This window comes from Talpa occidentalis, unplaced genomic scaffold, assembly GCF_014898055.3.
Source record: "Talpa occidentalis isolate TD23 unplaced genomic scaffold, MPIMG_talOcc4v2.1 talOcc4.8, whole genome shotgun sequence".
In the NCBI taxonomy this organism is placed as follows: Eukaryota; Metazoa; Chordata; class Mammalia; order Eulipotyphla; family Talpidae; genus Talpa; species Talpa occidentalis.
In genome coordinates this window covers 29,040,296-29,110,686 of record NW_023605194.1, presented here as the reverse complement: position 1 = coordinate 29,110,686, position 70,391 = coordinate 29,040,296, and the positions used below count along the sequence as shown (strand labels likewise).

Here is a 70,391-nt window from a genome sequence, read left to right as displayed (position 1 = left end):
AGCTTGAACAGCAGACTGAATTAAGTAAAGGAGTGGATAAGTGAACTATAAGACAAATTAATATTAAGACTCATCCAGACAGACCACAAAAGTTAAAAGAGAATTTGAAACAGGATACCTTTAGAAAAAAATCACAAATACATGGAGACAAGAAACGTGCTGCTAGAAAACTATTGGGTTAAAGAGAAATCCAAACTGTTTGGAGACAAAGGAAAATAAAAATAATACTGAATAAAATATTCATGATGCAATGAAAGTGGTACCAACAGGGAAATTTTTAAAAATTTTTATATATTTTTTACATCATTTCTCATTTTTGTACAATATATGCATTTTCATCTTGGTTATAGTCCCCATGCAATTCCCACTCCCCTCCCCTTGTTTTGATGCTACTCCCTCCTGCCCCTACCCCCCCTAGTGTATCTCTTATAGTTGCTTGTTGATTTTGATTTTTACTTTATTACAATTATTCTTTTTCCTGGTCCCTTATTTAGGTTTTCTGAATTCTTGCTATGAGTGAGACCATCAGTATTTTTCTTTTTCTTTCAGGCTTATTTAGCTGAGCATGATCCCTTCCAGCACCATTCATGTTGCTGCAAATTGCATGTGTTTATCTTTTTTGATTGCTAATATTCCATTGCGTATATGTACCACATCTTCTTGATCCAGTCATCTATTTTGGGGCATTTGGGTTGTTTCCATAGCTTAGCTATTGGAAACAGTGCTGCTATAAACATAGGAGTGCAGGTGCTCTTTGGAATTAATGTTTCTGTGTCCTTTGGGTAAATACCTGGGAGCGGAATTGCTGGATCATATGGAAGCTCCATCTTTAGCAGGTTGGGGAATCTCCACACAGCTTTCCATACTGATTGGACCAGTTTACACTCCCACCAGCAGTGCAGGAGAGATCCTTTTTCTCCACATCCTCGCCAACATTTGTTGTTGCTAGTTTTTTTAATATGTGTCATTCTCACTGGTGTAAGATGGTATCTCCTTGTAGTTTTGATTTGCATTTCCCTGATACAAGTGATGTTGAACATTGTTTCATATGCCTGTTGGCCATTTGCATTTCCTCTTCAGAGAAGTTTCTTTTTAGCTCTTCTGCCCATTTTTTTAAAGTGATTTTTTTTTAAAGATTTATTTATTTATACAAGCACTGGGTACAGTCAGAAGTGTGGGAGGGTGAGAGAATTCACCAGAGCCAGAGCGGGGAGCAGAACAGGCAGACTGATGAAATACACTGCTGAGGGGAGCAGTAGACATGGCAGGAGAGGTCTGTCGCACCAGGTGAGACCCTCGCCAGTGGCCGGATTAAACTGGCACTGTAGAAGCTGAGGGCAGCTTTGCAGCCCAGCACTAAACTGCTGCGCCACCAGGGGAGGCCCTCTTCTGCCCATTTTTTGACTGGATTATTTATTTTTGTTGAGCCTCATCAGCTCTTTGTAGATTTTTGTGATCAGTCAGTCCTTTACCATTAGTGTTGTGTGTAAAAATTTTCTCCCAATTGGTGGGGTGTCTCTGTGTTTTGGTTGCGTCTCTTTTGCTGTAATTTGATGTAGTCTCAGCTGTTTATCTTTGCCTTCACTATCACTGCTTTGGGTGATGTGTCTTTAAAGATGTTGCTGAGGTGTATGTCATGTAGTTTTTCACCTTTATTTCCTTCTATATATTTTATGGTTTCAGGTCTTATGTCTAGTTCTTTACTCCATTTTGAGTTGGTTTTTGTGCATGGTGTGAGGTAGTAGTCAAGCTTCATTGTTTTGCATGTAGCAGCCCGGTTTTCCCAGCACCATTTATTGAACAAACTTTCTTTTTTTTTTTTTTTTAAATAATAAATTTTATTTTTATATTCCCCATACAATTGCAACCCCCCCATTCTGACCCTAATCCCTCCCCTCCTGCCCCCCGCTCCCCAAAAAGTGTCTCTGGTTCATAATTTTTTGATTTTGATTTTCACTTTCTTATAGTTATTCATTTTCCTGGTCCCTTATTTAAGTTTTCTAGATTCCTGCTATGAGTGAGACCATCCGGTATTTTTCTTTTTCTTTTTGGCTTATTTTGCTGAGCATGATCCCTTCCAGCGCCATCCATGTTGCTGCAAATTGCATGTGTTTATCTTTTTTGAATGCTGAGTAATATTCCATGGTGTATATGTACCACATCTTCTTGATCCAGTCATCTATTTTTGGGCATTTGGGCTGTTTCCAAAGCTTAGCTATTGTAAACAGTGCTGCTATAAACATAGGGGTGCAGGTGTTCTTTGGAATTGATGTTTTTGTGTCCTTTGGGTAAATACCTAGGAGTGGAATTGCTGGATCATAGGGAAGCTCTATGTTTAGTAGGTCCAGAAATCTCCACACAGCTCTCCATAGTGGTTGCACCAGTTTGCACTCCCACCAACAGTGTAGAAGAGTTCCTTTTTCTCCACACCCTCGCCAACATTTGTTGTTGCTAGTTTTTTTAATATGTGCCATTCTCACTGGTGTAAAATGGTATCTCATGGTAGTTTTGATTTGCATTTCCCTGATTACAAGTGATGTTGAACATTTTTTCATATGCCTGTTGGCCATTTGTATTTCCTCTTCAGAGAAGTTTTTTTTTAGCTCTTCTGCCCATTTTTGGACTGGATTATTTTCTTTTGAACAAACTTTCTTTGCTCCATTGCATAGTCTGCTCCTTTGTCAAAGATTATAAAGTTGACTGTAAATTTTTGGGTTTATTTCTGGATTTTCTATTTGTTTCCATTGGTCCGTTTGTCTGTTCTTGTTCTAATGCCATGCAGTTTTCATTATTATGGCTTTGTATTATAGTTTGAAGTCTGGGAGTATGATACCTCCATTCCCTTTTTTTTTTCAGGAGAGCTTTGGCTATTTGGGGTTTTTGGTGGCTCCATATGAATTTCCTCAATATTTGTTCTATTTCTTTGAAGAATGTCATTGAAATTTTTATTGGAATAGCATTGAATCTGTAAATTGCTTTTGGTAGGATGGCCATTTTGATAATGTTAATTCTTCCAACCCATGAGCAGGGATGTCTTTCATTTCTTTTTTTAAAAGAGCTTCTTTATAGTTTTTTTTTTTTTAATATTTATACAAGAACCGGGGTACAGGCCAGATGTGCAGGAGGGTGAGAGGATTCACCAGAGTTAGAGTGGGGAGCAGAACAGGCAGACGAACCGAAATACACTGCTGAAGGGAGCTGTGGGCGAGACAGGAGAGGTCTGCCGTGCTATGTGGGTTGCTCCCCGGCTGATGGGCATTGAACTGGCAGTGCAGAGGCTGCAGACTGCTTCACAGCACTGTGCTCAACTACCTGCACCACCAGGGAGGCCCATCTTTCCATTTCTTTGTATCTTCTTCTATTTCTTTAACAGTGTTTTATAGTTTTCTTTGTATAGGTCCTTTGTGTTTATTCCCAAGTATTTGATTTTTTTTTGTTTTGATAATAAAAGGGATGGTTTTCTTGATTTCTTCTTCAGATTGATTGTGTATAGGAAGGCTAATGATTTTTGTGTTGATTTTGTATCCTGCTACTTTACTAAATTGATTAATTAGTTTGATTAGTTTTTCTGTGGAGTTTTTGGGGTTCTCTCTATATATTATGATATCATCTGTGAATAGTGACAGTTTAACTTCTTCCTTCCCTATTTGGAATCCTTGTATGTTTTTCTCATCTTATTGCTCTGGCTAGGACTTCCAGTATTATATTGAAAAGCAGTGGTGAGAGTGGACATCCTTGTCTTGTTCCAGATCTTAGTGGAAATGCTTTTAACTTTTCACCATTGAGAATTGTATAGGCTATGGGCTTGTCATATATGGCATTTATGATGTTGAAGTATGTTCCTTGTATCCCGAGAATTTCAAGGGCCTTTATCATAAATGGGTGTTGTACTTGTCAAAAGTTTACTCAGCATCTATTGAAATTATCATATGGTTTTTATATTTCTTTTGTTGATGTGTTGGATTACATTGATTTTTGGGTGTTGAATCATCCTTGTGTCTCTGGAATAAATCCTACCTGGTCATGGTGAATTATCTTATGGATATATTCCAACAGGGAAATTATAGCAAGACAAGCTTATATCAAGAAACAAACACTCAAATAAATAATCTAACATGCATCTAGAAGAACTAGAAAAAGAGTAACAAGTAAAACCAAATGTCAATAGAAGCAAGGAAGGAAATAATAAAAAACAAAGTATAAATGAGTTGAGACCAAATAAAATACAAAAAAAAATCAATGAACTAAAATCTTTTCTTTGAGAAGTAAACAAAATTGACAAACTTAGCTAGACTCAGTAAGATAAAAAGAGAAAAGACAAAAACAGAATCAAAATGAAAGTGGAGAAAAGACAATGTATACCAAAAAAATACAATGAATCATAAAACATTACAATGAACATCTCTATGCCAACATATTGAATAACCTGGAGAAATGGATAAAATCTGAGAATCATACAACCTTCTGAGATTGAAATTATGAGATGGAAAACCAATCAGTAGTAAGGAAATAGAAAAAAAATCATAAAACCTCCAAAAATCTAAATTTCTGGTGAATTCCATCACATACTCAAAGATTTAATATCTATAACTCTTACATTTTTCACAAATTGAAAGTTTCCCAATTCTTTTGATGAATGATATTCATCACCCTGATACAAAAACTAGGCAAGGATAGCCCAAAAATTGAAAAGTAGTGGCTAATATCCCATGAACATAGTTGCAAAATTTCTTAAAATAGTAGCAAACCTAATTTAACAATAATTTAACCTAATTTAACAAATCCTTTAAAAAAGGATTTTTTATAGACTGCCTTTTTAAAAAAAAGATTTATTTATTATGCATGCAAGAGCTGGGGTGTAGGCCAGAGGTACAGGAGCACGAGAGGATTCACCAGAGATAGAATGGGGAGCAGAACAGGTGGATTGATTGAAATACAGTGCTGAGAGGAGCAGTGGGCAAGACAGGGGAGGTCTGCTGTGCCGTGTGGGTTAGCACCTTGACTGGTGATAGAAGTTGTGCTGCAGTGGCTGCAGATAGCTTCAGTGCTGAGACTTAACCCCTTGCACCACCAGAAAGTCCTTAAAAGGATCTTATACCATGATCAAGTGGGATTCATTTCGGGGATGCAAGTATGGTTTGCTATATATAAATCAATGTGATATATCATTCTAACAAAATAAAGGAGAATATATAATTCTATCAGCAGATGAAGAGAAAACATTTGACAAGATTCAGGAAAAAGAATCCTCAATAAAATGGGCATAAAAGTAATGTACCTAACATAGTAAAGTCCATATATAGAAAATCCATAATTAATATCAAATTCAATAGTGAGAAACTGACAGCTTTTATATTAAGATCATGAATAAGACAAGATGAGCACTCTCACCATACTATTCAACATAGTATTGGAAGTCCTAGCCCGACAATTAGGCAAGAAAAATAAATAAAATATATCTAAATCTGAAAGCAAGAAATAAAACTGTCATTACACAAAAACATTATTCTAAATGGATTAAAGACTCGAATACATATCTGAAATTATAAAATAAATAAAATATTCAGCAAGATCTTAACATCAACCTTGGTGATGTCCTGATGGTGTTGTTTCCAATAGAAACAGAAAAAAAGCTAAAACAAATGAGACTACATTAATCAAAAAAAGCTTCTTCCCAGAAATCATTGCCAAAACAAAGAGGCAACCTAATCAATAGGTGAAGATATCTGAAAATCTTATTTCCAACAAGTAATTAATACCCAATATATATAAACAATGCATGTGACTCTGCTCACCTTTTTAGTGGTTTGACCATGATGAACTGATTTATAATAAAAAAAAATGCTGATTATATATCACATCTTCTTGATCCAGTCATCTATTTTTGGGCATTTGGGCTGTTTCCAAAGCTTAGCTATTGTAAACAGTGCTGCTATAAACATAGGGGTGCAGGTGCTCTTTGGAATTGATGTTTCTGTGTCCTTTGGGTAAATACCTAGGAGTGGAATTGCTGGATCATATGGAAGCTCTATGTTTAGTAGGTCCAGAATTCTCCACACAACTCTCCATAGTGATTGGACCAGTTTACACTCCCACCAACAGTGCAGGAGAGATCCTTTATCTCCACATCCTCGCCAACATTTGTTGTTGCTAGTTTTTTTAGTATGTGCCATTCTCACTGGTATAAGATGGTATCTCATGGTAGTTTTGATTTGCATTTCCCTGATGACAAGTGATGTTGAACATTTTTTCATATACCTGTTGGCCATTTGCATTTCCTCTTCAGAGAAGTTTCTACACCATGGAATATTACTCAGCATTCAAAAAAGATAAACACATGCAATTTGCAGCAACATGGATGGCGCTGGAAGGGATCATGCTCAGCGAAATAAGCCAGAAAGAAAAAGAAAAATACCGGATGGTCTCACTCATAGCAGGAATCTAGAAAACTTAAATAAGGGACCAGGAAAATGAATAACTATAAGAAAGTGAAAATCAAAATCAACAAAAAACTATGAACCAGAGACACTCTATGGGGGGTGGGGTGTGGGGAGGGGAGGGATTGGGGTCAAAATAAGGGGATTGCAATTGTATGGGAATATAAAAATAAAATTTATTTAAAAATTGCTGATTAAAAAATGGGCAGTTGGAGAGGCAGACCTCTCCTGTTTCGCCCACTGCTCCCCTCAGCAGTGTATTTCGTCAGTTTGCATGTTCTGTTTCCCACTCTGTCTGTGGTGAATCCTCTCACCCTCCTGTGTATCTTGCCTGTACCCCGGTTCTTGTGTAAATAAATATTTTTAAAAAATGGGCAGAAGAGCTAAATAGATATTTTATCAAAAGAAGTACTGATAGCCAACAGAAAAGATGTTCATCGTTGCTTCTTACTAATAAAGTGCAGATCCAAACCACAATAATATACCACCTCACACCAGTTAGAATGGCCATTATTAAAGAGACAAGAAATAACAAGTGTTAGATAGGATATGTTAGTAGGGATATAAATTGGTGCAGCACCATGGAAACAGTATGAGAATCCTCAAAAAATTAGTGTTAGAAATACCATATGATCCAACTATTCCACTTCTATGTATCTAATTAAAAAATACAAAAGCACTAACTTAAGATATGCATACCTCTATTATCACAGGCCAATGTCTCTGATGAACATAGATGCAACCTAATGATATGAAAATAGCCTCAGGGTCTATTGCCAGATGAATGAATTAAAAAAAAATATATATATATATACATAACACACACACACATATACACAGAGGAGTATTACTCAGCTATAAAAAAGATAAACTCGATTTATAGCTACATGGATGGATCTTTTGGAGATTATGCTTCGTGAGATAAGACAGATGGAGAAAGGGAAATACTATATATTTTATTCATATGTGTAAGACAAAATGAATGAACAAAATAAATGAAAGTATCTTTGGTTTATAATTAGCTCAAGGAATTTGTCTCAATGAAATATTTTGCAGCACAAGAATTCAGTACATAAATCTCCACATCAGGAGTTGTCTTTTACTGGAATTCAAATTCAATTTTGAATTTCTGGTCTTTTTTAATTTTCAAACTCACCCTTCAATCATGGTCTATCTGAAGGTAATATAAAGTGCATTTTATTAATTCATATAGAATAAATTATATCAAATCTTGATTAAAACCTTGGAGGAATTCACACTGTTTTCAGTAGTTTGACCAGGATGAGTTGATTTATTCCTGTAGTTGCTGAACCTCAACCACATCAATATACTTTCAAGTAGCTCAGCTATCAGGGTGGAACATTATTTTCCATGTTTCCCAGTAGCTTGATGCTATCCTCATCAGACATTTCCCAGTGAACTTGAAAGATTATCTACCTCAATAGCCACATTTTATGGGTATATGACTGAAGTGTTTTAGTAATTTGACCAGTTATTTGAGAATCTATGTCTTGTAACCCATGCAAAATGATCCAGATTCTGCTATTAGTACCTTTGTATTGCCACTTCCCCAAGCCATTCCCATTTCCCCAATTTCTGTATTTGCAGTTTCTATAGTGACTTTCCTACTCCATTCTTTGTTTTTCGAATCTCTTTTTCATATAATGTCCGCAACTAGAATACATAGTTAATCATAAACCATCTGTTATTTTTTATTTTACAGATACTTCATTGTAAATAAGATGATATCTGAGCTTTATAATATGACCTTTAAGGCCAAGTATGGTCCAATCAAGGTGTAGGACATAGTTCATAAAATGTGTTTGATTTTCTAACCTCAGAATTTGGCTCAAATATCAAATAAAATGGTGTCAGTGTTTTTAGAATTATTTCCGCTGAAGAAAAAAAGACATTTCTATTTTAGAAATGGGAACTAAAAGTGCATTAATGCTAAAGACTGAGGCAATGGAAATGCTGGATATTAATAGGTGAGTTATCAAATGATAACCTTGATGTCCACCAGGAAAATGCTTTTTATTTTTTTTTAAGATTTATTTATTTATACAAGCACTGGGTACAGTCAGAAGCGTGGGAAGGTGAGAGAATTCACCAGAGCCAGAGCGGGGAACAGAATAGACAGGCTGATGAAATACACTGCTGAGGGGAGCAGCGGGCGCAGCAGGAGAGGTCTGTGCGCCATGTGGGACCCTCGCTGGCCGCCGGAGATTGAAACGGCACTGCAGAGGCTGGGCAGCTTCGCAGCCCATTGCTCAACCGCTGCGCCACCAGGGGAGGCCCAGGAAAATGCTTGATTTTTAAAAATTACTTTAATTAGTAAACTAAGTAGGCAAATAACTTAGATTCTCTCACCTTCAAACATTTGGATGAAATTTTACATCTGTAGAATTACTGTTCCCTTTTTTTCTCTTCTCACACACATTCTGTGTAACAATTTGAGACCCAGACATAAATATGAATTAAGTATTTGAGGGTCTGGAGCTAGAATCAATAATTTAGAAATATAGCAGCATTGATCTGTTGTGGGATATTGCAGTTTTTCCTTCTTAGAAAAGATGCTTGAGACCCAAAACAGTTCTAGATTTTTGAGCAAGGAAATGATACCTATATGGGTTGCTAAACTAATGGCTAAGAACACCAACTGAGAGATTATCTGATATAACATCATACATACCCCAAGGTGAAGGGTACTATTCTTTGGCTAGGCAGGGATGGAATGTGGCCCTAGACATTGGTGCTATTTCTATTATTTCCTTTAAAACAACCCAATATATAATCTTCTATTATTTTAATTACTTAATTGCTTTTTGGTAATCATTAAGTCTGCTGAATGATATTTATGGCTAGAGAGATGTGAAATGAAACAGTATAAATTATGGATTTTTGGAATAAATGAGGTTCTAATTTTAAGTGCATGGTTTATGGTTTATATCACATAGATTCAATAAAGTATTTTGCCAATAAAATCTATAGATTAAGGTGAAAATAATTATGCATAGTGGCAGGAAATATGGTCTTGAGAAAAGAATTGTCTATTAATGGGGTTGTGCAAATCAAGGTCAAGTGAAGTGTGTCGGAGACTTTCAACTAAGAACTCTGTGGAGAGCAACTTCACCAAGAATGAACAGAAATGGTTCTTTGAAGACGTACACTCCGAAGTCATGGATACCCTTTTTATCTTGATATTTTAATTCGGCACATTGTCTCCCTCAGAGCCTGGTGGACCTGCTTGTTCTGCAGAGTGTAGATGACAGGGTTCAGCAGTGGGGTCACCACTGTGTTCACAAGGGCAGCCTCCCTGTTGGATTCCAACCTGCTCATTTGCTTTGGCTTCACATATATAAAGACGCAGCTGCCATACATCAGAGAGAGGACAATGAGGTGAGAAGAGCAGGTGGAGAAAGCTTTCTGTTGCTTCTTGGCTGATGGGAGATGCAGGATTGTGACTATTATCTTGCCATGTGCAATGACGGTTATGATGAGGGATGTCAGAAAGACCAAAAAAGCAAGGACAAAGGCCCAAATTTCAACAGACCTGATGTCAGAACAGGAGAGATGGATCAGGAGGCCAAGGTCACAGAAGAAATGAGGGATGACATTCGGGCCACAGAAGGATAACTGGGAAACCTCCACCACCAGACCAGTGATGAGAGTGAAACCTAATACACAGCAAGCAATGACCAGGAGGATGCAATTTTTCAAGTTCATGATGGTTGGGTAACGCAGAGGCTTGCAAATGGCCATGTACCGATCCAGAGACTTCACTGTCATGAGCAGGAAACCTGCTGCTCCCAGGAATAGTACAACAAAGCCTTGTATAAAACAGGCAACAAAGGAAATAGTTTGCCTGCCTAAGAGAAAGATGACCAGTAATTTAGGAATAACAGTACTTGTGAAGCAACACTCAAAGAAGGAGAAAATGCTGAGAAAGAAGTACATAGGCTTCTTGAGTTGGGAGTCAGCACAGGTGATGGTGACGATGACTGCATTGCCTGTAATGGATGCCAGGTATGCCAGCAGGTGCACCAGGAAGAGGACCTTTCCCAGATGCTAAACAGCAGGGAACCCCTCCAAGGTGAATTCTTGGACAGTGGTCCCATTCTTCATTTCCATGGGCATTTATTTCTACAACAGTCTCACCTGCTGGCCTTTACTGACAATAGACATCACTGGAATCACTAAGTTTTAGGAGCACAAGTCAAGTGAACGGATTACTGCTGGCAATGCACATAGCAAGTTGGTTCCTGTATCAGTGAGTGTTCTTGAATCCCAAAGTTTGTTCAGAGTTGATTCCTGAGTTAGATGAATCTGAATTTAATAGTTCGATATTTAGTTCTAACCCCTGAGAGAATGGTCATTTTTGACAAGTTAATGTTTGTGAACTTCATTTTCACTTTCTAAAATAAAAATGATAGAACATACCTGTTCATGTACCTGTTCACTTATGTGGCATGTGATGTTAATATTTCTATGTGTTCCTAATAGACTTAGTGTAATATTGTGATCATTAGGATGCACTTAAATATTGCATGATCAGTAGGCATGTCATTGAACTTGAATATCAATGAAACATTTTCTATTATTTATGATATGGTCCATTTACAAATAAACATAACATTAATATAAATAATACTCCCCTGGAATATCACTTTTCATACACACAAAGTTCCCATGGTCAAAATCATTATTAGTATTATTCTTGTGATCACCAGAACCCAATTATTTCTATCACTTGCCACAAAATCATGAGCTAGGTTGCTCCACCCCATCTTCTTACAGGAGTTATGTAGAGGTTAGGTCACACAGTTGAGACTTTAGGTATATGTGCCCAAATTCACAGCCCCTACTATTTTCAAATACTGTGACAAGTATTTTAAAAGCTATTCTTGATGATCTAACAACTTGAAGTGAAAGTGTCATGTTATCTTTCTTACTTTTTCTCTTCCCCAGTTAACTGATGAGTTACTGATCTATTCAATCACATTAACCTAAACAATGATGAACTTTAACACATTTTATAGAAGAGACAGACCACAGGTGTTGGGAGTTGCTCACACGTGTTATAACTTGTCAATCCAGGCTTGACTCTGTTCCTCCCAAGTCTATATTGACATGTAGGAGAGATGGGGAGTGAGAGGAGTTAACAAGTTTAGCTTAACAAAGAAGGCTATTCCAGGAACTTGGCACTGGCGGATTTATACTTCAAAGCTCAGTGGACATTGTCGTTACTTTGGTCACCTCAGTAAATCACTTCTTTTACTATGGCATTTGGTTTAAGCACCTCTATCCAAAACTGAAGGTCCCCAACATGCAGTGTTTCTTTTTCACTAATCCGCCATAGACCAACTTCTCTGAAGTGCTGCTCACGTAAACAACCTGCTCAGCCCTCAGTGGCACTGCCCACAGGGTACCAGAAGGAGCCTCTCCTGGTCCAGTGGTAGCAGTAGGTCTTCCATGTTACCACAGTGCCAGGCAAAAGATCACCTTAAAGGAGGCAGGGATTTTTCCTTTTGCAGCTATTCTCTTTAAAGAAATCTAGAGTTCTTCTGGCCTTATAGCAAGGAGAGGAAAGAGAGACTCACGTCTGAAAGTCTGTTGTTCCAGAGCAGGGTGAACATGCACATTCTCAGTGTCCCTGGCTGAAAGAGCCCCGCTTCAACAGCCCCAGGGGTCAAATTCCACACCAAGGCTATATGGCAGCCTTGACCACTGAAACCCCACAAAGAGCACAAAGAGCAAACCCACACTTCATTGCCCTAAATTTTGGGTACAAACTTGACTTTAGCACAAGTTAAGGGTGTGATGAGAGATGGCTCTGCCTCCCCCACGGGTAAAAGCCCATGCTGACAGGAAACATTGCTTCCATGTCCACACCAGCTCAGAGACAGGCAGATTCTTCTGAGTCAGCTGAGGGAGCTGTGGAGACAAGGCTCCTTAAGCGAAGACCTCCATTGTCTTGGGTGCATGTGCCCAAAGACACCACCTTACACCACCTCCCTCTACAATATCCTACCTTTCCTCTGGGAGAAGCATTCTTTTGCCACCGCATGACCGAAGAGAAACCCCTGACATGTATGTCTGAAGCCTCTGATATTTTCCCACCAGACTGTGTCCTATCACCAAGCAGGATACATACAAGCAGAGAGCAGAGGGCCAGGGCTCCCAAGCCTCATTAGAGGCTGAAGGGACAGGAGCAGAAATTAAGGCAGGGCTGGTGCCCTGGGGACAGCTAATTGGTCACCACTGAGAATAAGAGTTACCAGCACGACCCTTATGTTTCTCTTCCCAGCGTCAGCGGTGACATTCTTTCCCATTTGTCTACGCTCTGCCAAGATTTTGCAAAGAAATTATAGGACCTAATTTCTCAAGGGTTTCTAAGTTCTCAATTTGAACGTTTATGTAATTGCAAGTACAAGTTCAGACTAAATTTTTTTTACTATGACCTGGCCTCAGTGTACACATCACAGGAGTTGAAAGAACAGATTTTTATCATGAGATAAAAATTTATCTCTCTGCTTTAGGCAGGCTGTTAGGAAGGAGATCAGTTTTGAGGAAGGAACTGTGGGAAGAACCTTTCTCTCTCAACCATTCATGCTTCCACCAACACCAATTTGTTTCACTGGATATGGAGGAAGGGGCAGTGTGGCAGCACGAGGCGCCTTTCTCAGTCTAACTGAGAGGCACTCTCAGTGTGGGACTGTGTGTCCTCGGGGTCACAATGCCTCACCTTTCTACATCAGGCTGCTGAGGACGAGACACATCCAGTCAAAAATAGAGGCACTAGAAGGGCTGAGATCTGTCTTCTTACTCACACCTTGTTTGTGTCTGTGTTTTGAAAACACAAATCCAATCAACCTCCTTACACCAAGTAGATGTGTATGGAGGTTCTTACACATCTCATTCCTAGATATCCTGAAATAAGAGTTCAGGACTTCTGAACACTTCCTGTTCCTTGTGGGCACTGAGGGTGCAAAGTGCTTCTATGTTAAGGGAGCCCCAGAATGTTAGCATCTGGGTTTTCGGATGATGCTTCCATCATCCATCATCCACTGCTCTCCTGTTAATATTTTCACATTCTTAACCCTGCACTTATGGCCTTTGCCAAATGGTAGTCCCTGTACTCTTAGTCTGTATCTCTATTTCTTCTGTGGTAGAGAGGCCATAGTAGCTGCTACACTTTCTTGTGGTACATCTTTGTACTTTAAGGGAGAAACACAAATCTTACATTCTTCTGAAAGGTATGGAACAAGTTAATACAGCCAAGAATTTTAAGGCAAAAAGAATTACTGAGAAAAAGGAGCCTATTTCATAGGCCAAAGGAATCAGTCCACCTGGAGGGCACAGCAATTCTCAATCTGTACCCACCAAATAATATAGCTTCCAAATAGAGAAAGTAATAAACTCAAAGAAACCACAAAAGCACAATTAAAGTGGGAGACTACAATAAACTTCTCTCAATAATCAACAAAATAATCTGAAAGGGATACAGAGTAAAGATATAGAAATTCTGACATATTTGACTCACAAACATGACCCAGTTGGTGTGTCTAGAACCCTCTATTCAGCAACAAAATACAAATAAGGCCTCCACGTACATTGGACACTCACCCAAACTGGTCATTTTCGGAGTATAAAGTAAGTCGCAACACGTTTAAATGCTACAAATTATTCTAAGAAAGCTGGCTAGCCACCATTCGTACAGGAAACTCTGGTCGTAAATGTATGTATTAGAGAAGAAACACAACGGAAAATTATGGTTTTTTTGCTTACAACTAAATAAACTAAGAAAAATAAATCAAACTAAAAGGAGGAAAGAAAAAATAAAGCCAATAGAATCCATGACATAAAAACTAAATGCATTCTGATTGCGTATGTAAGAAGTCAGACATCGCTCCTCTGTTCTAACAAGTAAAAAGCTAAACAGACAGAAAAAGCAAACCAAAACTCTTCTCGGATTTGGATTTGTGTGAGGGAAGAACACAAGATAAGCTTGTCTGCAAGCTTCATGGGCAGGAGCACATAGGTGACAGCACTCACCAGAGGAGACTCACAGAGGACGCCTCTTGAGAGCCAGGACAGGTTGCTGTGCGGCTTGAGGAATTGCTGAGGCTCCATGTGAACAACCCCGAAGTTAATGCCAAGGAGACCCAGCCACAGAGAGGCTCCCTAGATAATGTGGGATTTAATGCCCAGGAGCTCGACCAAGTTCTCACAGTAACTTGCCCAGGAGCTTGTGCTTCTGGCAGGAGATGGCTGAAGGAACCATTTTGAAATAAGCCAGCGTGTCTTCTCTTCTTAATAAGGTGCATGCAGGGGAAATTAATTAACCAGAGCCTAACCTGTTAGGTAAATCAGAACTTAACTCACCTGGGAGATGGAGGGCTCCCGCTGGCTCTATCCATCCTGCCAACCTGTGTGGGGGCAGAAGAAAACCTGAGGAACAATTAGGAAATCCACACTCCAGAGGCGCAGGCTCAGTAAACTAGGGGGCTCGAGTCATAAGACTGTAGAATGTGCCTCTTTCCTGACACCTCGCTGCCGCTTTATTACAGGCATATCTATAGCACCTCCTTTTACCAGTGGCGGGGTGTAGGGTAAGTAAAGTATCAGGCTTTTCCACCCTCCCGCCATTAGATTAAATGCATGCCTGATGGCGGGCACCTGGAGTAGGGTGTGGGCACACGTAGATGGCATATACCTGGGCTAAGACTGGGCTTGTAAGTGCGGAGTCATGGGGACGCCAGCAGAAGGAACAAGAGAAGATAGCAAAGAAGCAGAGGCCACGAGAGAATGCTGGAGAGCCCAGAAAGAGTGAAGACTTGCTGGGGGCTAGGAGACCTGCCAGCCTCCTGGCCTCTCGGCCCCTCCCACCCCCCACTCCTGCCTGCCGTATACCTGGTAAACTCAATAAAACCCTGAAAAAGCCATCGAGGACTCCAAGACTCCTCCTTCACCCACCTGCTCCAATCATAGAAAACCTGCTCTGTGGCCTTCCTGGTGCTACACAGGGTAAACGGAGTTAATCAGGCTTTTTACGCCCTCCCACCATTAGCATTTATGACCAACACTGTGGTCTTGCTCCCGCAACTGTGACTAGGGATGCTGGGAGGCAGGGAGAGGGGCAGCCCAGACCCCGCAAACCTGCTTGCTCTAACTAGGTTCTGCCATCCGCCGCATCAACACAAAACATATGAGACTTTAATGGGAAGGAACTTTAATACAATTAGGAAACAATACAGGTAAGGCAAAGAATCTAGTTTCTAAATCAAGCACCCAAAGTTACCCGTCTCCTCGTGGGTAAAAGTCCACCCAAGCAGAATTGGCCCAGAACAAGGCCCAAAAGCCTGCCCCAAGTCTAAAGCACTTTTCAGTGGTGCAAAAATTAAGTGAAGCATAAAGTAAGTCACAACACCAACATGTTTAAATGCTACAAATTATTCCAAGTAAGCTCGCTAACCACCATTTGTACAGGAATCTCTGGTCATGAACACAACTGAGAATTAGTCTTTCACAGAAAAGGACCCACAGAAAAGAATCAGAAACAACCAGACACATCTGGGAGGAAAAGAGCAAAATCAAAATCAAGATAAAAGCTGCTATTGTTAGCTAAGCTTTGGAAACAGCCCAAATGCCCAAAAATAGAGGACTGGATCAAGAAGATGTGGTACATATACACCATGGAATATTACTCAGCATTCAAAAAAGATAAACACATGCAATTTGCAGCAACATGGATGGCGCTGGAAGGGATCATGCTCAGCGAAATAAGCCAGAAAGAAAAAGAAAAATACCGGATGGTCTCACTCATAGCAGGAATCTAGAAAACTTAAATAAGGGACCAGGAAAAAGAATAACTATAAGAAAGTGAAAATCAAAATCAACAAAAAACTATGAACCAGAGACACTCTATGGGGAGTGGGGGGCGGGGAGGGGAGGGATTGGGGTCAAAATAAGGGGATTGCAATTGTATGGGGAATATAAAAATAAAATATATTTTAAAAAAAAAGCTGCTATTGTTATCCTCCCCACGGGTCTCACCCACGTCTGTGTCACCCAGTCCATGACCAAAAGGCAAGCGCAGTTTCTTCACCTGTCTGTCTCCTCCATGTGCCTCCTCCCGGTCTCCTTCTGACTCTCCATCCTTCTTCCTTCCTTCCTCCGTTCCCTCTGCAGCTTCTTCTCCCTGCTCAGCTGCATCCTCCTTTGGGTGGGGCAGGAAACCTGAAATCCCCTTTCCTGGGACCACCCTGTTACAGGAGGAGACATCCAAATACTGAGAAGACTGTCCTGTCCCCTGATTCAGCAGTAAAGGCATGAGAAATTTACTGAAGGCTCCAAAATTATCTTTTCATCTAGGAGAACTGACAATGAACTTACCCAACCTGGGATTGTTGCAAAACACCGGTGTAGCATGTTTGGCTCTCAGGAAGAAATAAGCTCATTCATTATTAAAGGCACACCAAAAACAAACAAAAAAACCAACCCCCCCCCCCCACAATTTGAAGAGACAAGAGCGCGTCAGCACCACACATGGAAGGGATGTTGCTATTATCACATTTGGAATTTGAAACAACAATGATTAATATAGAAAGGGATCTTTTGGGTAAATTAGGCATCATGTGAAAACAATTGGGTAACGTAAGCAGAGACGGAAATTCTAAGAGAGATCTATCTACAAAGAGGTGCTAAAGATAAAAACAGTGTTAAGAGCAATGAAGAATGCCTTTGATGATCATTGGTAGACTGGACACAGCTGAGGAAAAATCTTGTTCTTTTAAAACTGATATCTAAATTACAGCAGAAATGGAAGTCATATTCAAAATGATGCTTGCATTTTCAAAGACAATTTACAGAATCCCAACTGACTTTAAAGAGTGGCTCAAGTTTTTAACATTTTAAATATAGTATTTTATTTAAAAAAATTATTTATATATATTTTACATCATTGTTCATTTTAAAACAATATTAGCTTTCTTTTCTCAGGTGTAGCCCCCATTTTCAAATATAATGTAGGGGAGGAGGCAAAGCCTACGGGTTTGTTCTATTATATCGCCTTTGCTGCCACCTAGGGACAGTTGTAGGTAATGTAAAGAAATGTCAGAAGTTCTGAGTCCTGGACGATGAAGACCTGGGTGACTGAGTACTTTCATTTCCACTGTTCAGATAGTGCCCTTTTGGGTTGGAGGTATTTCAGATTTGCCTGGGATTTAATCTGCTGGTTTGCACCTGTGGTGTCACTTATTTGTCTCAAGAGCACTTACCAACCATGTTCCTGAATGTTGTACAAAGAAAAGGCAAACTGACTCCTGAAAATTGTAAGTGTGGTCCAACTATACAGCTCAGAGCAACACATCACTGTGACAATAGCAAAGAGTAAGAAATGTAGGAAGGTCCTGCTCTGCCGCAATTCTGGTGCATGAAAGACTGATGCTCTGAAAGTCTCCTCCTTGGGGTTGGGGGCTCCTTGCTTAGGTATTGACTCCCCAACTTGTTCATAACTTGTTATTGCTCATGTTCTTAATATTTCTGTGTATTTTATCTCCTCCTGATCTATTTGTCCCATGAAATCAGGAATAGTGTCCTACCTTCTATATCTGCAGCACCTTGCCCATCACTAATATTTACCAAGGGCTCGGTGGGCGTTGACCTTAAGATAATTGCTAATCATCCCTCCTTTCTTTCCTGCAAATCTCTCCTCCCTCTGCACCTGAAAAACTGTAGTGTCGATTCTTTGACTCTTTTGATCACTTTATTGCACTCTTTTTCTCAATTGTTTAATCTTCTGACAATCCTCTTTATAATACCTTAACTGGAAATACTATTTATCTCAGGAGTGATATTCAAAATAGATGTCAACAAATATGACAAAGGTCCTGTCCAATCACAAAGTGGACCCCAAATGTCTTAGATTAACCCATCAATTATAGAGGGAGGCCTATGGGACCCCTCGAGTCACAAGAACCTCTGATTCCTTAAATCCTTTTGTAGATTTTCTTCTTTCATTACTTCATTCATTCAAAAAATGTACTGTGCAAGGCTAATGACTTATGCAGTGAACAAGGATCTCCAAGAGAACAGATAGAAGGGTGGGAATGGCAGATGGGGAAAGAAAAGTTCTAGGTGGGACTCTACATCTAGGTGGACATAGTAGCTAGGTGGGTCTAGAACTTTCCTGAATTAATTTACCTTTTCCCACTAATCTTTCTATAGTTCCCTCTTGGCACTTCTTCATTTAAACATTGTTAAATGTTTAAATTAAGAATGTTAAATTAAACAAGAATGTCTACTATAAGCCAGGAGCTCAAAGACTACCAGGTGAGGAAGTGAGAATGAAATATAAACCATTACAAGTCAAGTTTAGAGCCTCTAGGGAAGATTCAAGGTCAACTTCCTGGAGGTATAGCTCTCAGAATTGATACTGGTTAAAACAGAATAAGCAAAAATAAAGAGCAATTTGGAGTTGTCATTCAGTGTGGGGCAGGGGCTGAAGAGAGGTAAAGAACTGTGGTCCAAGGCAAGAGGTAAAGTCTTGTAGGTCTAATTTACCAAGTGGGTCTCTTCTGGAGTCATTTTCTGCCAGGAACATGGACATTATTTCTCACTGAATCATCACCTAACCTATGCTCTGCCAGACTTCCACACCCTATTATCAAAATGTTTCACTCTTAAGGTTGATAATTAAGGCAGTCCTAGAGATCCATTCCCACCTTAGCTTTATGCCAGCACATCACTATGCTTGTTATGGGTTATAGCAATGGTTCTCAAATTGTGTCCTAAGAGCCTGTTAAACATGAAAATTATCTGACTACAGCTCACTTACTGAGAAAGCAATTCTGAAAGTGGGCCCCAACATGTTTTAACTGTTGAGAAGCACTGGGTCAGAGTACCCTATGCTTGCTTTACTATAGTTTTTGTTCTTTCACTAGACTACCCATTTAATTTGTTTCATTTCTACCACATGTATTAAATGATTAAATAAATGACTCTGGAAGGCAAGGATTTTTTTTTAACATATCGTATAGGGTTTAAAAAATTTCTATAATACTTAAAAAAAAAACCCAACAACCCTGTAGTTCATCTCCAAATCTTCCCACCCTCCCTCACCCCCCCAAAAAAAAAACATTTAAGTATCGTATAAGTCTGTTAAAATAATAGAATTCAATTTGGTAAACCTAAGTTATCATAGAAATGCAGCAGAATATTGAGGGGCAGTATATCTTCATATGAGACTATTCAAAGAGACAATGCCTATTAGGCTCATATTCTACTTTTCCTCTACTACTAGAACACTACTTGTTGTAACACTACTTGTTCTTATAGTGGAACATATCCTTTAATTCATTAATTTAAAGCAGTTACAATTTCTCTCTCGCCTAAGCTGCCCATAAAAGTCTGCAACACCATGTTAATTACTAATGTAGGTGACCGTAAATGTTAGTGACCTATTTGCTCTGGTTTCATGGCTCTAGGAAGAAATGTAAACCACAAACTGAAAATACACTAAAGTACAGAGTATTTGCTTTATTTTTACAGAAAATATGAAAGTCTATTTAGAATCAAAATGTTAATCATGAAATCAACAATATACAGAGGTTTTTCTGTTGCAAGACCCTGTGATTACTGCCAAAATTGGTGAATTCATTAAATTTAAAAGTGGTGTTGGTTCCAGTCAGAAACTACTACAGACCCAAGCTGTGATAAAGAACACTGATAGGTAGATCCTCTAAATGATCCCATAGCCACGCCTCTGCTACAAATAATTTGGACCCAAGAGATCAAAGTTCAAATCTTTTGTAAAAGTAACAGCAATCACCTCACTTCATTCTCACAAAATGGTGAATCTGTTGGACGAACCTGCCATCAAGGTCATGTTCCATAAGAATGCACTCAAATGTAGGAGGGAGGCAAAGTTCAAAATGCAGGTAAAAACAGTCAGTCTTCCAAAAACTGTGATTTGTGATGTTACCCTAATCATTAAGACAATTTTCTGGCAGAAAAATAAAGAGAAAGCAGTAGTATACAAAATATTACATTTTTTAAATTTTATGGATAAAATTTTATGGATGTAATTAATATAGCAGGAACTGGTATGATTTAAACATAGATACCAAAAGGGCAGAACATTAACATTTAACAGCAATAAAACCTGAGCTGGAGGTTGATCAGAATGACACCTGGCACTGTTCTGAAGGAAGTTAAGAAACATGTCTGCTTGATTTCATAATTTATAAAACTGAGAAAAAGTTAAGGAAAATGTCAAAGGAACTGCAATGCACTGAACTTGACTTAAATGACTTGCTGTTGACAAACCTTTGTTTTCAATAACCATGGTTACCTAAAGGTCTCAAAAGGGAAGGCGGGGAAACATGTAAATTGTGGATTTTTAATTAGCAAGTTGAGACTACTTAGGTAAAATAGGGTTTAATTATTTATTCACATAGATCTAAGAGGCTAAGTGAGTTTGTCAGAGCACAAACAAAGGTAAAAGCAGGGGCTGGAGTAACATAATCCATCCCAGCTGCTGGAAAACAAGTGACACATCATAACATCATTACAAAAAACAGAACTAGTGGTGTTAATTCAGTTCTCACTTTGGCATCCAGTTTCCCAAACACTTTGGTGAAAACCTCAAATTCTACTATGTTAATAACTACCCATAAACAGAAGGGAAGAAACAAAAGAAAGCTAACAGTGGTGGGCCTTGATTATAAAATCTGCATACATGATTACTCATTAACATGAGTACATTTTAGTACCTTGAATCTTGAGTCTTACTCAGAAACCAATGGTTAATATTCTACAAAACTTTACAAACATACAATCTCATCTGCTGCAGAGTTCCAAAAACTAATGGAATTAATTTCTTCTCCCTAATTAAGCCTCCCACAGTCCCAAATCTAAGCCAGTCATTGGTATTACTACATCGTTACACGTGTGTCATCCAAACATGATTGTTTCTCAAAATGATGGCAGGAAACAACTTCAAAGGAGGTCAAGATTTTACATTTTCTCAAACATATTTTTAGTTGTTTGTACTCCATGGTATATAAAAAAGAAATGGTAACAGTCGGACTCATGTAATTCTTTTCAGTCCAATGTCATTAAACTTGCCAAGTTTGCATGCTACGAAAGGACACAGTATTTAAGTGTTCTACTATAAAGTATTTTCAGAGATTGCTTTTATTTTTTACGTTGTTGTTTTTCTTTAGGAGGATCAAAGCAGTGCCCTTTACTTAACGGAGGCCAGCCACTGACTTCCTTCCTGTACCAGCTTTCCATGACGACACTAAATGAGTTTTTGCCCTAATATTTTTGCCCCGGGTTTTACGAGGTTTCTCTTCTTTGTGCACCTTTGTGTGTTGCCTAAGGTGAGAGCTCTGACTAAAACATTTGCCACATTCACTGCACTGGTAGGGCTTCTCCCCTGTGTGGGTTCTCTGATGCTGAATAAGGTGGGAACTTTGGCTGAAGCATCGGCCACACTCATCACACTGATAGGGTTTTTCTCCAGTATGAATTCTCTGGTGCTGAATGAGATTTGAGCTCTGTTTAAACCTTTCTCCGCACTCATCACATTTATAGGGTTTTTCCCCAGTATGGATCCGACGGTGTTGAATGAGATTAGAACTCTGAAAGAAACTTTTCCCACAATCAGCACATTTATGGGATTTCTTTCCAGTATGGATCTTCTGGTGTTGAAAAAGAGTTGAGCTCTGACTGAAACTCTTCTCACATTCAATACACTTATAAGGCTTCTCATCCAAACTTCTTCTCAGTCTGCTCAAGCTCGAGTCAAATCGAACAGTCATTCCCCATTTTTGCCGCTGGCGCCCTGTTTTGACCTGATTCCCATAAGGTTTTCCTTGGCTTGAGCGCCTAGAAATAGCTCCCTTCGGTTTTCCTAACCGCATGGTGAAATCAATTGTATTCTTCAGAGACTCTTCTTCTGAATTAATATTTCACTTCCTGCAGCTGCACGGATCAGAATTTTCTGTGTATAGAAGGAAAAAAATGAAAAAAAAAAAGATTTTTAATTATTCAACTTTAGTATCTCTTTAATCCATCAAAATTGCATCTACAATTAAATTAAAAATGTGCTCAATATTTCTGAAAACAAAGTGGGTCCTGGGACAAATAAGACCTGCAAAGTAATTCTAATAATCCTAGAGGTTAAACTTAACAAATGAGTATCACCTAGTTTTGACCAAATTTACCTTTGGGGTTTCGTTTATTGATATAGGACAAAAACCCAAAATTGGTAAAGTGAAATCTAAGTTTTTATTGGTGATTATCGAATGAATATGTAATTCTGAAGTATTAAAAATTGGTGACAATATACTATCTTAATGGGAATAGAATAATTCAAATGACAAAATTTATGTTATAAACTATGATCATGTTTTAAGACTTCTAAGTTAAACTTCTCCCTTATTGGTGATCATTTAATTAAGGAGTCCAAATTAGTAAGAAAATGACAACTCATACTTCAATAATGAATATTCCTGTTATCTTTATTTAGTCATTCTACTTTCACAGATATAGCTTACACTTTAACATTGTAGCAACATTTATTTTGAGAGTAGGGATGCTGTATAAGAAGTGTCTGGGAGACTATTCAATAAATGCCAAGTGAGAAAATGTCAATGGAGAGTTGCTTGTTATTTGTTTATTTTTTAAGGTTCTAATGATACAAGAAAGAGGACACGTTTTTGAAAACTTGAAACAAGAGGACCATTTCTGGAGATAGAAAAATTGACCAGGAAGTCTTATTGGACAGCAGAATGAAACTGAGTAGGAAAAAATGTGGTAGGTAGGATACCAAAAAAGAAGGAAAAAAAACAAGTTTACAAGTAAAAATAGAGCAAAATGTAAAAATACACAAATGCTGCAAAAACTCAACACTTCAAATAAATTTCATTTATTTACTTATGAAGCTAAAAAAAAAATGGCCATAAACAAACATGCCTGAAAATCCAAGTTGGTGACAAGTGGGAGAAGCTATGACTGCAAAAATAACAAAATTATTGGAACTATTTTCCATGCCTTGTGTCAAGAAGCAGCATTAAGATGGTAATAATTACTCTGGGTTTCTGCAAATGACTGAAAACACAAATTACATCATTGTTTTTGTCTTTCCAGCATCTGTATAATTGAGACTACCGGGCTGCCAGTGCTAAGGACTTTATCTGGCTATCTAATAACAATATCTGCTGTAATTATGGTTAAGTATTAAAAAAAGCAAACTGCACACAACACAAAACTAGAGACAGCATTACTCATTCTTTCAGTAAATATTTATAGAACATCTGTTACAAAAAGGCATTTGTTAGCTACATGGTGTTGTAGTTCAAAAAAAAAAAAACTATTAATAGTAATTATGTACTTTAAAAAACACCATTTATTCTTTAACAGTATCCAAGTCAGACATGGTAGGAAACTCAATGTCTAACCCGAGATCACTACCAATGTAGTGTTCAATCCCGTGTGACTGTGTGTATTCCACAGGTAAAGAGTGGCAGGGCCCATTAGGAAGGGTTCTCAACCCGAGCAGCCTGGCCCCAGAGCCTGTTCGCTATGAGACAGAACTGACCCCAGCCACAGCGCCCAACACCCCCACCAGACCAGTGCACCCTTACAGGGTTGGTGTACCGGTTAAGGTTAAAGTAAACTTGACAGCAACCATGGAGAGCTGTGTGGAGATTCCTCAACCTGCTAAAGATGGAGCTTCCATAGATCCATTATTTCCACTCCTAGGTATTTACCTAAAGGACACAGAAACATTAATTCCAAAGGGCACCTGCACCCCTATGTTTATAGCAGCACTATTTACAATAGCTAAGCTTTGGAAACAGCCCAATGCCCAAAAATAGATGACTGGCTCAAGAAGATGTGGTACATATATACCATGGAATATTACTCAGCATTCAAAAAAGATAAACACATGCAATTTGCAGCAACATGGATGGCGCTGGAAGGGATCATGCTCAGCGAAATAAGCCAGAAAGAAAAAGAAAAATACCGGATGGTCTCACTCATAGCAGGAATCTAGAAAACCTAAATAAGGGACCAGGAAAAAGACTAATTATAATAAAGTAAAAAAAAATCAACAAGCAACTACAAACTAGAGACACAGGGGGTGGGGGATGAGGGATTAGGGTCAAAATAAGGGGGGGTGGTGGAAATTGTATGGGGACTATAACCAAAATGAAAAACCATACATTTTGCAAAAATGAAAAATGATGTAAAAAATATATAAAATTAAAAAAATCATAAGTTAAAAAAAAAACCAAAACATTGTTGGCAGCCCAACAGCTTGAGAACTATAAATAAGACATTGTAAACATGTACTATTGTTAACACCTAAATAATTAAAAAACTAGTTTTATCATTTTGGGGGGAAAAAAAAGTAAACTTGACAGGAGCGACTGGCGGTGCCAACCCGCACAAACGGAACGTGCCTCGGTTTCCTCACACACAGAACTGGGGTAACGAAGCTGCTACTATCGGGGTGCTAGCAGCTCAGCAGCCCCGGACAGCCCAGAAGCACCTCGGCGAGCGGCCCGTGCGCCCCACGAGGGCTGGCGCTGGGCCTCACCGCCCGGCCCGGCGCCCCCGCGGCCCCAAGTCGCCGGGGCCCCCGTTCTGCACCCCTGGGGTCTCCGGCCGCCGCTCCTCGGTCCCGCCGACCGCGCCGCTCCCCGCCCGCGGCCCGGCCCGGCGCGGGGCCCTCCCGGTGGCGGAGGCCCGAGGCCGCGCCCGCCACGCCCGGGCCCGGGCGAGGCCGCCCCGCTGCGGCCAGCTCGCGCCCGCGAGGGCCTCCCGCGCCCGGCCGCGCGCCGGGCCCACTCACCGCGCCCGCCGGCCGCCGCCTCGCTCCCCGCGCGGCTCCCCTCGCGCCACCGGAAGTGCGGACCGTGCGGCGGGCGGGCGGCGCTCGGTCGCTCTAGGAACGTGGCGGAGCGACCCTCTATGGTCCCGGGCCGGCGGAGCGGAGGAACTCCGTTTCTACTTCCCGCCCCTCAGAAGCCGTCCTGTGAGCCCCCAGGACCTCAAGACCGGTGGCCACCACCCTTTGTAATGGAGGAGCGGCCTACAGAGCCAGCAAACCTCGGCTGGTGTCAACCACGGCTTTTGAAAAGATACACCAGCCCTCCCACCCTGAAGCACCCTTTGCCACTAATGTGAGCGCCTGTTATAAAAAGCTACTTTTGGGGACTCTCACCTGTACCTGATAGTTTTCATGAGTCCCCTTGTCTAGTCATCACCAAAAAGCCCCTGAAAGATAGGAATGATCACACTCATTGAGCAGACAAGGAAACCAAGGCTTTGAAATGTTGTTCAGTTTCATGCAGTGTTAAGTGGATGATCAAGGGCCAGGAAAGGTTGTTTTCACCTCTAAAGTCTCTTGATCCAATTGATTACTCAGCCATATTTGCATGTGTGATGGACACTAGACCTAACCTAACCTCAAAGGAACTTCTGGTACTCATATGACCTGTTTCCTAACAGTCTTCATCCCAGCAATTGGTGACAACTCCCAGCTTTCCAGTTGCTTGGGGCAAAAATCTTGATGTCATAAAGCCCAAATCCAGCCCACCAGCAATTCTCATGGTTCTATCATCAAAATATATCCAGAATCAAGACGCTTTCAACACCTCTACTGCTATAACCTCCTACACCAAGCCTCTGTCATCTCCTGTATGGATTGTATTGGCTGCCTCACTTCTCTCCCAGAGCCTGCTCATAGCCTCAGAGTGATTCTCTTATGACACAAGATAAGTCTTCTCACCACAGCCTTCTCATTTTATTAGTGCAAAAATCCTCACAGTGGTACACAAAGACTTCGTGATATCTTTCTTGTTCATTGTTCTGTCTGCAGTGCTAAGAACAATGCTCAGCAGGTAGCAGACACTCAGAAAATGTTTGTCAAATGAATAAATTTGTAAGATATCCCATTGTATACGAAGTGCTTTTACATCTATCCTCTCTGGTCTGGTCATTCACCTTTAATATGGTCTCATGAATCAGGGATCATATACCTTGTAGATCAAGACATACTACAAGTATGTCTTATAGTAAAGTGAGACTGAGAGAGGGAGGCTTGCCTGATATAACAGAGAGTTGATGGCGGAGCCCAGACTAGATCAAAGATTCAGAACTCAAGGTGGAGCTTTCTGCTGTGCAAGATGGTATGACTAAGGACTAACAAAGATGTCAATTTAATAATCCAGACTATAACTGGATTTTTGTAAAGAATAAATGAGATACTGAAAAGCACTTAGCACAATTAATAACATAAGATATGTGAACCAATGTTATTACTTTTACTATTAAATTATTATCACAAAGTTTTTGATGCTGGTGGTTAGAGGGAATAGGAGTAGGGAGGGGTCATGACCAGAGATGGTTCAGGGTAAGTTTCAGGAGCAAAATGACCTGCTGAGACTGCTTTCTCGATGTACATTAAAATAAGAAAAAAAAAATTCAGAAACATTTTTAAAAGTTTAAAGTTTATAAACTACCCCTTTCCATGTCACACACCAGATCGATTATCCCTTTTTCCTGTACTGAAAATAAACTAGGCGAGGTATGGAAGACCTAGAGTTGTGTTGATTAGCAAGGTAGAAAATTATCTGGATAAAGAAAGATGAGTTTTTAAAAGGAAAGAAATGAAAGTCAGTAAACGAAGGGGTGGACCAAGCATGGGTAGGAGGTAAGATACAGAGGTAAGAGACAGAAACAGAGCTAGGATGAGGATAAGGAGGAAGAATAAAAGGGAAAAGGGGGTGAAGAGGAGGGAAAACAGGCAGAGTTTGATGCCCTCAATATATTTATTAGTATAACAATAGTCAACACTACTGAATGCTTATGTGTCAGACACTGTTTGAAGCACTTATATCTCACCCATTGTTCCTGTGGTTTGATTTTTTCTGAGCTTTACTCTGCCCTGCTCTGGCTTTGCACCCCTTGACTACTGCTGTGGGAATTTCAGTGCTTCCCAGTGTATGACAGTCTTTTTTTTTTTTTAAGAAGATTTATTTATTTATGCATACAAGAACTGGGGCACAGGCCAGAGATATGGGGGGTGAGAGGATTCACCAGAGACAGAGTGGGGAGCAGAACAGGCAGACTGACTGAAACACACTGCTGAGGGAAGCAGCGGGTGAGACAGGAGAGGTCTACTGCACCATGTGGGTTTCTCACCAGCCAGGGATCGAACTCGTGTTGCAGAGGCCACAGATTGCTTCACAGTGCAGCACTTAACCCCCTGCACCACCTGGGAGGCCCCACCCAGTGTATGAAGTTCTACTCCATGAGGTTGACTTTATTTTATTTTTTTTTTTTAAAGATTTATTTTATTTATTTATACAAGCACTGGGTACAGTCAGAAGCACGGGAGGGTGAGAGAATTCACCAGAGCCAGAGCGGGGAGCAGAGCAGGCAGAAGGACCGAAGTACACTGCTGAGGGGAGCAGCGGGCGGCAGGAGAGGTCTGCGCGCCATGTGGGACCCTCCTCCGGTGGCCGGGGAGCAGCCGGGGATCGAACCGGCGCTGCAGAGGCAGCGGGCAGCTTCGCAACCCAGCGTTCAACCGCTGCGCCACCGGGGAGGCCCCCATGAGGTTGACTTTAAAGTGAGTAGCCCTGGGTACTAGATGTGAGTGGACGTGAAGTACAGCATGTCCCAAAAGCCTCAGGTCACTATGTTTCTGCCACTGCTCTGTTCTTTCCTTCCGCCTCTAGGAAAACATGTCCCTAGTAGGTCTGCTCCTTCAACTTAGGGCTCAGCAGGAGAGAACACACGGAGCAGAGCTACCTACAGCCACCCCCAGTCAGATGAAACATGCCAGAGAAATAAATGCTTCTGGTGTAGCTACTGACATTTTTGTTGTTTATGAAGCAAAGCTAACCAATATATCTCCTAAATCTTAAGAGCTGTTATTATCCTTGTTTTGCAGATAAGAAAATGGAAGCAAGTAATTTGTCTAAGGTCACATATTCCTAAGTGCTGGAAGCCAGACAGTCGGGCTCCAGAGCCTATACTTTTAACCTCTACATAGAAGCATCTCACAAATGGAATTCCAGGTTATTTCTAGGCAAATTGTTGAAAATGTCACATGTGATATTTACAAAGCATAAAGTAGAAGGTGGGGAGAGAGAACGGATGATAGACAGTAAGGACAGGAAGACTATTTCCACTACCTGCTCCTAACAGCTATTCTTTCTGGGGAAACTGGACTAAGAGGGGTCAGACCCCTTAATGGCTGGGGCTTCTCTGGAATTCTACATCCTGTCTTATTTGAAGGCATCATTCCAGGAAGAGGTTTCTGGGTTGAGGAAAGCTCTGGCAAGATAATTCCTTTTGCTATGGCTTTGTCTTCTACCCACTCCCTCCTTCCCTCCCTCCCTCCCTGTGGACGGACACACACACAAACACACGCACACTCCATGGAAGACACTGCTTCAGCAAGGAGCATTACTGTCTTGAGTCTGCATTTGGCAAAAGTGCAAGGAGCACAGTCACGTGTGACCCAAGTGCAGTTAACGCAAGTAACCCATCCCCCATAGAAGGGACCCTGAAAGATTCTGTCCACCCAGCCTGAGACTTTGCTTTCTGTTTCCTTTGAGTTCTTCAGGAAAGGAAACTCTGGGAATTCCCACTCCAGGTTTGCAGAAAACATCTCTGCTCCAGGAGGGAGCAGAGTTTACCCATCACACAGTAAGTCCGGGGCAGGTCAGCAGTGACTTTGTCCCAGCCAATGGTAGCCACGGGGCTAGTACGGCATGTGCATTTGGCTGTCATTGTACTTGGATAGACTTGGCTCTGACTGCACTTGCTGCCTGAGGGACAGAGGGGAGGGGGGCTGCTGCCCACCAGGGCATCTGGCAAGGATGTCCTGCTCCCACTTTGCAGCTGCAGGGTGCCTGCATCCTGCCCACACTGGCCCCATTATGCATAGCCAACTCCTCCACAAATCACCTGGTCAGACTGGATAAGCCTCTTGTTTTGTTTCCCTGGGACTAAGGGGCCAGATGTGTCCTAGGTGACCCCTGGACTTTATTTTGACAGTGGGAAGGTCTTTAATTCATTCTCTGGTAAACATTCCAAGCAGTAGCATATGGTTATCACCACAGGAAAAACACGCTGTTTTTTCTAATTCCTCCTGGTAGTATGTTCTGGGCAAACCACTCTGTTTTTCCAGAGTTGTCCTTATGCAATCATGTTGATTTCACCATGTTTATTATTTTTCTTGTTCCTGAGACCTGGTCTGGGGAGACAGTCCTACTTTAGGAGATGCTGGTCAGTGAAGGAGCATATGAGAAATACAGTGACTATGGAGAAAGAAAGAGAAGTTCCCAAACAAACAAGCAGGAAACCAAAGACCCTGGCGGAGAAAGTCAGAAATGGTGGAGGTTACAGTGAACTGACTAATTTGCCTCTAAAGCAAATCAATATTAATAAAAAATTTTGAATTCCTCAAATGATTTTAGAAGTGTATATTTTCTCTTTTTCCATGCAACTTGTTGGTGATTTTTTTTTTTTTTTTTTTTTTTTTTTAGCTATAGTATTCAGAAGTTAGTTTGGATAATCATCTATTTCAAAAGGGACACTTACCTAGACAGGTCTTAAATAATATTATACCTGCACAGTAACAAAAAATAAACCCAGTAAATTCAAAATAGAAAACAAACTGGAGAGTGCTTACAGGGAGGCCCTGACAGGGTGGCTTCCTGTGCTGGGTCCTGTCCTGCTTCTGGGCTGGCATGTGTCTCTTGGCTGGAATGCCACACACACTGTTTTCGCTGACTCCGGCTCAGCCTTGGGCCTCCTTCCAGGCATGTTCCCCAGCTGGGCTGGGTCTTCTCCTGCTGAGAAGACCCCTGAGCACAGGGTCAGTGATGGCTCTCACTTTGTCCCCAGTAATGAGGGACAAACCTGCAAGGCAGTCACTCAATTACTGCTAAGCAATGGACAGCAGCTGGCTTGGACACAAGGTTGTAAGAACAGCCCAGAGAGTAAATGAGCCGGGAGTGCCTGTTTGATTCCTTTCCCACCCTCTCCTGCTGCCATCTTATGTGAGTCTAGAAGATTGGAAGTTTCCTGAGGTCCTCCCCGTGCTGAGCTTCTGCAGTTTGGGGTGATCTGATTGCTAATGGTACAGGCCACCCCCATCAATGAGTTGTACTCCATGTCTTATGGCTGCCTGGCCACAGGCCCCACACTGATCCCCAGGACACGTGCAGAAATGAAAGTTGTGTCTGTGTCAATAGCAGTTGACTCACCTCTGGCTCTTCTGCCACACCTACTATAGGATAAGAGTTTTGGAGCTCAGAGTAGGGGTCAGGGTGCAAAATAAAGCTTGGTCCTAAGCCTTTGGGTTCAGTACAGAGCAACTTTATTGAGGACCTAAAGAAACTATGTAGCTACAGGAAGACAGAGACAATAGAGACTGGTCCAGGCCTCCCCATGGCTTCTCTCTGCATGTCTCTGTGACCATGGAGCCAGAAAAATACTGGTGTGAAGCTCTCTCTGAACAGCGGCTTCACACGGCCTGGTCTGGCTGCTCCCAAGCTCTGCTCTTCCCAGGTGCTGGTGAGGAGCCATGGCATGAAGCAGAGATGGGACCTCTCCTATCTTTGGAAGCCTTTATGGTTCTTCCTTTAAAAATCTGTTATCCAGAGACTCCAGTGGGAGAAAAGTTTGGTCTTCAGTTTGTTCTGTTTTGGACAAACATTTCATATGACCGATGTAAACTGTTGCATAGTTTTGCAAGTAACTTCTCATTCATTCCAGGAATTCTCCCACCAGTTGACAAACCCAAACTGTTCAATATCTGGCCCCAGGGAATTCAAAGCCCATTCTACTCCAACAGTCATTTCTCTGTATCATGGCCCCTTTGGTGGGAAGTACTGAGCAGGGAGGAACGCAAGGTCAGAGAGAGCAAGAGGCATCCATAGGACAGTGGTGATGGGGGCCACTGCCTTCCCGAGTCCCTGCCTGGCGGCTCTTGTGCAGCCCTGGAATCTCACCCACACTGAGTGACATTGTTCCAGTGCCATGTGGGCTGCCTCCTCTGCATGATCAAATAAGGTGTTTCTTGCAGTGAATACCTCATAATCATTCCCTTCAGGTCTCACTGGAATTTAAGAGTGGGTACTGACAGAGGGGATGGAATGTTTGTGGTTTAATCCTGGTTTGACCTCAGCCAGCCAGGCACCGCTGTGTGAGGCTCACAGGGGGACACTGTAGGCATGGAAGGCGGAGCTGCTGTGGTGAAGCGATGGCTGGGAGCAGGGCATGTCATACAGCCGCTGGCATCTCCTGCTTTTCTCAGCAGTGCTCCTGAGGGCAGACGGGGACTTCACGTGGGCAATGAAGACAGGCTGGTGGAAATGCCCTGGGCCAGCCACTGGGGAAGCAGATGAGGCCCAGGCCACAGGGCTTCCACCAGGTAGTGCTCTCCCGGGCAGGAGAAGTGTGACTTAAACAGGACTGGTCACACCATCCAGCTACATGAGATAGTTGGTGCCATAGCTTTATGGCTGCTCACTGTCCTGGCCAACCATGCATGCAGACCGCACCTAGCAAGGTCCTGGCTCCTCAGGTGTGGGGCTTGATCCGGTGAGCACTCATCTTGCAGCCAAGAGCCAGACACATGGGACCAACAGTACTGAGGCAGGTAGACAGGTAGAAGCACAGGCTCTGGATTGCTCAACTGGTGGCTATCAATCAGTATGATCAGTCAGGTTTGCCCATGGCACTTGGTTGCACTCGCTGCTAAGGGCCTAGGAGGAGACCTATAGCTGGCTGGCTACTTGGCTTCCACAAGTTGCTCCAGGCGTTGCAGCATTGTCAGACGCAGGGCTTGGAACCTGAGGGGAGACACAGCCAGGCAGACTCGTTGACACTGAGGAGACAGGGAGTGGGGAACAGAGCCAGGGAGCACACAGATGCCTGGTCCAGGAGGCCCACAGCGCTTGACTGGCTGATTGGTGGCCACCAGTCTGTCAAGGAGAGGGAAGAGCTGGACCCATGCCCTGTGAAAACCACTGGCTGCAAGAAGCAGCCATACAATGCTACAGATTCAAGCACATTTCAAAGCACAATGTTGCTATTTCTATTTCAAAGACTCCAGCATGAACAAGTGCATCCTGGAGTGGACAGGGCAAATACAGGAAGCAGGTGTTCAAGCCCAGCTCTGCAATAACCTGTGCCTCAACTTCCTCATCTTGGGTCTTTCTACACTGACAGGTGACCCCCAGATTTCTTGTCGCTCTCAGATCCTACAGTGACATTACTGGCTGCACAGTGAACTGCTCCCTCCGATTGGGGTCTCTGCTCATTGCTCATAAGAGGCCCAAATTGAAGCTTGGAGGAGGGGGTTGTGCCTTTCCAAGGATCATTTAGCCAAAAGTCAGAATCTGGACTACAGCCCTGACTGCAGGCCCTTGCAGTAAGTAGCCTCCTTTTTACCGTTACTAAGAGGGACTCTGACCCAGATGCTGGCTGAGTGCCCTCCACGTGTTCTCCTTCTCTCCCCTGCTTCACTTTGCAAAGAGAAAACAGATCATTCGAAGATGTGACCTGCTTAAGCTCTCACTGCTGGGCTCTGATAAAGCATTCCCAGCAGCTTAGTATTTTTCCTTTGAACTGGCTCCCTGCATCTAAAAATATCAGCTGGTAAGGGGGTTCCAAAAATGATGCTTTTCAGCAGGCTCAGAATTCACACCAGCACAAAAGGCCCAGAGCAGGCTGAAGGGGCAGCGAATGGGCCCTCTGCTCAGCTGCTCCTCCTCCAGAGCTGTGTGACCAGAACTCACAAGGCCAAGCAGCACCCACCGAGCTCCTGCCTGACTCCCCTGCCGGCTGTCAGCAGCATGTGTCCTCCTGGGCTGGGGTGTCCCCCAACTTGGTGTTAACAGTGAGCAGGGGGCAGAGGGTGGTGCTGGGAGCAGGGCTAGCAGGTCTTCCCAGCCTTGCGAGGGCACCTGGTGCCCCTGGAGGAGGGGGATCTCCCAGCCCAGCCTGAGTGCTCTGCCCTGCGGACTCGCCCTGCTGTTCAGGACCCACAACTGGCTCTTTAAGTGCTGCTTACTTCTTGGTCAGTTTGATAATTTCTCTTTCCTCCTCTTCTTTTAATTTTTCAACAAAACTGTCCAGCACCGGCATTTCAAACTTAATGTACTGAGCGACCTAGAAAATCCAAGAACATTTTAATGTGCTTAAATTAGAAGCCACACAAGTGATTTCTTTTCCTCATGGCTTCCATAAATGCCAATGCAGCCAAGTCTCATCTCCAAGGAAATAGTCGCCCCTCTGCACACCCACCCCTAGCACTGCTCTGTGTGTACATTCTGACCTCAAGGGCAACTCCAGATCCCTGGGAGGAAAGACTGAGCTGAATATTAGGAAAAGCATTCAACAGTGAACAGAGTCACACAGGGGTTCTCAGGGCCTGGGGTGGGAGTGGTGGAAACACCATTGTTTCTAACAATGGAACAAAACTACAGCCTGTGAATGGCCAGAGCGGGGCAGGGTCACTGGGTCACCTGGCCTGATCCTTGGGGCCCAAGCCCTATAGGCCTTTTCTGTGTAGGGACAATCCCTGGCCAGGATTCAGGATGTTGTAAGACTCAGATGCCCCAGTAAAAATCACAGGCCCTGGTTTTCTAGGTTCCAACTTCTTTTTCCCCCTCTAAGCTAGCTGGTGGTTGCTGACAGGCAGAGGGAAGGCTGGAGCCATTACTGGCTTGGAGTCCTTCAGGGCAACCACATAGACCTTGGAAACATGACACAACAAGGCTCTGGCCAAGGTGACCTCATGACCCCCCAGATCACCCACTGTCACAGGCCCTTCCCTCAGGAGCAGGCCTCCCTGAGCCCCAGCCCTCACTCACATCGTGGGGAACTTCCTCGCCTAAGTCAGCTTCCATGAGGAAAATCCTGGCGATCTTCTCACAAGGCCCGTGCAGGATCCTGGAAATCAGTGGGTACTCAGAGTCTTTTAATTTTGTCCTCTCTGAAAAAGAAGGCAGTTTACAAAACCCATGGGGCACTGGGATCATTTCTCTTCATTCCAGCACAGGAAAATGACAGAAGATGAAAGTCCAGGCTACCGGGAACCCATCTCCAGACCTCTCTGAGAGTGTTAGTTTGAGTGATGTGTGATTATGTTATTTAGCAAAGGCCCAGTTGGAGATGGATGCTCGCAGAGGGAGAGTGCATGTGGGGTGTGGCTGCTCGGTCACCAGACCACCAAGGGTGAGCGCTGCGTGGAGGGAGATGTGGGCTCTGTATGAGCAGATCTCTGGGAATGAGGGGCTTCAGCTCCACATCCCGGGCTCCCGCATACCTCACACGCCCCTCTTCCCACAGGCCTCACCCCACCTGGCAGAGCCTACCGGGGCAGGGGGGTGGCAGCTTCCCATGTGGTTTAGGTGGGATCTGAGAGGAATGACTGTGTCCCCAGATTTGGGCCAGGAAGAGTCCCAAATCACTCATCACTCATGGTGATGGCACAGCATGACCCAAGGCCAGGAGGGAGGGCGGCCCATCCAGCCCCACCAGGAGCACGGCCAGTGAACTTGCCAAACAGATGTTTGTTTTTATGATCCAGAGCGAAGGCAAACACTTACCCCCAGATTCGTGAACAATGTAGAGTGCGAACTCACTGGGACCATTTTCCACCTGCACAGGCAGTGACAGGAAGTCAGACCATGGCTTTTCAAGACAAGAGAGGTGAACAGGGACCCCAGCAGTAACCACACCCTTAGTGCCACATGCAAAAGCCCTCAAGACCCTCTCCTTTCTGCTTAAAATCTCAGTGACACCAGCTCAGCAGAAAATACTTTGCTAGACTTTCTACTTGGGAGCCAAGCTACGAGGGCAGCTTCCCCAGCCTGCACCAATCCCTCCTCCAACAAAACAGCAAACCACCAGCAGGAGGTGCAAGGCCACTGGTGGCCACACTTACTCGGAACTTGTTCAGCAGCAGGGTGAGCACTTGCAGGGTTGTCATGGTGCTGTTGACTCTCACATTGGTCACGGACCCATAGGCAGGAGTGAACACTGAGGTCTGCAAGGAGAGTGGGGTCAGTGCAGGGCCAGAAGGGACAGGGGGCTCATATTATGCAGGATTGGGCACACTGTTGGCCTGATAATGCTGAACAAACGAGCTGTCAGTGAACCTGGGCTCTGGGATCACCCATGCTTGTCTATTCTACTTAAAAATATATGAAGACTTCCCATGGCCTAAGGAGTGCCATCCACCTTCCTCTCCTTACTATGAACATGCGATACCATGATTCCCGCCCAAGCACCTTGGCTCCAGCCACCACGTGCCTTCTTCAGTATTTGTGGGGTGAGGGCTATTATATTCTCAGAGTTATCTTGTCTTTGCATATAAAGACGCTGTATATGAAGTCAACCAGGGAACTGCCTGAGGCTTAACAAGTCCTCAGTGGTCACTAGCCAAGTGGCAAATCTGCTAGGCACTTTACATATAATCTTTGATTTAATCCTCACAATAGCCCTTTGAAGTACCTGTATTTTCTTAGAAATGGAAGCTTGGAGATATTAAGTAGTTTGTCAGGGTCACCCATCTACAAACGGAAGAGATGCCCCAAACCCCAGCTTCACTCCAGTGCTACTGGGGCTGTCCCACAAATCTGACTCCCCTGAGGTGAGATCCTCCTTTTTTCTAAACTAAATTTAAATATACATAGTCCTCCTGCATGGTCTAGCTCTGCTTGGCCCAGGATGTGACTGGGGCTTGGGGCTCGTGGGGGACTTGCTCAGTATCCCAGCTACTTCTCAAGTTCTGAAGCCAGAGTCCAACCTGGACCTGTCTCTTTGATAACTGAGACAGAATGACTCTGGTTAGACAGAAAACCAGATCTAGGCTTTGAGTTCCCATGAAATATGGAGTAACTAGAGGCGTCAGGCTATTTCAAGGAGGATAAAGGTCTTGTCAACAAGACATTGTTAGTACTTCTTCTGTCGGAAGCCTTTCCTCTAGATGATACCAACCAGCTCCAAGTAGGAGCAAAGGTCCATGGCTGCTTGCTCGGGCCTGTCCACAGTGGTCAGAACACAGGTGAAGCCAATGGACCAGGGCTAAGCAGTGGGAGCAGCTTCCAAGTTTTACCCACTCTGGAAACCAATCCATTACTATGAAGCAGAGTAGTTCCGGGGAATGACTGAGTAAAGTAATGGGGCACAATCTAAAAAATGAAACCCTGAATAACAACCCCAGGAAGGCAATTCTAGGGATTTCTTTTTTCAAATCGTTGCCTAAGACCCAAGACTTTATCATCTGATTTCTACTGACTCTGATTCCGAATGGATGTAGAGTGAAATGAAAAAGAGGGAGCCTCTTACTGAGAGGATGTGAATCCACTGCCTACAAGCCTAAGACCCTGGCCTATGTTCTGGAAGATAGTCAGTTTGACTGGAAGAATAGATCCACATTCCACAGGCAGTTCTGTTACTATGAGGAAGAGCTGTCTCTATTGGGGTATAGGCTGGTGTGCGGCGTGTCAGGCTGTCTGGGTGAGGAGCTTGGAGGCTCTCTTGGACATTGAGAGGCTGGCATAGCCCTTGATGGTTATTTCTGTTCATTTCAATGGCTATAGAGTGCTCAGACATCTCCATGTCCCTGTGACACTTGCAAGGACTAAAATAAGTTTTAATGAGCCAGACACGCCTCTTAGAGATCAATGACTCCTACAGAGGACTGAAAGTACCAATGATAAACCTCACTATTCAGTACCTTAAGTCATGGAACAAAAGACTTTTTTTGTTTCCTTGTTTGTTTGTTGTGAACATAGAACTAAAAAGAGCCTAAACCCATGCAAATATTCTTGAAAATATTTTGAATAATCCCGAACAAAGCCTATCAGCTTGTATTCCAGTAGTAGTGACTGGTGTTTATATAACACTTTACAAATCCCTTTTGGAAGAAGATTTAAACGATACCCCTGTGAGATCACAGGTCCTTTGGTTAATCTAAACCATTCTTCATCTAGGCTTCATGTCATCCCTGGCTCCCCCTTCACTGTCTCAGGAAACTCTACTCTCAAGTAAGCCTGGATTTTCCTGGACTTAGCAGATAACTATTGTCACTCAGGAAAACAACGGCGGGCAAGGGGAGGGAGCTCCTGATTATAAAGCAGAGTCCCTCGTTTGGCACACTGAATTCTTCATCTCTAAGACCAGCACACCCCAAGAGTGGTTTGAACGCCTGTTAGCAGGCCGAACTTGTGTTACTTCCTTCAGGCAATGCCCCTGAGCCCTCCCTGTGCCCAGGTTCCCTCCCCCTGCCATGAGTCATGACCCATCAAGAAGGGCAGCTGCTCCAGCTGGGAGTCGCTGCCTCAGTTCCCAGTGCAGCAGGATGTGGCCCGTTACAGGACACTCCATCCAGGGCCTCGCCCAAATTGCCACTCGTGCCATTTATAGTCACAATCAAGTTCTCCTTTTACAGTTTAGTTTGTTTATGGAATGATGTCATCCGGGGAAGGAGACCTTTTCCGGAGGTCAGTACAATGCATACTTGGACAAAAGGCTAAGTGCTGGGAATTGAGAGCATTGCAGGTTCTCTGGGACATGGGTACATGTGCCCTAGGCACACCTAAGGAGGGCTTAGTCACCCGGCCAGAGCGGTAGCAAGATACACGATGTTCCCATGAAGCAAACCCTCGAGGTCAGGTGGAAACCTCACAGAAAATTGTCTAATTAAAGACAGACTCAGCATTATCTGCCAAAAATCTATGCAACTTGTGAGAGTGTGGTGGGAAAAAAATTGAGGCTTTTGGGTCATGAACTAGAATGTTCTTTTGGTATGACTTTGAGCAAGCCATTTCTCTTCTTGGGCCCATTTCTCCCTCAGTGCCCTGGGACAACCACAGCTGCACACAGGGCTCTGGTGAGGGTGAACTCTGATGCAGTGCAGTGGGGCCTGATCTACTGCCGGCCCATGACTGTGCCCATGCTTGGGGCTGCTTCCCCTAGACCCCAACATCAGGGTTCAGGTCAGAGGCCAGATGGAGACATTACCTTATGGTTGTAAAAGTGTCCATTGATGGAGAACCGGTGTCGTCGGATCCTCTGGGCCTCGCCGGGGGCTCGGCACTTGGGCCGCCTCTGGATCACACAGCCGGCGTCGCTTTTGGTCCGCATCAGCTGCGGGGCCTCCTCTTCCTCCTCCAGGGGCTCTGTGGTGAGACACAGACAAGAGGTCAGGTCTGGGTGGGGCGTCGGTGCTACCGTGGGAGTGTGTGCCTGGGGTGGGCTCTCAGGAGTCTCCTGCTTGTACCGCACTGCTGCAGGTGTGACTTCAATGCTGTGCCTGGGAGGGACTCTGTGGGGTCCAGACAGGAAAGGCAGCCCCTACACAGGTTACCTGTGTCACCATGTCCCATGGCCATAGCCTCTGGGTCTCCATCTTGGGATACCCACCACAGGGCTCTGGCAGCCCCTAGCTCTGTCCATTCTGGGGCAGCCCTTTGCTGAGTGAGAGAAGAGCGCACAAAGAAGACCAGCAGTTATGGACCCCAGAGTGCGAGGAAGAAGTCCCAGTGGCCTGCAAGGCCAGGCGAGCACCATAGCCTCTGCTGACGTTTCCTCCTTTCAATAAGGGCTCCATGAAAACGCCAGTAAAGCACCTTATATTGAGGAGGTATTTAGCAAGGGTTGTTTCTCAAGACAAATGAAGCCATACTGGGCTGTTCTTCAGAGATGAAATGAACAAAGGCACAGGTCTTCCTCTCCTCTCCCAGACAAACAAGACAGGGTCCCAGGCAGCCGGCAGCTCCACTCACCCGAGCTATCTCTGGAATCCTCGGTCTTGTGCCCTGGCTGAGCACCTGGCTCCTGGGCGCTGGCTCTGCCATCTGGAAGAGGTGGCTCTTTCCTGAAATGAGACAATCGTGTGCTCAGAGGGCTGCAGGCCGAGAGAAGTCACTCAAGGCCAAGAGACGAGGCCGTCGTCTCTATGGATGGGACACTGGCAAGGAGCAGGGTGAAGCTGAGACCGGGGTTTTACACCCAGAGGGTCAATGTAAAATATTAAACAAAGAGGAGAGGGTGGCCGTGTCTACTGGAAGGAGGTGTGTGCTCTGCAGACCTGAGAGCTGTGCAGACCCCAGGCACGCGCAGACCCCAGGCACACGTGTGCCCATAGGCAGGGCCTTGTGTGTTCCTAGCACTGGGCTGAGGCAGGTGGGGGCAATCTTGAGGGGGCTGATCTTTTGGCCTCTGGGCAGGAGGCCTGAGCCAGGACAGTGGGTACTGTGCTGGGGAGGAGATGGATGTTCTGGGAACTAGTTCTAACATGAGGAAGCTGGTAGAAGCTGAGAAACTAAGCCCCTGCTAAGAGGCCTGTGAGGTTTCTGTTCTCCATGACTGCTCCTGTGACCAGAGTCACCCCAGGAAGTGGAAACATGAGTCACATTTGCAGCCTCTGGAAGGAGCCCATCTGAACGTTCAGCTCTAAGTCCATGATGATCAAGATTCACAGGAGTGACCAGGGATACCTGGCGACATACCAGGTGCTAAATGTCCTAAGAGCAGCAATGTTACTTGAATTTTTAAAAAGGAAGGATTTTTGAATTTCTGCCTTTTAGAGGGCTTTATTATCTGCAGAAGCCAGCAAAACTTAGCAGCTAACTACCTTTTACGGGGTTGGAAGGTCAACAGGAGGTCAACAGCATTAAAAAGCAAGACAGGCAGGAAATGATTACATCCAAATTAAAACATTACTTTGATATTAAAATATTAATATAATCATATCTATAATGTTATATAATGAAATAGTACTATTCTGACATTAAAATAAGTTCTGAAAAATTTATAGAAATAAATTATGACTTTAGCATAAAAGCAGAGCAGTCAGAAGCTCAAATTGTGTGCATTTTTAGGCTACAATAGGAGAGGCTGAGAAATGTTTCACTTGCAGGGCTTGTGGACAGCTCTCTCCCTGCAGACAAAGTGACTCCTGTGAATGTTTGGAAAACATAAACAGTTGTGACTGAAGTTGTGACTTCAATGCTGTCAGATGGAAGCCCAGAGCAGTGATGGAAGCCCAGAGCAGTCTGTAGAAAGGAGGTGACTTGCTCATAGTCTAGAAAGACCACCCTAGGGTCAGGCTGCCTGGGCACCTGGTTAGGTGAGGCCTTGGGCTGAGGCTGTCACGGGGCAAGAGGGATGACGCTGGGTGATGTGCTTATGCTTATGACCATATGGGAGCTGGGAAACGCACCCTGAGGGTGTGGACAACTTCCATATCCCAAATAGTAACATGGGGCTGAAACGTAAAGGTCACCTGGCACTCACAGGTGGCAGCCGGGCCGTCCAGGTGTCCAGGAAGCTGAGATGTGCACTCTCTCCCTGTCGTCCTGTATCTGGAGCCGGATTGGCCGCCTCAGTCCCCAGGAGATGTTGAGGAGGCCCTCGATAATCAAAGCCCCTTCCTCCTGTGGGGACCCACACATGTCAGCCTCTTACCCCAATGCAGACGCCCTCAGGGATCACTGCTACCTTCACCGAGATCCCCTAGGTCCCTTGGGACTCCCTGGATACTTGGGCCCCGAAAGATACTCCTTCTCTTTGGAGTCCTCTCTCCCCCTGGCGAAGCCCCACAGCCTGCATGTGCTCCAAGGCAGGAGGCCAGAGGTCTCTAGAAGAGGAAGCCTGAGGCGTGCCCTTCCACCACTCGCTGCACGCTTGGCCAGGGACATGCCGGGGACAGAGCCGCTGAGTCAATGTCCCACAGGAACCGGCTGCTGTCTGGCAGGCACGTCCACACAGTGGCGGGGAAACACATTTCAGGAAAGCTCAGCTGAGCAATGCATGGCAATGCAGGGCACCTTTCTGCTCAGCACCCTGCCTGGGTAGGGAGCCCCATGGTGACCAGGTCCTACCGGGAATGTGCTGAGGGTGTTGGATTCAATGCCCAGCCGAGCATACAAGGGTGGGTCAACCTCACCCTCTCACCACACTGTTCCTGTTAGAAGGCTGAACTTACCTCCAGATTTCCAAGTTGGCTTTTTCATAAGGGCTGATCTTACATTTCTGAACACTGGGGACACTGCCAACACCTGTCCCACCACTGGCATGTTCACTCCAAATATCAACAACAGCACTCATCCCGTGTCCCCAGCTAGCCTTGATTTCCCTAGGTTGGTGGGGGGCTTGGCTACTCCCTTATCCTCAACACTGAGTTCCTAATCAACTGTGTCCTCCAGAGGCACCCCCAGTTAGCTCCCACGCACACCTTTCAGGTTCTCCATTGTGTTTCTCTGACCTATTTCAGGTTCCTGGCCATGTGTGACCACCTCCAGGATCTCTGTGTCCCACCCCATACCTCCACACATGTTCTGGACAGGCTGCTTTATACACCAAGAGCACCTGCCAGAACCTTCTCAGCCTTACTCCTCCCAGCTATGATCTCTTAAACTGCCTGGATTCAGATCTTCTGGCAGTTAGCTTTAAACCTTGTCCTCCTACCGCTACCCTGAGCACCACTGTAGAACTACAAATTCTGATTCCTTCTTCCCTCTGGCACTGAACCCCCTACAATAACAGGACCTTGTGGACAACTTCATATCCCTGGCAGCACATCCAGACGTGTCCAGCTGTATTGATTTCACGGTTAGTGACTGACAGTTTAAAACACCCTGCCATCCACAAAAAAAATAGTTCTATTTGTTCAAGGTTGTCAAAAACACACATGACTTTCTGGGAAGACCTTGCACTATTTGCTTGAAAAGAAAACAACACAAACCCAGAGCTATTTTTGGGCACCACTGATGTAAGGCAGGCACAGATATGTAACAAAACCTCCTGTAAAGGAACGGTGAGATTGTTAAAGATCCTGGGATGAAAGTGAAAAACCTAACTTGGGGTCATCCTTGTTTGCAGTCTTGGCCTCAGATGCCTCTGTGAGATGGCACTTTCTCTGGGATATAGCTCGGGCTGTTCAGACATGGAGATCACTGCCCTCCAGTCCCATGCTGGACCCTGGGGGGAGTGAGATGTGGGGGAGGAAAGAGCACAACAGGGAAAGGGGCAGTGGGCCTGGAAACGCTGAGGCTGGGCCTTCGAGGACTCGAGGAAGGCTCTGGGGTCCTGGCAGTGAAGAAGGAGGCAGGAGGTGTTGCTCTGGGTGGCACTGAGGGGCTGAGGTCATGGATCAGTGGTGCTGGGACCAGCTGACCTGATATGACTCAGGCCTGGTGTCCCTGCACACCCAGCACATGTGTCCCCAACCTGACACCCGCCCCCACTGGTCCTTTGCGGATGAAGGAAAAGCCCCGTCACCCCACGGTCAGAGTAGTGGGATCTTGGGGCTTCTGGGTAGCCCTCACCATGCAGGTAGGGCAGTGCACATGGGCAGAGGCAGGATGAGAACCTGGTCCCTGGGGCCTTGAACATCACAGCTAAGCCAATCTGGATATTCTGATTCTTTGTCTCAGGCAACACTTTCCTCTTCAGATTAGTTTACTGGCTAATTTGCAAATTGCTAATGAATTCAAAGACAGTGACAGAAACATCCAGGTAGAAGAACTGTCAACATAGGAGTTGCCACCTCTAACTGAGGTCCTGGCCCAAGGTCTTTGCCCATGAGGAATACTCCACTCCAGCTGCAAGACAAAAGACAGGTACATTCCAGTGTGCCTGTCAGAGGTAGTGGTGCTGGCTCTTACCAAAAACCTTCCCACATCACTGCCTTGCCCTCAGTTGCTTCCTGTGCTGCGATGGTCACCACTGGACTTTGGCAGTGGCTTCCAAACCTTGCCCAGTTTCTTCCAACGCTCCCTATCCACTGCCTCCTTTAGTTCAGGCACAGCAGCTAAGTCATTCCTTCAAAACAGAAGCGACACTGTTGCCCCCTTGTTTGAACCCTGTGCTATCTTTCTGTCCCACTCAGAGGAAAACCCAGTGTCCACACCTCAGTCCACTGACCTCCTCCCCTGTGGACCAGTCACATGGCTCCTGGCTGGCACCTAACATGCCGAGCACACTCCCTTCACGGGAACTTTGCACATTCAGCCCCCTCACGGGGAGCACATGGAGCCCATTGCTCAGATCCCTGCTCTGTGTCCCTCTCAGAGAAGACATGCCTGACCATTCTGCCACCATGGCCGCTGCACGCATCTCTGCAGTCGGTACCATTCCTAGAATCACAGCACCCCTCTGCCGAGTACTGCTTGGCTCCCTCGCTGGGAGGTAGATTCCATGGACAGTGACTATTTCCCGTTCTCCTAGAGTAGAGCAGTGACTTGTGCTCAAGAGCACTAATTTGATGCCTGAGGAACAAGTGAGGTGACAAGCTATCACTTGAAAGCCAGCAGAGAGACTGGGATGTGGCACCCCTTTGTCTCTGCATGAGATGGACACTTGTCACCTGAGTAGGCCCAGAGAAGCCCACCTGGGCCCCTTCCAGGCTGAGCCCTGCATCACCATGTCTGGCCAGGAGCTTTGAGGTGCAGGCCTGGGGCTTTGACCAAACTAGAACCAGGCTGGAGGGACTGAGGTTGTAGGGGGCCGGTGTCATCGGCAGTAGGAATGCTTCTAGATGGGGATGGCAGACCTGGGGCTGCCTGTGGGAGCCCAGTGAGGTTCACTGCCTCTCCCAGCGGCCTGAGGTGGCCAGGAGCAGCCTCCCTCCCCCACCAGCAGTGTAAACATTCCCAGAGGCTCCCACAGGAGAAACACTCCATCCAGGCTGGCAGCTGGGCCAGGCCCCGCCTGCCAAGCTGTTTTCCTCTGAGAGCCTTCCTGAGTGCTGCTATTTTTGGCCCTCGTGACAGTGATTGATAGCTGCTGGAAAGGTATAAAAGTAGCTGCCAGACCTCGAGATAATCCAGACAGCCCAGAGAGGACTCTGCTCTGGCCGTGGTCATAGTTCTCTTCCTCTGAGCATACAGCTCCGCCTGCTGGACCCCCAACCCTCTGCCCAGAGCTTCCTGGGGGCTTCCCACGGACGGTCCTGCTCATCCAGCACCCTTGGAGCCCCCTAGGTACAGGTAAGAAAGCAATAATCTGGTGATTTGAGATACAACTCAAAGTTTTTGCTTATCTTTGAGGCCGTTCTCAGCCTCGGACTTGCATTGTGGGTTAGAGCGGGAATATAATTTAATGGCAGCAACAGCAACTGCAAAGCGCTTTGTATTCATAAAGGGACTCACGAGAGGTGTTAGTACACGAGCTTCTCATAACAGTCCTGTCTTTATAACCCTGGTGTATTGATGAGTAGGTGTGGGTTTGGAGCGGTGACTTTGCCAAGCAAAAGATCCCAAGATCAGGAAGTGGCAGAGCCTGGAATTAAATCTGGGTTTCCTCTGACTGCAGCCCTTTAGGCTGGCTTTTCTTATTTGTACAGGTTCCTAAACAGTAATGATAGAGTCTTAAGTGCACAGGTTTCTGATATTAGCAGGAGTTAGAGCCCAGGCGCCTAAGCCCTGGGTCCGTGTCTGGTCTTGGATCTAGAGACTTCAAAGCGCTCTCAGGCTCTTGACTCACCCGGGCGGCCTCAGATGAGGGAGGGAACATAGGGGGTTGTCAGGAAGGTGTGACACGCCCTCACCCCCTGTCCTCTGTCAACCAACAGGCTGCTGCATCCCCACCTCTGGCAGCGATGAGGTCCCGGCTGCTGCTTTCTGTGGCTCATCTCCCCACCATTCGGGAGGCCTCGGAGGAGATGCTGCCCGGGGGGCATGGGCGGGAACCACCAGCCTCCCCCAGCCTGGATGACTACGTGAAGTCCATCTGTCAGCTGGCGCAGCCCACTTCACTGCTGGAGGAGGCTGCTGCCAGCGTCCGACCCTGTAGACCGCACCGGCCAGTCAAGGCCTGTCAGAAGAACAGCCTCACAGACTCCCTACAGGACATCACCACCCGCTTCAGTGGCCAGCAGCCCACACTGCCTGGGGCTGGCACTGCTGACCCCTTGGACTGGCTCTTTGGAGAATCCCAGGAAAAACTGCCAAGTAGGAATGACCTGTCACGGAGGACTGGCCCATCTGCTGACTCTTGGGGTTCACACAAGCAGACGGATAGCAGCAAGGCCCAGGTGGCTCCCAGAGGCAGGCTCAGTGATGCCAGGGTGCCAGGGCACTCTCTGGAAAAACTGTCCAGGGGCTGGCACCAGGGGTCCCGGGCTTTGGGACAGTCTGTCCAGGCTGTAGCCTCCCCCATCAGCTCGCACCCCAACAGTGTCCTTAGAACTCTCTATTTGCACCTCCCAGTGATCCATGAACTCTGACCCCTCCCCAATAAAGACTTTTGGAAAGAACATGCAGGTCTGTGTCAACTCCCCACCTTCCCTTCCCTGAGTGGGCACTGGCCCTGGCAAGGGAAACTTTCTGCAGGGTGTTGGCAATTCATGGTGAGACCCCTACTCTGAAAGGCAGTAACAGCCTATCTCACATGATGAGGTGACACTCATCCCGTTTGCACTACTTCTTTCTGGCTGATCACTGTGCATTCTTTACTGTCTCTGTTCCTTGGTTTTCTCCTGGTTTGTAAAACAGGGGTAATGACTGGAACCTGCGATGAGTAAATGGTCTAAAATTCACATAGATCACAGGGCAAAAATCACAACTCACACACAAACAGCTATTATGGATGTAGTTGCTTCACAGGTGGGGAAACAAGTTGGTGGGGGGTGGGGTGGAGAAGAAATGAAAAAATGAAGGTCTCAGCCTCCCAGTTGGTTCAAAATGAGGCCTGACCTCTAAGCCAGTCCCTTGGCTCCACCCTCAGAGCCCAGGTTCCACGAGGCACAAGAGAAAACAGAGGGTCTCAGCGAATGTACCTGCTGTGTTTTGGGGACCTGTCACTGAGCACCAATTCACATATCCTGCACCATCAGGAGAGTTTTCTCCATGCAGAGGGCCAAGACAGAAGCTGTTCTGGCTTAGTGTGAAGGAGCAAAATGTCTGGACCAGGTGGTCCTGTCCCCAACCCTCCCATCCCACTGCCTCCACCCCTGGGACCTCTCAGCTGTGGAGCAAAGAGCAGGCCATTGTCCCACTACCCACTCTCAGGCAAGTCCTTGATTATTCCACATGTTCTAAGGTCCAGTTCCCCACAGCCTGGTGAACCCCAGTTCCTGAAGGCATCTGGCAAGCAAGGCGGTAATGGTGAGGAACAGTAGAGAGGGAGGACTGTCTTCCTCCTAGAGGCAGATGTGGCCTCAGAGAACTCAGAATACTCAGGGCTGAGGACTTGTCACCCCACTTCTTCGGGCTTGGCTGATCCTGGTCAGGATGGGGCAGAGAGTGGCAAAGCTCACATACCTGCTTCAGTTTCTTGTACCTTCTTGCTCTGTGGACTAACAAACGGCTTTCCTTCCTTTCCTTTCCTTTTCTCCCCCTATGTTCCCCATTGGTTATTTTAAAATTGATTTGGACTTTTAAAATGTTTATCTGTCTTCTCTTATAGGTGTTTTGCGGGGAGGCAGAATGTAAACCATACATTTAAAAGAAAAAAAAATATTCAGACAAGAAATGCACTCATTTCCTGATCTGTAAAGTGGGCACAACCACCTGTTCTTCATATCCTAGAGGAATTGGGGAACCTGGACAAATGAACTTAGAGGCAGAGCTATAAGCACTGTATACAGATGTTTGTGTCTGCCACAACCTGCTGTGTTTGACCTTGGCAAATACAATACTTGCTGGGCAGCCTTCAAACAGAACGTCCTGTCCCTAGGAGGTGTGGGGAGGGAGCTGGCTGGTGGGTGGGTGCGTGGCTGGTGACTGGACAGGTTGGGTTCACTCTCCCAGCCTCACTGCAGCCCCTTCTGCGAAGCAGCATAAAACTCAGGTCAGAGGGAGACAACTAGGATGGTGTGGACAATTCCCCCTAAGCTCAGAAAACATACTGCTGCATTTGCAGAGGTTACACAGGTATCAAGAGACACCAGGCTCTGGGCTTCTCTATTAATAATTCTCTAAGGTGAAGGAAGTTAATGGCATCTTCAGAAGGCACTAAGAAATAAACACAATAAAGGGTTGGAGACAGGCTTCTGACAGTATCCCAAACTCCTACAGGACAGAACAACCTAGCAGATGATCCTCCTGTGGGGACAGGGGGGCAGGGGGGATAGCGCAGTCTCGTTCTGCTTCCACTCACTACTGGAGTAGGGAAAGGAGCCAGGTCCCACCCAGAGGGGTGGGCTGGGAAGCCCTAGGGCTCCCAGGGAAACAGATTTCCATGGACCCCATTATGCACCCAGGACCCAGTGGTCTGTCAGCCATCCTTCATTCCTGCCCATGGGCCTTTGAAGAAGGGAGATACTTATGAGAGGGAAGGGGATCCTAATTCTCCCCTCTCCTCCAAGACAGATAGAGACCCTAGGCTCTGGAAGTTCCTTCCCTTTCCTATCCTGCACAGTGGACCTGGGGCAGGACTGTCAGTGAGTGTGGTGCATTCTTAGGGCCACCAGGGGGAGCTGCCAGCACACTGAGAGCTGAGCATGGATGGGGTGGGAGGCAGGTTGGCAGAGGGCCCACACTGGCACGCTGGGTAGTGAGGCTTCTGCTACCTCGACCTCACATAGTTCACCCACAGTGTTGTACTTGCTCCCTGGCATTTCCAGGTGGCCCATTTTTTTCTCCCGAGTAGTCAACCAGACTGGGTAAGGGCTTTGCCAGTTTCAAAAGACACAGATTGCTCCTAGTAGGTTACACTTTTCATTGCAATAGAAGCAAAATTATCCCAAAGGCAAGGTTTACAATAAAGGAAGACAGTGCCCTGGCTTCCTGGGTGGGAAATTCCTCTCCCCAGCCTTCTGGAAGCTGGGGGAAGGTTCAGAGAGAAACGCTTGCCTCGGGCCGTGGCCGGACACTGACACAAGCCATCTCTCCAAGTTCTACGGGCCACAGATGAGACAATGGAGCATGAGCTGCCCCCAAACTCTAGCAGTCAGGGCACAGTTGTCACTGGGGAGGGCCAGTTACAACAGAGCAGGAAGTGGGGTCTCTTTAAAAGCCACAGAGCTCTCTGTGAGGGGAGACCAGTGCTGCGCCCCTCTGCAGTCTGAAGGTACCAGTGCTTGGAGGTCCAGGGTGATGAACAACTCCCTGTATCCCTGAGGTCTGGTAAGTGATATTCAGTGGAGCTCTTCAAAGAACTCCACAGCTTAAAGCTGGCAGTGGTGTTGCAATATGATAAGCTCACGTGCCCAGGGCCCAGACCCACCCCAGCATTTGTCACTTATGGCAGTGTCAGGTTGGACAAGATACAATCCGAGAGCCTTGATCTCTGATTCTATTATCGTAAAGAAGATAGAGGCAAAGTGGCTGGTGCATTGGTGGTGCCCAGGAATGGTTCAGTTCCCCCAACTGTTTCCCCCTCACATGCCCACGTTGGGGTGGGCCTACAGCAAGTGCTTGGAACTGAGAGCTTCTGAGCTCAGGAGGCCCCGTATCTGCAACCAAGAAATTGCAGAGACTGGAAAGCTGGGTGTGGGTGGGTCACCAAAGGACATGACAACCCAGGAACCAGTCATGCAGCTCAACATCAGTACTCCATGGCTCCCAGGCTTGTGGCCTGCCCTGGCAGTGTGCCTTTGTCTGTTAAATCTGCATAAGTTATCTGAAAGGTACTTTCTGTCTCCAAGAAGATTAAGTCAATCCTCACAATTTTAGGGTGGGGAACATGCAACTCTCCCCTATGGGATGTTAACTTCCTACTTCAGGGAGCTGTTGAGAACAGCTCTTCCCCATTGCGGGTCCCTACTTCTTCATGTGGACTGAAACACACAAATGTAGAGTGCAGGTTTGGGACTCCCCAGTACCATTCTCCCTATGGCTTTCCCTACAGAGGAGGGGGACACTGGGTTTCCCAAGTGCCAAGATGGCACTTTTAGGTGAGTGGTTCTCAAACTCAGCCATCAGAGCCTCTTGGGGGACTTGTGAAAACATGGATGGAGGGATGACGAGCTGCTGATTCAGCAGGCCTGGGGGTGGGGGGTAGAGGGTGATAAGAATTTGTACTTCTAACCAGTTCCCAGGTGATGCTGAAGCTGCTGGGGAACCTATAATAGACCAATCCCTGAATGACCCAGAGCTAAAGAGAACAGCCCAGCCAGAAGACCCCACCGCATCCCCATGCACAAGAGCTAACTCCCTGCTCCTCCAGGATCAAAACTTCACAGCGTACTATAGCTGAGAACTCATCCAGCATGATCCAGGTCTACTCCTGCTGGTTACCCATCCAACACTTACGGGCAGGTGCCATGCTGTGCCTGGCCTGGAGGCATTCAGAAGCAGGACACTCAAGGAAGAAAAGGGCAGGACTGGAGAAAGCAGGGGGTGGGATCAGAGGCCTGCCAGCAGCATAGGGAGCCAGGCCAGGCCAGACTGGTAAAGGGAGCAGGTGCAGTGCAGTGGGGGTGGGGAACAAGTTGTCAGGGCTGGCCTAAGGTCCTGTGTGGGATGGGCAGGTCAAGGGGAGGTGGAAGGTGAAGTCTGGGCCACTCTAGGTCATCACCAATAGCCTCGTACCACCTCACCAGGGTACAGTAGCTTCCCTGCTGAACTGTGTAATGCTGGGCCTGTCCTGGCTCACAGGTAACCTCAGGCCAACTGAGGCTATCTCGCAGGTAGATACTAGTAAGCAACCTCCAGCTGCTCACCCTTTAGTCTGGAAGCCCCAAAAGGATGTGAGGCCATTTGAATAAGTAAAGAAAGAAATAATGAGTAAGCAGAGTGGTCTCCACCTGGATGAGGTCTCTGTAGGTGGACTGGGCTTATGGTGCCCATTCCCAAGTTTAAGAACAGGATAGGGACTTGGAGGAGGCATGAAGCCCCCATCAGATACTGACGGGCTGGAGACAGGTCTGGGCCAACCCTATCTCAACCTTGGAAAACTCCTAAATAAAACCTTATCGTGACAAGACTCCTTAGTAGACTTTAAAAATAAAATGAATTGGACCAAAGTGGAGCCCCAATTGGACCCAAGAAGCCCCCTTGATCAGGAGTCCCCTGTGAAAGTTCTGGATGGCGGCAACACCAGGCCTTCACTTCATCTGCTTGGTGAGCCACTCTCGGCTGCTCCCCGAGTCTCGCTGGTGCCCACAGGCTGTGTGGCCTCCAGATGTGTTTGCCTAGTCCACTTGGGGTTTCAAGGTTTGGGAAATTCCATATGAGTTCCAGATATGTAGCTTCTTGTAAAAAATTAGGAAGGGTCTCGCTGTACCAAGCCCACATTTCTGCACAGCGGCGCTGGGTGTGATTTTCGGGCAGCAGCCGCAGTGGATGAAACCATGCTCTCCCAAGTTCTCCGCAATCTGTGCATGCCCTCCTTTCTGTTTGCACCCACCTGGCCCTGAGCATCCTTCAGGGAGCTCGCCTCTATTCCCAGTCTTTCCTCTGATGTTTACTCTGATCGATACGCACAGAGGCCCCGCTTTCATTCCTCGATGGGGAGGGGAAGGCTGGGCCGTTCAGCCTCAAAGATTTGAAACTCCAATGTCCCAGCAATTCACCCAGATCAAATCCCAGGCAGAGGGGAAAGCCTGAAAGGAGACTTCTACCTGCCCTGAAATTTCCCAGGGATGCTCCAACCCTCAGCACCTCTTACAGGGACCTCAAAACCTGGCTGCCGATAACCTGGTCCCCTGGTCAGGGAATGGTGATAAGGATGACCAAACAATCTGTTATCTAACTGGGGACACTTCTGAGCGTGAAGAGGATTATCTTAATTAACAAGCACACTGCAATAACAGGAATCAATCAGGAATATCTTTAGTAAACTAGGATAAAAGGTGACCCTATGAGTTAAGAAGAGAAAAGGACCTTACCTCTCGGTGTCTCAATTGGAAGCTTCTGCCCTCATGGTAGCAGTTGTAGGTTTTCAGCAGGCTTAAGAGCTCTGACCTAAAATGGTAAACACACACACAGACTCAAGGGTCTTGCACAGCCCCTTGACATTACTGACCTCAGTTTTCTCATTGGTCAAATGGTCAGAACAGTTCACATCCTACCAGCTGCGCAGTATCAGTTGCAAGGCTAGCCTCTGCCATCTGACACATGCCCTTTGGCCTTCTCAGGATTTTGCCTTGCAGCCCTCTGGATAGCATGGAGAGGGGCTGAGAAGGAAATGAAACTCACAGAAGGACCACGTCACTGGACAGCTATGGTATTTGCACACTTTCACTATTACAGATAAGAGCTCCTTGCAATCTCCTTGCACTTTACCCTGAGTCACTTCCTCATTACAAACCTCCTGGGCTTGGGTAATTGACATTTTAAAGATTCTTGCCTTATTCCTCATATTACTTTCCAGCAGGGGCTGGGGTGGCTGCTGTGGTTACTGGACTTTCTGGAGGTCTGGTCAGGGACGAGGGGACAGCCCTGAGAACTCCTGAGGTCTCTGTGGGGCCTTGCTGCCCAGAGGCTTTGTTCCCCGAGTAATGGGGAAGCTGCTGCGTGGGTCTTGGCAGGGGTGTGGCAAAGAGATGGACGGCTCCCTGCAGCCAGCCTGGGCCGCACAGGCCAACAAGATGGGAGACACAAGCCACGCATGTAATTGTAAATCTCCTAGTAGTCACATTCCAAAGGAAAACAAAACAAGCAAAATTAGTTTAATAACACATTTTATTGAACCAGATATATCTAAAATATGAACATGTCAACATGTAATCAATATAAAATTATTAATGTGATCTGTTCATTATGTTATTTTATATGACTTATTTGCCACCTGGAGTGTCACAGTAACTACATCTCTCTAGCCACAAGGCATGTGCTGGTAGCCACAGCTGGCTTGGGGGGGCCTTGCTGGACAACAGGACACTCTTCAGGCAGCACCTTCACCCACACTAGCCCGGGGCCAAGGTGTGCATGAGCAAAATCCTCCCTAATGTTCCTCCCGTGGGTCCCCCAAGTGTGATGGTAAAGGAAGGGGAAAAGATTTACAACTTCATGGCATTCACAAAGCAGGATTGTGTATTGCACGTACACTGCTTGCCAGTATGTAAAAAAACTAACAATATAAAAATTATTATATCAAATACACATGAAATGAATCATGTTATAGTTATGAATTTTCTTCAAAATGAATTCAATATGGTTATACTTTTCTGATTCAATTTATTTTTTTTATTTTATTATTTTTTTATAGATTTTTTTTTAATAGAGGCATGTTTTTATTTATTTATTTATTTGTTTGTTTGTTTGTTTGTTTATACAAGCACTGGGTACAGTCAGAAGCGTGGGAGGGTGAGAGAATTCACCAGAGTCAGAGCAGGGAGCAGAACAGGCAGAAGGACTGAGGTACACTGCTGAGGGGAGCAGCGGGTGGCAGAGGAGGTCTGCGCGCCATGTGGGACCCTCCTCTGGTGGCCGGGGAGCATCCGGGGATCGAACTGGTGCTGCAGAGGCCGCGGGCAGCTTCGCAACCCAGCGCTCTACCGCTGCGCCACCAGGGAGGCCCTTCTGATTCAATTTAAATAAGGAACACGGTGGCGTGGGCAGCATTGTGAAATGACAGGTGGAAGGTCCTCTGTTCCTCAGGGTCTCTGGTAGGAGGACCCCTTCAGGTCCTCAGCAAAAGGGGCCCTATTTCAAGGAGGCTGTTTGTCTTTAGGGTAGCTGATAGCAGTTGCCCAAATATAGAAAATATTTGGACTCCAGCCTCAAAAACAAGATAAAGTAAAAACTGTATTTTCTCATGGTTCAGAAATGAATTTAGAAAAACATATTAAATAATGTATTATGATGAGACAGAATAAACAAAATAAAATAAGCTGAGTTAAAAATCAATGTCATAAAATATACTTTACATCAATAAAAATTAAAAATTAGTTTTAAGCATTTTCTTGAATTGTCTAGCTCAGTAAGATTACAGTATTATAGCTGTTAAATACATTAAATGTCATTTCTACAGAGTCACAGAGTCTTATCACAAATTCCTGCTTTTGTGGGCCCAAGAAGGTGGGTCTCAAACCTGTACCCCCAAAAGATTCTTGATCTCTGAAGAGACAGGCTTCTTAAAAAGTCAGCGTCATCATTATCCCAGGCCAGAAATGTTGTTAGATCTATAAAGCGTCCTGAATCCTCCCTGGACTGCCCAGAGCAGGGGAGCGGCGACAGAAGAGGATAGATATGAGGTCTCCTCCCTGCACACAAAGGCTTACCTCAGAATGTACTTGCTGTCACTAATGGGCACATGAGAACTGGGTGGACAATCGTCCTTCATCTTCTAGTCTTGTCTGCAGGCTTGGAAGTTACCTGTCAGGGAGACAAGGAAGGATGGACAAACAGGTGAGCTGGGAGGAGCAAGGGCCAGGGAAGTACCCAGGAGCCTCAATGCAGGGGTCTGAAGGCTTGGCTCACCTCCCACCTCCATAATGTACCCCCAACCCCCACCCAAGGCAGTCACCCATGGCTGAAGGGTCCCCTAGAGAGGACTTAATGGGGCACCACACCTATCTACACATGCCCCCCAGTGTCCCCTAGTGGGACAAGTTGGCACAGCTGACTCAGTAGGTAGCAGCCCTGTCAGCTCCTCTCCCAAAACCTTGTCATAATTCTCAGGAATCAGGATCACTCTCCTAAATATTTCAGATCACCCTTGACAGAGTCAGGATACCCCAAATGATGCTCCCTAAACCATCAGCGCCTCTTGGGTCTTGCGTCCCCATTCCCACCATGCTCAGGTGGCTCCAGGCTGTCTGGAACCTGCATGGCCTTGCCAGCTCCTCACGATGGCTGACTGGTACCAGATACACCGCATGTTGAAGACCCCCAGTGATTGAGCATTTTCTATGAATCATTGTATTTATTCCTTACAACAACATATGCGGTATCACCCTATATCCACTTTATGATAAGAAAAGCTAATCACATTTTTTACCCAAGATTCCCAGCAAAGTCACTGATGAGAACAAGAACAAGAATTTTGACCCTGCAGTCTGGACTCAACCCCTTTTCTATATTGACCTTAGACAATGACTTAACCCCCCAGAACCTTCCTTAACCCAGGTTAATCTCTATCGTGCAGGATTGCTAGTGGAGTCACACATGTGTTTATATTTCTCCTCATTCACAACCTGAGAGGTTTGAAGAACCTTCCTGGATTTCCTCACGGAGGAAAAACCCTCCAGTCTTGTTGGCGTCATCCACTCACATTCTTAATTCTCTTACTCCTTATTACTCCGGCTGAGGAGTCTCTCTTATCAAGACCCCCGTGCGCCCAGCAGTGAGTCACAGGTTCGTACACACACCCTCCAATCCTGACCTACCTCTACCCGCCTTCTCCCAAGTTGCAGCAAGGAATCTGAAGGGAGAAGTCACACTGGAAGGTGGTACAGATGGGTACACAGGAGGACCTTCATACCACGGAGGTCGGTTCCTTCACAAAACCCCAGTACCCGTTCACACAAACCTAACTCAGTCTCATCTTCCTGGCCTGGGTGTGCAAATGTTACTGGGTGGCTCGAGGTCAAGTTCACTATCATACTAATGTCCGCTGAGCCTGTCACTGCAAGCACTCTATCCCGTGGGCACTGACCGCTTCCAGCTCAGCACACCTTCTCCCTGCTTGTGTGCCCCCACCCACAAGCCACATGGACACGTTTTCTGTGTTGGCATCAGCCCTGAATTGAGCCTTTGATCCAGGAGGCTGGGGGAACATGGTTGGCATGGGGAAGGGAAGTGATTTGAGGGAGATGGGCCTCCCGGGGTCCTCAGACTCATCCGATGAATACCTTCCCTCTGCCTTGGTGTAGAATATGGCAAGTTGTGGCCTGCAGAGAAGTCAAGCCCCCAACTGTGGCTGGCAGGAGGCCCCTCCCTCCCCAAGGCACAGGGTGAGGCCTGTAACTGGGTCTTCCAGCAGCATTCTTCTTGGCAGAGCGACCAAGACTTGAAAATAGGGTTTCAGTTCCTTAGCGCCTCAGCTCTTGAGAGGAAAAAGTGATCTGCCAGTGATCTGAGTGGTTCCTCAAACACTTACCCTGACTGCACCCAGGGTAAGACCTGTGTCTGGGGTTCTCACTTAACACTGGGTCCACGGCACAGCTATGACTTGTTTTAACAAGTTCATGGGGGGAGGGTTGAATTTACCCAGAAATAATAGGGGGTGATTTTTTTCTCATGCCTTCTTCTGTAGGCTCTTTTCCCCTAATTCTCCTGCTTCCTACTCTGAGCTCCAGCCTGAGTTGCTCACTGTTCCCCCAAGTGCCTCTATGCCTTGGGCTTCTCTGGTGCTGTCTACTGCTCAGAAAATAGCCTCCTTCTCGTCCTATAGCTGACACTGCCTCCTGCAGGAAGCCCTTGCCAGAACAGCCCTCAGCTCCATTATCAGGAGCTCCTCTCCTGTCCCAGTACGTGTTCCCAGTGCTTGCTGTGCTGGCCCTGTAGGGGCTGCCTCCTGTTTTGACTTGTATGTGGTACAAACAGCAGTGACATTGCTTTTCTGCCTCATCACTTGTCACCAGCACTGATCACAAATCTGGCATCTTGCAGGGATCCAAAAATGGCTGTTAAATTACAGGAATACAAGAAGTCTCACAGCTCTTCAAAAGTCAACTTTCCTGGACTTGTGCATACACAGCTATAATAAAACATGTAAAAGTCTCCAGGGGCCAGAGAGACCCTGGTTAGTGGAGTCCCTGGGGAATGGGAGACTCAGTCCTCCACTAGAGGGGCAGCTCTGCTGGTATTTCATGAGAAGCAGAAACCTGAATTTTTATGGGCTATGTTTCACTGCCTAAAATAGGTGGTGGGGATATCTACCAGCGCTACCATCATGATCACATGATGGCTCATACCTTCCAGCTCCAGCAGATGTGGGGCCAGGCGGCCAGCTCAGCAAACAAGTGCTGTGTATCACTCCACATCACTGCATTTGGGTCAGTGTATGACCCTGAAGCATTCCTGTCCTCTGCCTTGGTGACCTACAAAGACACACGTCCTAATTGGTACAGCTTCTCAATGGCCAGCCTGTGACCTTGCGTGCTTCTGATGTATGCAGAAAGTCATTCAGTTACAACAAATGTATATGCAGTTAAAAATGAAATGCAGCCAGACAAAACACTTGCAAGTTGCCCTTGGTGTGCCTTCGGATTCACCACTTGACTGTCCCCAGTACTTGCATTCCCTCAAGCATGTGGGGAGTAGCTCATTTTGGTCTATGTAGCAGGAATTCTGAAACGTGGAATTCTTGTTAAGTTGAGCTGTGATTAGTTATTAATGGAGGATGCTTCCTAAAGAGCTCTGGGCTGTGATTTCACATGACTTCAGTTGTGTGTTCTTTCTGTTCTGAGTCTGAATTTTCCCATCTGAATAATGAGAATATTGACCTCTCATGGATTAAATGTTCTCAACCATTGGAATGCTTTGGTCAAATGGAATAATTATGCAAATCAGACCATTGGGGACTGCTTTTGTTGATAGGGAGGTAAGTGGTTGTGGGGAGGGGGGGCACCCAGTGCCTTGCCTGAGGTTCCAGATAATGCTGTTGCAAAACACTGTGCTGAGTAACACGTGAGAGCCTTCTCACACTGGCCTTCAGAGCTTTATCCTCAGAAGTTGGTTTATTTAAGGGATAACTACAAGCTCAGTGTCTCCAACTCATGCCATTGGCTGGGGAGGCTGCTCTGAGAAAGGAGTCAAGAGGAATGTGAAGGAGGACTGGACTGCAGATGGCTCATAGAGTAAACAGCTTAGCTTGACAGACACAAAAATTGGGGTTCACCATCCTGGATGAGGGCAGAAGGTAAATGAGTAAGGCTGGTAGAAGCATTGAAAGGCCTACTTCAGCAAAAGGGGCTCTTCCAATTTGCAGGACTGAGTCTTAAATCTAATGGGGTGGGGGTCTAGGCATCATGGAAGAACAATCTCTCCTTGGAGAGTACCACATATTTCCGTGTCCTCTGTCATTCATCGCCTGGGTGGTCCTAAGCAAGTCTGCAGTTCTCATAAGCCCCATTCCTGAGCCCAAGTAGGTAACATCTCCTCCCCAAGGTTCAGTCCTGAGCTCTTGGGTCACACACAAAATTCCAGCGCAAAACTTGAACCCTGGGTATTTGTGTCTCCTTTATTAGACTTCAGGTTGAGGGCATTTTTATCCATTTTAATATTCCCAGTATCAGTGAACTGCACATGTATCTCAGAGGCATCCTAGAGAACTACTAGAGAGAGAGAGAGAGAGAGAGAGAGAGAGAGAGAGAGAGAGAGCAAGTGCTCAGTAAGAAAACAAACAGATTTCTCTCCATTTGGAGCATGGTCCTGAAACTGCCCCTTAAATGCTCACTCTCCTTCTGCCTCGAGCAGACTTTGGAGAAACTCGTTAGCAGTGTTTTTCAATATTCTATGAAAAGTATTATCTTATCTTTAAAGAAAACCCTAGGCAGAAGCCCAGGGATTAAAGCAAAGTCGGTTGATGCAGGAGTGGGGAAGATAGGCTGGGCTGCCCTGCCACCAAGGCACAGCTGAAAACCAGTGACAGATGCACCCGGCAGGCCAAGCCCTGCTGCTCCTGGGAGTCCAGCCTCCTTTGTCCTGGCCTGCGCCCCTCCCCCCCACCCCAGGGCACACAGCCCAGGCCTCCATGTTTGCTTCCCAGGCTGGAGGAAACTCTGTCCCCAACCAGAGGGTTATGCTGCAGCCAGGGTGCCTTGTCCCCAGAGGAGGGGCCCCAGGGTGCTGTGCCAGCCTTGGTTACCTGTCCCCAGTGAACAGACAGTGGATTGTTTTCCCTTTCCACCTCAGCGGCTGCTCTGCCAGCCATGTGGAGGGGCTGCTGAGGAGGCAGCTGCCACAGCCTGCCCGTGCATTGTCCTGGTCTTTGATTTGGGACAAAGGACACTGAAGCCTTTCCAACTGCTAGACTTGACCCAGCTTTCCTCTTTTGTGGTCATGGAGTTGATTGTCACCGATGAAGCCCTCTCTGCGGTTCTGCAAATCAGCACTACAGCCCAACTCTGATTGGCCAGTGGCAAAAGGATAAAAATAAGGTGAATGAAGTACAGTTTTCATGAAGCTAAATTGAATACATTTAAAGCCTTTTATTTCGAGACTGTACGACCGAATTTTTGGTACTACCATGCCCTCTCTCCATAAAATAAAAAATACTCACAAAAGTCGACAGCTGTCCTTGCTTGCAAAATGGAAAATGTACCAACATCTGAATTAAAATGTTTTGAGGACAGCTGTGAAATCAGAGTTTGGTAATTTCTGTTCTAACATTTCATAAAATTAGGCTTATTTTCTTACTCAGGCATGATTGAAATAAAACATACAGAGAAAGTGAATGAGAAGCAAAAGAAAGGAGGACAGAGAAAGTGGGGCACAGCTGGGGGCCTCTCAGCCAAGTCTGCTCCCACTAGAAGGAGGTGGGGGGTTGGAGGGACAGGGCAGGCCCTGGCAACATTGCCTTGCATTCCCGGGGAAATCTAAGCTTTTTGCTGTACAGCCCAGTTACCACTTCCACATGCCAGCCTAGGCCAGCAGGAAGGTGCTAAGACAAGGAAACTTTATATAGGGGGCTTCCCCTGCACCTGTTAGCCAGCAAGTGGCAGGAGGTTGGCCAGGGAAGAAGCTACAGTGCATATTGCTACCAGTTGTCTCCGAGAAGGGTTCTGCCTGGACACAGGCTGCCTCTTAGCAACACATTTTTGCAGAGAAAGCCAGCAGTTGGGATGTGGATGGCAGAAGCGACTCAGCAACTACAGCTCCTGCCCCCTCCCACACCACTATCCTTATCCCTCCTCCTGCCTCCACAGCTCTCCTGCCCCTTGCCCTACCCTGACCTGGCCACAGCCTTCCCTGCCCCAGCAGGGTGAGGAGCTCCGGGAGGACATGCACATTCCAGACAGAGAGCTGAGGGAGAGCAGAAGAGATGGCCACAGAGCCACCAAAGCTCACAGCCACCAAAACTTCCTCACTGCCCTCCCCTGGGCTCCTGGACTCGGCTCACCTTTCCTGGGTCCCCTCCCCACTGATGACATGCTGAGTTCCGACCAACATGTCTCCCTGAACCCATTCCACCTCATGGGCCTCCCTGACACCAGTGTCCTTCCTCTGAAGAGCCTGGCCCCCTACACCCATGTGACTGGCCTTCCTCACAACTTCCTGCCAGCCCAGCCCAGGGCCAGTGCCTCGCCCAGATCCCTGAGGCCAGACTTCTGGCTTTTGACTTAACTTTTAAAGCATTGCAATGTGGAGCAAGAAAATTGTTTCCAACCTTCCTGGTCCTCCTTACACACATACCCCTGGCCCTGAGAGATCTCTACTCTTCAAACTGACACACCTCCTGCATATGGAAGAGGGGATCCTCTGGTTTTTGGGCCAAATTGTTGCTCAGAATGACCACCAGCCAATTTCTTGATCACCTGGGCCCGGGATATAGCCTTGCAGGTGGGCCTTGAGTGGTGGAGGCCAGCTGCTGTGGGACTGTCCTGGGTGCTCTGCAGCTGCCCCACCTGCACTGACCACCTGGCCAGGCACAGTCCTGCATGCCAGTGTAGCTGCTGGGGGGCAGTTTCCTGTAAGGTATGGTGCAACTTAGAATCTTCTAGGTTATGAAGCCCAATGGAATTTCTTGAAAGCTTAACACTTTTCTCCCCAGAAAAATGCACATGAGGGTGTGAGTAGATATGCACATGCACGCACACACATGCACACTGAATTTGCAAACGATTGCAGAGAGATCAAGAAGCCTCTGTTCATGTGCTCCTGGACCCCCAGATCCTAGGTTAAGACTTCTGCTAAAACTGTCACAGCAAGGCAGAGGAAGCAAAGGACACTGCAGAGAGAATTCTGAGTGTGAGTTTTGCGGGGGCATCAACTTGGCACTTGGCTTCTGCATGTTGTGCCAACTCTCGACACCATTTAGCCAGGGTTCTATGGTAGCTAGTTTAGAGTATCTTTAGGGCTCTTCCTAGCTGTATGACACTTTTTCCCTGACCTCTCAAGTTCACACAGGGAGAGACTTCCAAATCTTTCTTTCAACAGTGCATTCTGGGGACAAGGTCAGCCAGCCAGGAAGGGAGATTGAGCAAACTGAAAAGTTCCCCTTTCACAAGAATGAATAAAACCACAGAAGCCATGGAAGTACAGCTACTTCCTATTTTATTTTAATTTACTTTAAAACAATTTCCAAATATTTTCTTAAGTACTTTGTGATTGGCTAACCATCCAGCCTTCACAAGGACCTGGGCTTAAAGCTCTGCTCTATGATTCTCAAACTGTGTGATCTTAGGCAAGTCCCTTTCTCTCTCTGAACCTCAGGTTGCTATTTAATTGAATCACTCACTGCTGTAAAGGTGAATGAGGACACATGTAAGATGGGTCCCATTCAGGGTTTACCCCAAATAAAAAGAAACTCCCATTATAGGCTAGGGGCTCAGGAGAGATAGCGGGGCTCTGAAAACAGAATAACAGTCCTCCCATCAGTAACTGCTGGGATCGAGGGCACAGGCTGAGCTGGCTCTCAGAACCAGGCTCCTGGTCCCCAGAGGTCCCATCCAGAGCACCTTCTGGTAGGTCCAGCAGCCAGCGTGTCCCCTTTGCGGCTTTGTGTTCACAGGCTCTGAACTTTGACACATGCCAGCATAAGTCCTGTATGTTCTTTGCTGTGTGCCACTGCCTAGCTGACCCCGACCCAGGGGAATTCTGGTCCTTCAGTAGCTTTTGCCCTCCAGGCCACCCTCTAGTGTCTCATGGGGGGAATCTAGCTCCACTTCCCCTCCGCTTTTTGCACTGATACTTTAACCTGTGGCCACGTTCACTTTCACTGTCAAGTCTTGACCCACCAGCACTACACAAAAGAGCACTCCAGCGAGAGAATTGCAACAAGAACTCACAAAAACAGACTTAACCAATGCTGACAAAGTCCTGAAACATACCCCATTGCAATTTCCAGCCAGCAATTTTTTTAACAGAAGTTTAACATATTCCATCTTCTCTTTTTCCCTTCCCGTTCCGTTCTCTTCTTCCCCTTCTCTTCTCCCAGACCTCTCCTCCCACTTCCCCTCCCTAGCACCTCCCTGGTGGCAGCAGCTCCACTATTACACAGGGGAGTTAGACGCAGGCAGCTCTGTGCCTACCTGTTTGTTCTATCATTCGGTTATAGTTGTTTTAAAATCATGGGTTCTGGCAATAAGTCTTGATCGTGCTGTGGGCACAAACTATAAAGAAGCCAGTGAGGGTGTCTCTGCCAGTGCAAGCGCATGGCTTTGGAATCTAACCTGATTGGGTTTAATTCCAGAACCCCAGTCTTATTGGCTGTGACCTTATTTAATTCCTCTGTGATGTGGGGTGACTAAAGCTCTCCTTACAGAGTTTTAGGGAAGCACTGGCACTGATCCTGGTGTGAGAGGACCCCTCTTCTCTCCCCCTGGCCAGGGCTGTGTCAGATTAATGAAAACACAGGGGCATATTGGGAGGTGGGAAGTGTAGGGCTGTGCGAATCAGCGGTCTTGGAAGAGCGAGGTGTCTTGCAGGGTGAGTTCTGAGGTTGGTGGATGAAATAAGACCTGGCACAACAAAGCAGGGGTTCAGAGCCTGACTCCATCACTGACTCATCTGGGTAAAACTGGTCAATACCACTATTTTTTAGCCTCAGTTTTCTCATCTGAAATGGGGAAAAGCGAATGTATCAGAGCTGGGAGTTTTAGGTGGCATTCTGTGCTGGTCCTCAGCACAGGTCTTGGAAAAAGAGAAATCCTTTATAAATGGCAACTGTGAGGCAAGTCCCTCCTTCTCCTATTTTCTTGGCACTGGTTTTCCGTGTATGAAATCTGAGAATTGTGGTAAAGCGCTTTGGATCTCTCCCCACCACACTAAGACCAATGCTTCTAGGTTATTGGCTTAGACGGGAGAGAAGGTGGGCGAAGTGTAGTCTGAAGCCGCGCTTACCTGTCGTGCTCAGGTGTGGGCCCTGAAAGTGTCCTCCCCTTGGAGGAGGCGCTTGGCGCAGTGCCCAACCCGGCAGTGGACCTGAGGCCCGGGATGCGCCAGACTGGCAGGGGGAGGGGGCCGTGCGCGCCGCAGCGTGGGGCACCTGTGCCCAGTCTCCAGCTCCCAGGGCTAGGGGCGGGCCCGGAGCGCGAAAGAAAGGTGGGTCGGAGCTCCGAGGCCGTCCCCGAACTCTCTTGCCCGTGCATCACTCACCGTCCACTCATCGCGCCGTCCGGAAGCCGCTGCCAGGGCTGTGCCCCCGTCCTCGACCAGTAGCAACGCGTCGTCTGCAGCCAGGGGCCTCCAGGACCCCGCACTTCGGGCCCGCCCCTCCCCGCCCCTCGCTCGTCGCTGGCCAATAGCGCCGCCCCGTCTGCCCCTCGAGCCCCGCCCCGGGCGCGCCCCTCGCGCCCTGCCGGCCAATGGCGCCACCTCGTTCGCTCGCCCCGCGGCGGGCTTACCCGCAAGGGTGGGCTCGGATAGGAGCTGAAGGCGGCGGGGGAGATTGGCGCCTAACGGGAGTCCCGGGACCACCCTGAGGGCTAGGAGGTGCTTGGAGGAAGCAGCACCGGCTCAGTAGGGAGAGTCCAAAGTGCGGGCGAAGGCCTGGACTCTGGTGTAATGGGGGCTCTTGGGTTGCCAACAAAGGCTGTTGAGCTGACACCGCAGTGGCTTGTGTGCGCGTAGGGGAGAAGGTGATCAGTGAAGCCCTTATTTTTGCTGGAGGGGCATCTGTGTGCAGTCCTGATGGTTGCTTGCTTGGTTCGAGCTCCACCCTTTCAAGAAATCAGATTCGATGACAAAGCAAGATAAACTCTTCCAGTCACCACCTGCTGGACCTCCTGCAAGTTCTGTTTTATCTCACCCCCCAAGCCACAGCCTTCGCTCCACATACCAGGTTCGCCCCAATCCCAGTCCCTTTGCACCTGCTGTTCCCTTAGCCTGGAAGGAAATTCCCCTAAATATCTACAGGAATTGCTTATTATGTTCTTTCAGTCTTTACTCACAAACCACCTTCATTTTGAGGTCTTCCCTGGCCCAAACCTATTCCTTTCTGGCATGTTGTATATTTTGGAAACACCATCTAACATTTTTAGTCACGAAGGAGCCATAAAGCATGAATTTATATTTGATTTGCAAGTGGGGAACTTCAAAGACCTGAGCGTCTGAGAAGACACAGTTGTGTCTTGGTCAGGCAAGGTTGCTGGGCATCTGCCTCTGCTTGGCTGTCGCTTGAGGCTTCGCCGCATCAGGACGCTGCTCCAGGACGACTGAGAAATTACTTTCTTCTTTCTGGTGCTGGGAGAAGCAAGTCATGAAAATGACTGGGTAGCACTGTAACAGGGTGGTCCCCAGGAAAGGGGGAGGTTCCCTGCCCCACCCAAGGGAGGGTGGAGCTGAGCAGGAAGGGGAGAAGCAGAAGAGACTGAGGAAGGAAGCAGGATGGAGCCAGGAGACCTGGAGGAGGCGCATGGAGCCTAGAGACACGTGAAGAAACTGCGCTTGTCTTTTGGTCGTGGACTAGGTGACACAGATGTGGGTGAGACCCGTGGGGAGGTGACAATGGCAGCTTTTATCTTGATGTTGATTTTGCTCTTTTCCTTCCGGGCCTGTCTGGTTGTGTCTGACCCTTTTCTGTGGGTCCCCACTGGAAGATGCTTTAGACTTGTGGCAGGCCTTGGGGCCTTGCTCTGGGCCAATCCCATTTGGATGGACTTTTACCCACGAGGGGACGGGTAACTTTGGGTGCTTGATTTAGAAACTAGATTCTTTGCCTTACCTGTATTGTTTCCTAGTTTTATTAAAGTTCCTTTTCATTAAAGTCTCCTATGTTTTGTGTTGATGCGGCGGATGGCAGAACGCATTTAGAATAGGCAGGTTTGCAGGGTTTTGGGCTGCCCCTCTCCCTGTCCTATAACAGCACCACATATTGTTGAGATGCGATTTAGTTTTCTTTGAGCCTTGAAAAATAGACCTCTATGTTTTAACATAAATAACATTAATAATAAGGAACATTTTCAAGGCCATTCCCTTAAAGCAGTACATGGGAGTTGAAGTAAAACGACTGGGTAATTGCCTATGGCCTTTTATGAATGACTTCATATGATTTTCCCCCTTCACTGTCTCCCAATATATGATTCAGAGCAAATGACTTTTTAAAGTAAATTTTCAAAATGTTCACATGATTTCAAATATACATTCTTTAAGAAAACAATTGGATGAGGGCCTCCCCCATGGCGCAGCGGTTGAGCGCTGGGTTGCGAAGCTGCCCCGCAGCCTCTGAAGCACCGGTTCGATCCCCGGCTTCTCCCCCGTCACCGGAGGAGGGTCCCACATGGTGCGCAGACCTCTCCTGCCGCCCGCTGCTCCCCTCAGCAGTGTACTTCGGTCCTTCTGCCTGTTCTGCTCCCCGCTCTGGCTCTGGTGAATTCTCTCACCCTCCTGCACTTCTAACTGTACCCAGTGCTTGTATAAATAAATAAATAAATCTTTAAAAAAAAAGTGGTTTAATAAAAAAGAAAACAATTGGATGATTGCACTTAATTGAGATCTGTAACATGCAGTTTAAACTGACCACTTTTCATTTAATAAGTTCTATTTTACTGAACCCACCGGCAGGAAGAAGTCATTTACTGAATTCTTCTTGTGCCATTTGCTTTGGGAGAATCTTTGGATAGTGAGGTCACCCCATCGCATGATTGCAACATACAGAAGGATTTGCCATTGGTTTTCAGATGATTTCTCAAATAACCTACACAGTGTTTACCCTTCTTTGCTCTGTTGACATGGTGTTCATTAACTCCATTTGTTACCATATAAATAATAGCTGCAGGTTAATATGTGGGATATTCAACTCATACCATAGATAGGTTGGAAGTGAGAATTTGTTCTCCAAATGGATATAAATTTCAATGATGTATGTCATATAAGTCCCTTCTCATTAAACACACAAACACATAAGCACACACATTTTTTTCTATTATGGAGATGCACTGGAAGATTTTATACCCTACACTGAAGGACTAACAAGTGCTTAGGCCCAGGGTTTCCTAGGAGGGAAAGAGCTGACTTTGAAAGGTGATACAGCTAAAGATTGTTGCAGAAACTTCCTTTTGGGGAAAAGCATCTGCTCAACCAGAACTCTGTTCTATTTGGTCTTGAGACTTATATGTGGAATTTAAAAAAAATAAAAAAAAAAAACCCACACAAAATATCTCCCAAACCAAAATAACCCTCAGTTTGCCAGAGGCAGAGGAATGGGTTAGGGGGAGAGGGTAGGAGAAGGGTGAAATGTGTGAAAGTGGTCTAAAAATCTAAATTACCAGTTATAAAACAAGTCCTGGAGATGTAATATACATAAGATGATAATATACATAATAATGGTGTATTGCATATTTGAAAGTTGCTAAGAGAGTAGATCTTAAAAGTTCTCATCACAAGAAAAAAAATTTTGTAACTGTGTATGGTAATGGATGTTAACGAGGTTTTTATGGTAATCATTGTGCAATATATACATTAGTGACTCATTATGCTGTATACTTGAAACTAATTTATATTAATTATACCACAATAAAATTTAAATTAAAAAAGGATGCAATTTTCTGTTTCAAAAATATAAGTGAGGACAGGTGTGGCATGAATATTATAGACAGAGAGCTTAAACTGAAATATAGAAACCCTGCCTGCATATCTAGCTGTCAGGCTTACAGATTTCAGACTCAAAACTGCAACATCAAGCTTGTTGATGAATCAAGTCTTTCTCTTCACCTTCTCCTCTCTAATCTTTTTAAAAAAGATTTATTTATTTATACAAGAACTGGGGTACAGGCCAGAGGAGCGGGAGGATGAGAGAACTCACCAGAGACAGAGCAGGGAGCAGAACAGGCAGATGGACTGAAAACACTGCTGAGGGGAGTAGCAGGCATGACAGGAGAGGTCTGCTGCGCCATGTGGGTATCTTTCTGGCCCGCCAGGAATTGAACCCGTGCTGCAGAGGCTGCGGACAGCCTCACAGCGCTGCGCTCAACCCGCTGTGCCACCAGGGAGGCCCACTTCTCTAATCTTTTTGACACTGGAAATTATATAAGTATATAAGTTCATCTAACACTACAAACAGAAGTCCACAATAGAGGAATCTCTCCACTTCTTTAGGATTTCCTGGCTCTCCCAAGCCTTCCCCACACCTGTGTCACCTCCCTGCCCACCCGTACATTACACTTCCCTCGCCTTCTACTTGAACTGTGCTTCCAGAAGATGCTGGCAACGTGAAGCTGCTAGAAAGTAGATCATTAGACATTGTAATGGCCATTGAGTTGCTATGTCTTACAAATAGGAGAAAGACACATTTGACAATGCAAGAGACCCTTACACACTGCATTTTCAACATGACTATGATGAAATAATATTAGAAAATGACTTGATGTTGTTGAATGTTTAATAAATAGAAATATTTATGAAACACAGGGAGCTTGCAGAACAAGGAGAGTAGTGTTTATAGAAGGACATACTTCTCAAAAGAGAGTATCTTAAATAAGGATTTCCCTCCATAAGGGTTTGGTGTTGCTTCAGAGCCAGAATTCCTATGAATGGCAAGATACTGATTGAAATTCAAGTCTGAAAACTAAAAATGATTAGGACCTTCCCGCAAGCCAGGATGTTAAACAGCCAAAGGAAGTGGAGACCTTCCAGATGGAAAAGAAAGGAACCCTGAGAAAGTGCAGAGCATTTGCACAAACAAGGGTTATTTGTCCAATTCCTGTGCTGTGTATTTCAAAGCAGATCATCCCCAGGGCACTCTGGGAAGACTGGCCCACCAGAGAATGTGGCTGCTGCTGAGTCCTGGAGGGAAGAGCAGCGCTCTCCTCCCAAGCATGTAGTTCCCAAGGAATGTAAAACATCCTCACTGGACAAGGGGTGAGCTGGCCAGACTTGACCTGTTCACCCTGTGTTTAAAAAGATGTTTCAGCTGAGTTGACCTCACCTCTGAACCTGCTATCAAAGCCATCTCTGTTTAGTCCCTGGTGTGATAGGAGCTTCCCATCCCCAAGTTTCCTTCCCAACCTTTGCAACTGTGAACTAAGAAATTGTGAGTTTAAATTTTGCATCCATTTGAGAATCATTTTTAGCTTTTGACATTTATGAGTTTTGTCTTTGAAAACTCTCTTGGTATAACACATAACATGTGACCTTACAGCTGCAAGAGAATTAGAATGATCAGTGTATTAGGGTTTTCCAGAGAAATAGAACCAATGGACATGTGTCTACTGATTTATCTCATGTGTGTGTGTGATCATTGTGGTTGTGGGAGCTGCTGACCAGTCCGCAATCTTTTGTGTAGGCAGGAGGCTGGAGATGTTGAGTTGATGGAAGAGTTGATGCTGCAGTCTGGACTCTGAAATCTGCAGAACTGACAGCTGGATGCTCAGGTAGTGTCTATCTCAGTTTTTTTTTTTTTAAAGATTTATTTACTTATGCATACAAGAGCTGGGGTACAGGCCAGAGATGCGGTGGGTGAGAGGATTCACCAGAGACAGAGTGGGGAACAGAACTGGCAGACTGACTGAAATACACTGCTGAGGAGAGCAGTGGGTGAGACAGGAGAGGTCTGCTGTGCAATGTGGGTTGCTTCCTGGCTGGCTGGGGATTGAACTCATGCTGCAGTTGATGCAGATTGCTTCATAGTGTGGTGCTTAATCCCTTGCGCCACCAGGGAGGCCCCTGTATCTCAGTCTTAAGGCAGAATTACTTCCTTGGGAAACCTTAGTCTTTTCTCCTGTGGCCTGCAGCTGATTGGATGAGGCCTACCACCTCATGGAGGATAATCTGTTTTACTCAAAGTCTACTGATTTTAATATTCATTATACCTTAAAAAACCTTCATAGCAACATCTAGACTGGTGTTTTGATCAAACAACTGGGCAGCATAGCTTAGTCATGTGGGCACAGAATTAACTATCTCAAACAGTGAGTTTGACCAACAGCTCATACTCCCTCACGTTCCCTCTCAGGACAGACTCTGTTTCAGGGTGTGGTCTGATACCAGGTATTCTGAGACTTCGGCTGCAATAGTGCCTCCTTTCCAGAGATTTCATGTTTTAATGTACCTATATAATTGGGGGTAATTTTCTAAGAACTTTTGCTTCTCTACAGCCTAATGGATCTAAATTAGGACTTGGCCAGATAGTAAACATTTTCTTCTCTCTAGACTATACTATGTCTTTTGCTACTACTCAAGCCAAAGCAGCCATAGATAATCTGTAAGTGAGTGGTGTGGCTGTGTTCCAGTAAAGCTCTATTTACAAAAGCAGGCAGCAGGGCCAATCTGGTCTATGGGTAAAGGAAGAGTTTGGGGTTATGTCAGACCTTTGTTCCTTGCCACACCTGATAAGGTGGGTGGATAAGTTACAGTCTGAGTTGGCTGCATCCAGCTTAGAGGCATAAAAACCACAAAGGATGGGGGTTTTGTTATCTCATGTAGTAAAAAGCCCCAAGAATGGGCAATTCCAGGAGTGGTTAGCCAATGTCTCAAAAGCACCTTTAGGGAAAGAAGAGGTTCTTTCCATCTTGCACTCTGTCATCTTCAGTATTGGTTTAGTTCCCCTTGGCATTTACAGGTGGTTCGATATTTCCCAGCTGACATGAATCAGAAGAGCACGCTCCAGTGCAGCACGCTCCAGTAGCAAGGAAACCTTTCCCAGCTGGTACAGGGCCAGCCTCTCTTGCTTCTAATCATCCAGAACTAGAGTATGTGCACTCTGGGAGGAGGGACTCTGGATGGGCTCAGTGGTGCACATGGCTCTCAAGGAGGAAGGTAGATTAGCCATGGAAACTCTGACTCTTCCAGCAAGCAAAGCAGCAACAGTGACCCTGGAAAGAAGCCCACCTCTGCCTGCTCTAACTGCAGGGCCCTAGCAGCTGAGGGGCATCCTTTCCAAGGGGGCGAAGTCACTGCCTCGTGATGAGTGAGCATGAAGAGGAAAAAGGGGGGAAGCAGGCTGGAGAGGGGAGTGCAGTTCCTGTTGAATGCCATGTATGTGGGTGCAGGCTCTTGGTTACTGGAGAGGATCCTGGCTGGAGAAAAGCAGTGTGACCATGAGCACAAGGAGTTATCCAAGTTAAAGAAAAGGGACATGAAAATACCCTTGGAGAAATAAAGAGAGGTCACAGGCATCTGAGGTCAAAAAAGCCCTACCAGCTGCCGAGGGATCGTCACCAATGAGCTCTGGAGTTGGGTGAGCATGGGTTCTTGGGTGGCTGTGCTGGCTGCTCTTTCTCTGCTCACCTTTATAATCGTCCCAGAGCAGAGCACAGCAAACAGATGCTGGGGGAGGCCTGGGTATCTGGAAGGCAGCCGGAGGAATAGCTCCGATAGTTATGCCCTGTTCCCAAGTGTCAAAGTGACATTTACTAACCACTTCTTACCTGCACAGGCCAGGGGAGACCACCCTGCTGCTGATGGGGTTTTGGGCTGGGAGGCAAGTCTTGCAGGGGACTTGGTATAGTGCCCAGGCTCTGCTCAGGCTCATTAGCTGCCCAGGGCAAAGCCAAGGCACTGGCAGTGTTGATATTGAGGTTACTGTTCTGGCCCTGTGTATATTGGGATAGGGGTGGTCAGTGCTCAAATTAGAAGCTGCCCCTGAAAATATGAACATAAGGCTAAAAAATGAGGTGAACGGTTACAACCAAAGTGGGGAGCTGGCATTTTACCTTGCCTCACCTGAGCCTGCTCTCTCATTCTCTCATTTCCTTATCGCTCCCAGACCCTTTTCTATTCTCCCTCCACCCCACCCACTCTCCATCTGAGAAATATTAGAGTCTCAGATGACTGAGCTAAATGGGACCTTCAGGTTATCTGGTCAGTATATTCTCATTCAAAAAATATGACTCGAGAGAGGCCCAGAGGAAGGTGCGCAGCTGGTATCTGTGGCCTGTCTCGAACTTTGTCCTGATCCTAGGAGCCTGGAATGATACTGGATATACTGCCTGAAGCGGAGCGTCAGTGTGCAAGTTACTAA

At 45.9% G+C, this 70,391-nt stretch overlaps 3 protein-coding genes, 1 long non-coding RNA gene and 1 pseudogene across 10 annotated transcripts; 2 read left to right on the top strand and 3 right to left on the bottom strand.

Moving 5' to 3' along the window:
* Positions 1-9,629: 9,629 nt before the first annotated feature.
* LOC119233529 (olfactory receptor 6C74-like) lies at positions 9,630-10,589 on the bottom strand (annotated as a pseudogene).
* Positions 10,590-19,723: 9,134 nt separating this feature from the next.
* ZNF22 (zinc finger protein 22) lies at positions 19,724-25,359 on the bottom strand. Of its 5 annotated transcripts, XM_054690400.1 has the most exons (3): positions 25,306-25,346; positions 24,092-24,217; positions 19,724-22,446 (listed from the first exon to the last, which is right to left on the bottom strand). In XM_054690400.1, exon 3 carries the CDS (start codon positions 22,364-22,366, stop codon positions 21,689-21,691), a length of 678 nt encoding a protein of 225 aa, XP_054546375.1. In that variant the 5' UTR covers positions 22,367-22,446; positions 24,092-24,217; positions 25,306-25,346; the 3' UTR covers positions 19,724-21,688. The 5 variants fall into 5 exon arrangements, with proteins under 5 accessions (XP_054546375.1, XP_037352894.1, XP_037352893.1 ...); XM_037496997.2 differs by lacking the exon at positions 24,092-24,217 and having other exon boundaries at positions 25,306-25,359; XM_037496996.2 differs by lacking the exon at positions 25,306-25,346 and having other exon boundaries at positions 24,105-24,289.
* Positions 25,360-25,392: 33 nt separating this feature from the next.
* Positions 25,393-29,945, top strand: LOC129144981 (uncharacterized). Its single transcript, XR_008549913.1, has 4 exons — positions 25,393-25,636; positions 28,414-28,540; positions 29,092-29,174; positions 29,718-29,945. It is a non-coding gene; the product is annotated as an uncharacterized LOC129144981 (long non-coding RNA).
* Positions 29,946-30,808: 863 nt separating this feature from the next.
* RASSF4 (Ras association domain family member 4) lies at positions 30,809-62,669 on the bottom strand. 3 transcript variants are annotated; one of them, XM_037496641.1, is made up of 11 exons: positions 62,591-62,669; positions 53,608-53,701; positions 51,271-51,346; positions 40,791-40,930; positions 39,278-39,369; positions 38,514-38,671; positions 35,431-35,532; positions 35,093-35,144; positions 34,355-34,476; positions 33,553-33,650; positions 30,809-32,329 (listed from the first exon to the last, which is right to left on the bottom strand). In XM_037496641.1, exons 2-11 carry the CDS (start codon positions 53,667-53,669, stop codon positions 32,269-32,271), a joined length of 963 nt encoding a protein of 320 aa, XP_037352538.1. In that variant the 5' UTR covers positions 53,670-53,701; positions 62,591-62,669; the 3' UTR covers positions 30,809-32,268. The 3 variants fall into 3 exon arrangements, with proteins under 3 accessions (XP_037352538.1, XP_054546294.1, XP_037352539.1); XM_054690319.1 differs by lacking the exon at positions 62,591-62,669 and adding an exon at positions 56,245-56,295; XM_037496642.1 differs by lacking the exon at positions 33,553-33,650.
* On the top strand, positions 44,322-46,131 carry DEPP1 (DEPP autophagy regulator 1). Its single transcript, XM_037496643.2, has 2 exons — positions 44,322-44,485; positions 45,070-46,131. Exon 2 carries the CDS (start codon positions 45,097-45,099, stop codon positions 45,721-45,723), a length of 627 nt encoding a protein of 208 aa, XP_037352540.1. The 5' UTR covers positions 44,322-44,485; positions 45,070-45,096; the 3' UTR covers positions 45,724-46,131.
* Positions 62,670-70,391: the final 7,722 nt, after the last annotated feature.

Bases quoted from the DNA above. Each gene is read 5' to 3' on its own strand.
- ZNF22 (XM_037496997.2), bottom strand. From the start codon at position 22,366: ATGCGGTTAGGAAAACCGAAGGGAGCTATTTCTAGGCGCTCAAGCCAA.
- DEPP1 (XM_037496643.2), top strand. From the start codon at position 45,097: ATGAGGTCCCGGCTGCTGCTTTCTGTGGCTCATCTCCCCACCATTCGG.
- RASSF4 (XM_037496641.1), bottom strand. From the start codon at position 53,669: ATGAAGGACGATTGTCCACCCAGTTCTCATGTGCCCATTAGTGACAGC. The intron at 39,370-40,790 runs GTGAGTGCCAGG...GTCTCATTTCAG, and splicing joins GGACGGCCCGGCTGCCACCT to GAAAGAGCCACCTCTTCCAG. The intron at 38,672-39,277 runs GTGAGTGGAGCT...GTCTCACCACAG, and splicing joins GGATTCCAGAGATAGCTCGG to AGCCCCTGGAGGAGGAAGAG.